Here is a 72,089-nt window from a genome sequence, read left to right on the forward strand (position 1 = left end):
ATCAGCCTGCATACTGAAGGGTCCCGGGTTCGATTCTGGTCAAGGGCACATGCCCGGGTTGCGGGCTCAATCCCTAGTGGGTGGCGTGCAGGAGGCAGCCAATCAATGATTCTCTCATCACTGATGTTTCTATCTCTCTCTCCCTCTTTCTTCCTCTCTGAAATGAATTAAAAAAATAAAAGAATGAGTTAGAGAAGGCTTGATGGAGAAAGTGGCATATGAACAAGTGTCTTGTTAGATAGGTAGGTTTAAGATGGGAATACAAATCCATGCCTGATATTTTCCTCAACTGAAGGACTGGTAGGTATTAAATCTACTATCAAGAAATCGTTTTGGGGAGAATCCAAGATGGCTGCAGAATAGGTGGAAGCTACACTCACCTGCTCCAGTTCCAAACTGGATTTACAGCTAAATTATAGAGCAATCAACTTGAATAACCAACTGAAAGCTAGCTGAAATGAAATTATAAGGATTTACAGAAGAAGCCACATAGACACTGGTAAGAAGGGTGGAGATGCAGAAAGGACTGGCCCCAGAACCCCCATGTGGCAGGTGAGAAGCTCGAGGGATATCTCGGCTACAAAACCCTTCCTCTCTGAAATCAATAAAAATATATTTTTAAAAAAAGTACCAATATCCACATCACAGGGGTATCAGAAGAAGAAGAAAGTAAGCAAGGCACAGAGTACCTGTTGGCTGAAAACAGTACCATAATGGCTGAAAACTTCCCTAAACTGGTGAAGGAAAAAGGCACATAAATTCAGGAAGCATAGAGAGTCCATATCAAGAAGACACCCACACCAAGACACATCATAATTAAAATACCAAAGGTTAAAGACCAAGAGAGAATCTTAAGGCCATAACAAGAGACAGAAAAATTCACTACATAATAATAAAGGGATTGATCCAACAAGAGGCTATGACTCTTGTACTAATATGCACCCAACATGGGAGCGCTAAATATATGAAGAAAATATTCATGGACATATGGACATTGAGAGATCACAACAATATAATCATAGTAGGGGATTTTAACACTCCATTGATATCAATGGAGAGATCTTTCAGACAAAAAAATCTACAGGGAACAGCAACCTTAAACACTACACTGAATCAGATTAATATAACTGATATTTACAGAACATTTCATCCCAAAGGAGCAGAATATACATTCTTCTCAAGCACACATGGAACATTATCGAATATAAACCACATTTGTTAGGACACAATATAAGTCTTAATAAATTCCTGAAGACTGAAATCATATCAAGCATCTTCTCTGATCACATTCGTCTGAAACTATAAATCAACTACAATTAAAAAATTGAAAAACATTCCAACACCTGGAGGCTAAATAGCATGTTATTAAACAACTAGTAGCCTGTGCATGAATACGTGCACCAGTAGCTTGCTGCTGCCCTCCAGTAGCTCTCCACCCATTGCCTCGCCCTCCTGTAGCTTCCTCTACCCCCCTACACCTGGCCCCCCTCTCATAGCTTGCTACCCTGCCCCCTCCTGTAGCTCTCTGCCGCCCACTTGTAGCTCGATGCCCCACCCTCCTGCTGATCCGTGATCTGGTCATTACGCTGTCGGTCATTATGAATCAAGGCGTAACGACCATTTGCATATTACATCTTTATTATATAGGATGAATGGGTTAACAATGAGATCAATGAAGAAATAAAAACTTCTTGGAAACAAATTAAAATGAGCACAAAAGAACCCAAAATCTATTGGGCACAGTAAAAGGAGTCCTGAGAAGGAAGTTCATAGCATTAAAGACCTACCTCAAGAAACAAGAAAAATCTCAAATAAACAATCTAACCCTACAACTAAAAGAATTAGAAAGGGAACAACGAGAAAAGCCCAGAGTTCAGTAGACGGAAGGAATTAATAAAGATCAGAGCAGAAATAAATGACATAGAGACTAAAAGAACAATATAAAAGATCAATGATGAACCTTCAACCACACACTAAGAAACACAGAGAGAAGACCCATATAAATAAAATCAGAAATGAAAGAGAAGTAACAATTGACGTCACAGAAATACAAAGGATTGTAAGAAAATACTATGAACAACTATATGACAGCAAATTGGACAACATGGGTGAAATGGACAAATTCCTTGAAACAAACAATCTTCTAATACTCAATCAAGAAGAATCAGAAAACCTGAATAGGCTGATAACAACTAATGAAATGGAAGCAGAAATCAAAAGACTCCCAGCAAACAAACAAAAGTCCTGGAACAAATAGCTTTCTCAGGTGAGTTTTATCAAATATTCAAAGAAGAACTAATACCTATCCTTCTCAAACTATTACAAAAATTCAAGAGGAGGGAAGATTTACAAGGTCTTTTTACAAGCCAGCATTATTCTAATTCCAAAATCAGGCAAAGAAACTACAAAGAAAGTTACAGGCCTGATGAGCATAGATGCTAAAATCCTCAACAAAATATTAGCAAATTAGACCCAGCAATACATTAAAGAGATCATATACCATGGCCAAGTGGGATTTATTCCAGGATGCAAGGCTAGTATAATATCTGCAAATCAATAAATGTGATACATTACATAAACCAAATGAAAGGAACTCTGGCTTTTCAGTCAATTGTTTTTCTCTTATATGTAACAGTATTAATTCACCACCCCCCCCCCCCATTTAAGATTTGCTCATTGCTTTTTAATATATCACTCTAAATTATGTCATTTATATATCATGCTAGATTTTGTTCATATGTTCCATAACTGTTACTTTGAAAACTTACTCTTCAAGGTTCTTTACAATTATATCTTCTATTTTTCAGTACTTAAAAGCATGGATCAACAGTACAACTCAAGCTGATCAATGTCCTCTCTAGAAGCTATAATGACTTTCATGTCTGTGCTGTTCCTCTTTCCTGTTTGAGATGCCTCTTTCATTGCTCTCCTCTTTAAATCCTACCTGTTAATGAAGGCTCAGCTTAAATCCCCCCAGAATGCTTACTTAACTATCCTCAGTCCTACTGCTCATTATTTTCTCTGAATGTAGGTAGCACTGCATTCCCTCAAAACACACAGAACTTAATTATGTGTTTTTAATTATTTCTACAAATGCTAGCCTGTGTGGTACTTGAGTTAGGGACTATTATTTATACAGTTCTTACTTTCTGCAGTCTTAGGCACTACAGAGTGACACAACTGAAAGAGCATGAAGGAGATGAAGGTTCATGTCCTGCCCGTGTATTGAGGAGTTTTGAACAAGTTCTTGGAAAACAAGCTCTCTGATACCATCCTATATTTCTCATGGCATAAATAGTGCTATGTAAATGGAAAGCTAGCAAAACATCTTGAAGAACATTGGCTTGTAATTCATGAGATAGCAGGTGTGTCACTAAGATGAAAATATGCACCTCAGTGCTTCAGATTGTCTATCATGATGATGTTTTGTTTTTATAAAGCTTAGGATAGTACCATGCTATAAAATAAATGTGAATGTCAACTTTCAATAAAGCAACTGGGACTGATTATAGCATGCAGGTCATCAACAACAGATACCAGAGTGTGGTAGTAAAATATAAGTCTGTGTATAGTTTCACTTATCAATTTAGGTAAAGAGAATAATTTGTCACACTATTACTGCACTGGTAAGTGAGGCAATTAGGATTAAGGGAGAAATGAATATAAAGCACAGATGCTAAAGCAATGCATGAAAACAACAGATGCCAAATCAAATAAGTCAACAAATGTTTATCTAACATTTTATCTACAGGGAATCTAAAATAAGTGAGTCTTCTCTCAGTAAATTTTCATAACTTGATGGACCATACAACGCTGACAAAACTTCTGATTTACTTATTATGTAAAATGCAGTTTGAAGGTTCTTTTTCATTGTAATTCTTTAAATATTAGCATCAGTGGACACTGATATTATTCAGAACCTGGATTTGCATCAATCTGAAGCATGGCCCATAGGCTAAAATTGAGAATAGGAAAAATAAAAAGAGCTCTTTCAGGGTGAAAACTACCTTCTTTCATACCCCAAATTGGTGAAATGTCTGATCACATCAGTACTGTATAATCTCCAAAACAAAAAACAAGCCCAGCAATTGAAAGCATCTTGTAAACCACGTAGTAATTCATAAATTTACATTTTAAAAGTTACCTTGAGGCAGAGGTAACTTTGATTCATAATTGCCCTTAGTGTGAATGTACTTAATAACTTGTTTATAAAGCTGCAGACAGAATGGGCGTGTCTTTTAAAAGATCCCAGTGAAACCGAGTAACAGAACACGGATAGTACTGATGATCGTATTATTGAAGACTGTTACTGAGTTACCTATACAGATAGAGCACATTGCTGCCCATACGCTATTCGGAATTCTCTGCCACGAAAAACATTTCTGTAAAGAGGTCAATATCATCTCTTATTTCTCTGGGAAGTCTGGCACCGAAAGCGTGAACAACCCAGGAATGATGTCGTCACCAAGGGAGGACAAGAATAGAACCCAAATCCCTAGACTCCCCAGCTTGTGTTTTCCACTAATTGTGCTCCTTTCTATTCATTCACGGGCATCAAGTGTAAAGGGTTGGAGAAGGGAGTGGGCACAAGTGAGCCAGGTCCGCGAGGTGGAGGCTGCGTTGAAGTTCCCCGGGAGCCACCCCTCTTTGGCACTTCCCTTTGTTTTGGGCCGAGAAAGATGAAAGCGGCAGCAGCCATAAACCCCTGGGACCAAGAACTGGAACTAGGTACTGCCAGTTGTGGTAACTCTCTCTTCCTCATTTTTAGGCCTTTCCCTTTTTTTAACCTCTCCCTTCCCGCCAGCCCTAAACGCTCCCCCCACTCACCCGGCGTCTGTCCGCCCCGTCAGCCCCTCCGCACTGACGGCGGGGGGTCCCCTCCCGGCGGCAGCGCTGCCCGCGCCTCTGGCCCCAGCCTGCGTCCAGCCCTTGGGAGACGCGCGCTGGGGCTTCCTAGCGGCGCGAGCGTCTTTCCGCTGGAACTGGAACGCTAGGCGAGCGTTATCAATGGGCTGCAATGGTTAGAAACTTAAGAGGTGGGAACCGGGCCTGTGCAAGCTTCTCCCGACAAAGCGACCTGTAGACAATAAGCCTGGAGCCCTGCTCTCTAAGCTGGGCGCCCCACACAGCTCAGCCATCCTCTGGGCAACGACCTCCCCGCGGAGGACACCTTCCCAAGCGCGCGTGTTTACACTTTTCCCGGACCGGGGGGAGGAGCCGGGCGCTCAGCGACCCCGGGGGATTCCAAACCGTTGCTCCGCCCGCGGGGTGGGGCCAGCCCAACGGCCGAGCCTGCGCAGTGGGCCTGGCTGGCTCAAGGGCTCCGGCGTACTCGAAGTCCCAGAATGCAACGCACCGCGGAGGCGGGCTTCCGCCTTACCTGCCGCGAGCGCCTTTCACCGGCTACTCCCGCTCTCCCCCTACCCCGGTTCCCGTCGGCCTCCTTCCCACAGTTCAAGGCTACTTTCCCTCGAAGCCCGTGAGCAGGAGCCCTAGCAACCTCAACCTCGAAGCTCTTCGCGTACTCCGCTCGCTCTTCCTCGCCTGAACTATGCCTGACTCCCTCACCGGAGTTGGGTAGCGCACGCGAGAGAACGTAGCCCTCGGAAGCCGAGGCCGGGGCCACCAGGTCGCACTTCCGCCTCCCTGGGCTCCGGAAGGTAGAGCGCACGCGCTCCCTGCGACTCCGGCGCGGTTGACTTCCGCTCCCACTGTGCTCTGCGAGCCGAATCATGGATCACACTGGTAAGGAGGCGGAGGCAGTGAGGGGTCCCGGTACCAAGCCCCCTTGGCCGGCCTGGGACTGGTCGCCTAGCGGGCACAGGGGCGTTGTGCTCGCCCTACAGCCCTGGGGTGTGGCGGTGAGAAAGGAATCTCACAGAACCCTCCCCGTGCCCGGCGAGCGCCTGCTGCTTCCCGGCCTACTCTCCGGTGTGGTACCCACAGCCTCGGTGCCGGCAGTAGCCGCCTCTTGTCTGGCTCTGCTGAGCTCCGAGCCCGAAGTGCGGGCGGCGCGGGCCCTGTGGGGAGGAGAGAGCGCTGGGTGCTCTGCCTTGCATTCTGGGGACTGGCGGGTAGATTCCAATCTCGGAGTCGGGGAAGCCTTGGTCTGCTGGGGAGCCGATGCGCGAGAGGCTTGGAGACTTCCTGCTGTCTCGGTCCGCTTTGGGCGGCTGCTCCCGTGGTCTCCGCCGGTCGTTAACTGCATCTCCGGTCCTTCGTGGACTAGAGGTGGGAGAAGGGAATGGGATGTGGCTTTCGGAATGATACTCGGATCAGCTTTTCCACCTAAACCCAAAGCACGCTCCGTGCGTCGGCTGTGGTCCTTACTCATCATTTGGGTACATTTACAAAGGAGAGCTTAAAATCAAGACATTCACATCCCTTTCTCCAAGTAATGGTTCCACTCTTCGTTATGTGTGTTTTTTTTTGGCTTTTGCTTCCTTGTGGCTTTTGGTTTGGAGTTAAAAAGTGCTCCATATAGTTGTGTCAGCCATATGGCAAGGAGGGAAAATGGGCTTTTCCCTGTACTAAGTGTTGGTTGGGATGTCTTCAATGACCAAACAAATATATTTATATGCCAGATACCTGTAGGCCTGGGGATGGGATGATAGAATGGTAAACAAGACGGAGTAAGGTATTGCTGTCATAGAGATTACATTCTATTGGGGGAGACACAAATTTTAAAGATCCCCAATTTACAGATCATAAGTTCTTTGAAGACAATAAACGGATGCTGTAGTAAAGACTAACTGGGAAGGCCCTTCAGACAGGGTGGTCAGGGAAGGTATTTTCTGTAAGGGTTACATTTATAATTTCAGATCTGAGGGGTGAGACGAAGCCAGCTGTGGAATAAATCTGTGGAGGAAAGCAAGTACAAAGACAAATAGGAAAAAAATAGAGAAGACCAGTTGGCTGCAACTTAGCTATTAGCAAGAGGGAAAGAGTTCTAGGCTGAGATGGGAAAGGAGGGGAGGAGTCAGGCTGTGCAAGACTTTGAAGGCCATTGCAAAGATTTGAATTTTAAGTGCAATATGAAGCCATTGAACAGAAGCGAGGAGAAACATAATCTTTTAAAAATATAATAGGCTCTATGGAGAATGGTATAAGAGAGGGAGGTAAGAATAATAGAAGATAGACAGGTTAGGAGTTGATTGCAGCAAACTAGAAGGGAGGCTTGGTTTAGTAAAGGTGGCTCTGTTTAGTAAAAATGGAAATGGGTAGATTCAATAAATATTTCGGTGATAGTACTTAAACACGTACTGATGGATTGGTTTGGATATATGTGAGAGAAAGGAGAGAGACCTATGTTTTTGGTTTGAGTTGGGAAAAACTTGGGAGAAAAACAAACTTTTTTAAGGGGTAGAGGTGATTCATGGGAATTTGGGAACAAGATTTTGGACTGCTAAATAAGAGATATACATTGAGAGTCATGCAAGGGGAGATGTAAAAAGAAAGATTTGAGCTGAAAAGCACATATTTGGGACTTGTACTGCATAGTTGATATTTTAAGATATGAGGATGGACAAGATTACTTAAGGAAAGAGAATACAGAAGAGACGAGGTCCTAGACCCCAGGCTCTAAGGAACTCTCATACTAGTTTGGAAATATAGAATTGAAAGTCTGGAATCTTGATGTTAGAGTAGTAAACATCTAATGTTAGCAAAATATTTCTCATTTGAGCCTATTACTAGAAATGGAAGTCAAACCCCATCCACAGTTTAGAGAATATTGTGTTAAGTTATAATATGGGTGGGTGTGTACTGATTATTTGGTATCCTAATTCTCCTAAATGAAAAAGTTGCCTAAGAAAGTGAATGTCATCCTAACACGAAAATATTCACCGATGAGCTGACCACTTAAAAAAATTAGTTCCTACTAGATAATCCCTGCTGCTTAACACTAGCTTCTTTTCTATTCCTTTAGTTAATATTGTTATATCCTTGATGTTTCATATCAGGCAGCAGTATCATAGTTAATATTGTTATATCCTTGATGTTTCATATCAGGCAGCAGTATCAAATGCTTATATAGATTGTGATTACAAAGCTTACAAAAGAATCAGGTTTTCATGAAATTCATAAACTATTTGAGTTACAAATAAAATCATTGGCAAGTGAGGAAATGCCTGTTAGCCAATTAATTGAAGACATTATGATATGATAGACATCTCAGAAGAATGATTTTAATAATAAAGGATTGAGAGATGCCCTTGAAATGGATGAAACCCTCGAATGTTATACAGAAATGAGATTTTTATGATCATGCTAAAAAAGTCAAACATAATGAAGGCTACCCTGTGGTGCCCTAATAGAATTTTGCTGGAAAAATTACTCTAAGAAACTTGTAGTTAACACTTGATTCATTCTTTGCTCATTCTAAGAATTAGCACTTAGTTGTAAGTGTAGCCTAAATTTTGTAAAATATTTCTTGGTCCCTTTAAAATTCTAAATATACTTAAAAAACTATATAATATAAAATTGTTATTCTTTGTTAAAGTAGATTTACCTTAAATGGCCAGTTATATCCTTAGTTCTCACTTTCTTTGTAATATCCAAAGACTTTTGCTATTATGGGCTTTGTGTTTTTAGTTATATTCAAAAGGAAATTGTGCTGTCTGTTCTGATTCTTAATAAACCAAAAAACCCAAGACAGATCCAGAATGAGCAGGCAGTGATATATTAAAGAGGCAGCAGGCTCTTGAAAGTATTGGTAGACTAAGCAAGTATCAGTAGTGACTTCAAGTGTTCAGGGTGATTATGTAAAAAGGACTTGGAATGTTGGTATTTTGATCATTCACCAAGGTAAAACCATTAAGAGTCCTTTTAATATCTGAAGGGAAAATTTGAACTGTTAACTCTCTGTCTACAACTTGCTTTTTAATTATTGGAAAATTAGGAATACCTTTGAGCAAAAAAAAAAAAATTTCATCTGTCTTTTGGCTATTGCATTGCTTGTAGGTAGTTATATTTAAATAAGCAACTAGTGTGAAAGCAGATGAAATACATTATTCAACTCAAATACATTTAGTGAAGTGTTGAAAGTTGGGTTTATCTGAACTCAAGATTTTAGCTGTCCATGTAATTCCTTTTCCATGAATTTTGTAAGTAATAGTAGAAAGGAGAATGAAAGATATTTAAATTATTAAGGATCCCTTTCATTTCCTACTTTGTGGTATTTCCCTTCCTGTCTTTAATAGGTAGAGGTAATTTTTGTATTGTAATATCTTGTCATAGACTTGAAAAGGTGACTTTCAAGCTTTCAAATGGAGTCAGTTCTATGAAATAATGCTACTGTTATTCATGGGATGAGTTAATTTATTTCTTAATCAATAACAAGAAGGCACTTAGAAAGTGTCAGTTGTTTAGATGTAGTTGAAGTGCAGAAACCTTGCATCTTCCTAAACTAATTTTCCATTACAATGCTGATTAAGAATAAGAGTCATATGTGAACATATAGAAATGTTACAGTGCGGATACATTATTGCATCTTTCTACTAGTAAATGGTATGACAATTTTTACTATGTTTCCAAATGCGTTTTAGAAAAACCATTTTACACTTAAGGTAATAATCATCTTCCTTAAACTAAACTTCAATTTAATGCATTATTTACTTTTACCATTGTCAGTGTTAGTTTTGTGTTTTCAGTTTTATTGATTGCCCTGATGTAGATTCAGTTTACTAAATTTATTGAGTGCCTACTTTGCATGCTTGATGGAGACGGGGAAGCTTTTCTTTCTATTTCTCCTTCTCCTTTCTCTTACTTTTTCTTTTAAAATATCTCTTATAGTTACTTTAAGACAGAAGTTCTTACCTTGGGCTTATGGAGAGTTTTATGTTTCTATAAACTCCTCTGGAATTATATGAAAAATTTTATTGTCTACATTTTTAGGGAGAGTTCTATAACTTTTGTCAACTTTTTGAAAGGTTCCATGTCTCAAAAAGCATTTTATTAAGGGTTTATCCAAAATAGAGAAAATTAGCATTTAAACTTATATAACAAAATATTTAAAATCTGAACCCAGATATTCAAACCTTGATAATGTTGGATATGCCGCTTTAATACCTGTAATAGAATAATCTTCAAAAAGAAAAACTAACAGAAATTACAACTTTTTTCCCCCTAACATAGACAATGAGTTACAAGGCACTAATAGTTCTGGATCATTGGGTGGTCTTGATGTTCGAAGAAGAATTCCTATAAAGCTCATCTCCAAACAAGGGAACAAAGCCAAAGCTGCACCTCGCACGCCAAGGACTATAAACAGAATGCCTGCAAAGGCTCCACCTGGTGATGAAGGTAATTTGAACTAAGAAGTCTTTTTGTTGTATCCATTTCCACCAAATAATTCACGTGATTTTGCTTGTTTATACATACCTTTTAAAAATCTTACATACTCTCTTCACTCCTCAGTCTTACTGATGTCTCATTGTGGCATGTTGTATTTTTCTGTCCCTTTATAAATACAGGTGGGCAAAAGTAAGTCTATGATGGTTCGTATGGAAAATAATGCAATAATTAATAAGTAATAATACAATAAAAATAAAAGTAAAATAATATTAAAAGTAAAATTGTCCCTCTTTCCCCCCCACAACTATTCTCTCCCATTACTTGTCTCCCCCAAACTGATCTGCTGTAACATTTTTATATTTACTTTTTTCATGTAGAACTGCCCCTTTTTTCACATTATTTTGCCTTCTTAGTACATACAGATATACCTCATTTAACAAAATAGGTTTAGATATTTCATTTATCAATAACTTATTTAACAATTTTTCCAAATTTTTGCTGTTAAAAACAGTGTTGCCATAATTATCCTTGTACATATACCTTAGTATATATACTTTGTAGAATTTAAACTTTGCATGATTTGGGCATTTTAGAACTTGATGGATACTGTGCATTTTAGAACTTGACATATATTTTCAAGTGGCTATTCAAAAACAGTACATCATTTTATACTTTCACACACCAATATTAGTACATACTATTAACCTTTCAAAAATTTTGTTTTTTTATGCATTTTTAAAATTATGAGTGGGATTGTATATCTCTTCATAGTATTGGTCATTTCTTTTACCTAGGAGATTTACCTGTTTATATCCTTTTCCAATTTCATTTTCTGTTTGGTTGCCTTTCTCTTGATTTTTATGAGTTCATTGTAAATTAATAAAATTGGCCCTTTGTCTATATTACGTATATTCCCCATCTGTCTTGAATTTTATATATAAAACTAGAAGCCTGGTGCATGGATTCCTGCACATTGAAAGTAAATTAATTAGAAGGTGGTGGGGCGGGACTGGGCGAGATGGGCCGGGCTGGTGGCACTTGGGACGGTGCCGGGACTCGAAGGGCATCTACGGAGTGAGGGGAGTCCCTCCAGCAGGTGGGGTCCCTCGGCCAGGCCTGCGGGGATTGTGCCAAAACAGCAGTCTGACATCCCCTGAGGGGTCCTGGAGTGCGAGAGGATACTCTGCAAAGTTGCTGTCATTCAGCAGCTCCTGCGTTGAGCATCTGCCCCCGGTGGTCATTGCACATCATAGCTACCGGTAGAACAGTTGCTGAGGCTTTTATATATATAGATTTTTGTTATAGAAGATTCTAGGTAGCAGATATCTAGTCTTTTCTGTTATGACTTCTAGGTTTTATGACTTTCTTAGAAAGGCTTTTCCCATATTCCATGAATATAAAACAGTTTTCCCATTTTACCCTTATACAGGGTCAGCAAACTATGGCCTGTGGGCCAAATAAAGTTTTATTGGAACATAGCTAAGCCCATTCATTTAGGTATTGTTTACGGCTGCTTTCACAGTATATTGGCATAGCTGAGTAATTGCATAAATAAGTGTTTACTTATATGGAATTTTACAGAAAGTTTGTTGACCTCTGCTTTGGAATATTATGGATGATATGTATTTTGTTACTTAAAATAAAAAAGTGGAACCTGGGTTTATTTATTTTCTCTATAAAACAGCCAGCTATGTGTCCCAACTATTAAAAAATCTGTCTTGTTGAATTGGAATCCCACTGTTACCATAGTATGTTAAATTTCTATTAGTATTTGTATCTATTTCTAGATTTTCTATTCTAGACATCTGTCTATATACCTTTTTTAGAATCAAATTGTTTTAATTGTGCCTTATATTATGGTTCCCTTTATTATAGAATTTCTCTTCCTATCTGAACAAGTATTTGAAGTCAAATGTTATAAATCGTGGTAGTAGAACTTAGGGCTGCTGCTACATTATCAGTAACTAGATTCTTCCCCTTTGGCCTTTTTGTTTTTTTTAAAACTACACAGTAATGTACATATCTTGTAATCCAAACAATACAAAAAAGCTAAAATCGCCCTTCTACACTTTTCCTCTCAGGTATCCCTTCATCTTTCCCTCTCCACCCAAGCCCACATCCTTTTTTAGGGGGAACTACCATTACCAGTCTCTCTCTTAATAGAGCAAACTGAGGCTGAAGATAATTTTTGGATACATTCGATTCACCTATTTGGGGTAAAAATTGTTCATTTCCCCCCCCCCTCCCCCCACGCACGCCCTCCCAGGCATTGTTCAAAATATGGAGTTTTGGGTGCCAGTATGGTACAAATATGCAAATATATATATGATTTAATGATAGATGGCAGTGTCGGTTAAACTACTCTGAAAAATGATAATGTACTCCTAATTTCATTGGCTGTTGTTCTCAATTTTTTGAGTTTTAGATAAATAAGAAAAATTGATTTTTTTATTTTGAGTTTTAGATGACACTGGTTTTTATAAGGTATAAATGAGCCATATAAGAGCCTAAGTTTACTCAGTTGTAACTTTCAGGGACACTCTTTGAACTTTACATTTGGTTGGAAATAATTAGATAGCAGTACACTGGAGTGTCTATATTAGCTTTAAACATTTTTTGCATCGCTCTGTGTCCATCTGTCTGTCCTATCCTGGTTTGTCCTTGTGTGTTTGTATACAGGTGCTGTAATTTAGCCATATGGGTAAAGTTAAAAACTTGTGTTTCTATATTTACCAGTTCTAGGGCCAAAAGAGTTGTGAGAAGCCTAGCACTTTGGAGGGATAGATTTGTCTTCTTAGTTTTACTTTAGTTAATTGGATTCTACCTAGAATCCCTATCAGACTGTTCATTTGGTTCTTCTGTATGAGATGAGAGGATTACCATCAACCTTTTCAATAGGTCAGAAAAATTGAATTCATGCAATCTTCATATTGCTATGCAGTATTGGAGAGTATACTTGTGAATAGATATGATATGGCTTTTTCTGTTTGAGTGATTAAGGAGTGGTTTTAATTTGAAGGATGAGGTATCGATATGTTGATGTTTCTAAAATCAGGCTCAGTTTAAGGCTGAAGAAGGAAGATACCTAATTTACTAAGTCATAAGAAGAAAATTTGCAGAATTTTTTGTGTTTCATTATATCCTTTTATCCTCTTGTAGCATGATACTTTTGTAGTGGATCAAAGTAAATGATATACTAGTATATCTTGAAAATTTGTGTGATAAACATGATGACAGTAATTAGTAAAGTTTTATACTAGAAATAGTTGGGTCAGTAATAAGAGCACTTGAATGGGAATGAAGAGATCTGAGGTCTGTTCCTAGCTCTGCCACTTACCTTCTCTGTGTTGTTACAGTCCCCTTAATACAATATTTTCTATTATGAAGTAAGAGAGTTGGACTGCGTGATCACTAAGATAATTTCTAGCAGATGTTGAAACTAGTCTTGATTATCTTGTTCATAGAAGAGCTTTGAAAAGAATCAGGGAACAGGCCTATTTTACCTTGTAATGAAATTTTGAGATATGAAAAGTTAATAAATAACCCTTTCTTTTCTCAGAAGGATTTGATTATAATGAAAAAGAACGGTATGACTGTAAAGGGGGTGAACTATTTGGAAATCAACGAAGATTTCCTGGACACCTTTTTTGGGACTTTCAGGTATGACCAAAATAAAAGCATTTATTAGAGCAATAAGATACTTTAACTATTTTATTAGAGCAATGGAGGGTACATAAAGAATGGCATGAACTTTTATTATAGCTGTGTCTTTCAGCACACACAATTTATTTATTAATGTCCTATTTCCACCATTTCCAAAAATAATTTGAAACATTTTTTACTAAAGTCAAGTAAAATAAAAAAACACACGTTAACACTAAGAAAAAAGAAACAACAAAAAACTGGTAGCACAGCCATTAGTGCGGAATATGTGAGGATATCAAGAAACTTTTATTTCTAATTGTCTTAACAACATTTATAAAATTTCAATTCATTGTGTAAATTATAGGTATGATTTTTTAAGAAATGCTTAAAAAGGAAATTATAATTATATCATTTCAACAGATAAACATCCTAGGTGAAAAGGATGATACCCCAGTTCATTTCTGTGACAAATGTGGATTGCCTATTAAGATCTATGGGCGAATGGTAAGTATAATTAAATTGAATTCTATTTTATAAATGTGAACATTTTTGTAGAGGTAAGATTCTGAAATTTAAGTAGATCGGTTTTTCGCTGTTTAATAACAAGTTTGTGACATTTAAAATAAATGTGAGGTTCTGGCTGGGTAGCTCAGTTGGTTAGAGCGTTGTCCTGATACGCCAAGGTTGTGGGTTCGATACCCAGTCTGGTCAGGGCACATACAAGAAACAACCAATGAATGCATAAATAAGTGGAACAACAAATCGATATTTTTCTCTTCTTCCTCCTCTTCTCTTTCTTTCTCCCCCCTGCCTCACGCCCCCTCCCACTACCTCCTTTTCTTTTCCTCACTTTCTAAAATCAATAAAATAAAATAATTTTTTAAAAAGTGATATAGCTAAGGGAAATTTTGGGATAATAATGCATTTTAATATAATTACCTTGACCAACTCTAGAATTGCTTGTAAAGTACTAATTAAGGGAACTAACTTCTGAAAACGAAATAATTTTTTTGGCCTGTTTGATACCTGTTAGTTTATATTTATTCTGTTTATTAAGGAAAAATGCTTTTATTTTTCTTGGTACAATAAAATCAGTTACTTATTTTGGAAGGCTATAATTTTTAATGTAAAACTGAATCAATTATATTTTTATTTCTGAGAATTTAATTCTAATAATTAAAATAAGTTATAACCCTGATTGTAATTTTATAGTATTTTTGGCATATTCTCCTTTTTAAAAAGGTAGTTTTACATTTGTGTTCAGGAAAAGAAAAATTGAATTCAATAATATATTTGTGATGGTAGAGAGCATTGATTGTGAACTGTTGCTTTGCTGTATGACATAGCTAAATAACCATAATGGGCTGTGAGTTTTAAAATGGCCTAACATTGTTTTTCTACATCCTGATTTATTTTTAGATTTTTATAAGTTTACTAGAGGCCTGATGCACAAAAATTCGTGCAAGAGTAGGCCTTCCTTCCCCCGGCACCTGGGACCCAGGCTTCCCTCGGGCCACCCCCAGGCACCCGGGGTCCAGGCTGGCTTCCCTCCAGCCCCGGCTTTGTCAGGAATGACGTCCGGTCTAATTAGCATATTACCCTTTTATTATAGATTATAGTAAGGCTAACAGGAAAAACTGCTGCTTATGTTAAATGTAGGAGATATTTGTTATCTTAGTGCTTTGGAATAGTTTCAGGAGGAACAGGATAAGATAAAACATGGTTACATTACTTTTCAGGAGCTTTTAACCCATAGGGACCATGATGAAATTTAGAGGGTTTATACCTTCAGGAAGTTTAACCCTTTGCACTCGCTTGCTTTTTTCTCGATTCCTTTATTCTAATGCTAACCGTGTCAAGTCACACACGACATCCGAGTGCAAAAGGATAAGTGAATGTGCATGTATACATTTATTGGGCCAGAGTTTTCATCACATTCTCAAAGGACTTGTGACTGAAAAAGGCTATTGCTTTTGTATAATTAGTACTTAATAAATGCTCATTTTAACAAACAGTTCTCAAATGTCTATGTTTAGGTTACTGTTCTTACTGTTATTTTAAAAAATATTTTAATTTTGTTCTAAAATGTGTCACTATATCTCTGTTTACAGATTCCATGCAAGCATGTTTTTTGCTATGACTGTGCTATTTTACATGAAAAAAAGGGAGATAAGATGTGTCCAGGGTAAGATTATCATTAAATTTTTAAATAATAAAGCTTGTGCTGTAAATTTATAATCTTAATTAAAGGTCAGCGGCAGCATGTCAGTTGGCTACTCTTTCTCTGTGAGCTCAGAGTTGGCCTTAGCCTTCTCCTTAGGATAGGGCTAGGTAGCTGTTATCAATTAATTCAGATTGGCCAAAATGACAAAATAGATTTGTCATCACAAAATTTGTTATAAGCCAAAAATAGTTATTTTATTGTTTTGATGGGACACTAGAGAGGTAGTATTGCATAGTAGCAATTGAGAGTAGCAAAGACTTTGGAATTAGAATTCTTGGGTTCAAATTCCTTTTCTACCTTTTGTTAGCTATGTGATATAGACTGTTTCTTTATCTATAAAATAGAGCTAATAATAGTATTTGCATCCTTGGATTATTATTAGAATTAAGTGAGTATATATATGGTACCTAGCATATAGTAAGTACATATGTAAATATAAGCTCTTATTTATTACTTTCAAATCTGGTTATTTTGTCTTGAGTGTATCTTAGAACACCATCATGACATAGACTCAGATCTAAGTTATGAAGAGCTAGAGGTATTGGTTCATACTGATCTATATTGGAATGGTGTTGAAGGATCCAGATTAAATTAGGAATTTGATATTAATATGGAATCCTGATAGAAGGCTTTGAGGAATTGAGGAAAGCTTTGAGAGAAACTTCTTTGTCCTAGATTCCTTCTAAATGTGTCAGAAGCTGTCCTAAGAGTTACACTTTTTTTGGTTGATAGCAAAGCCCTGGACAGTTGTAAGGGATGATTTCCTTTTGTGGTGTAGGAAGTTTGGCATCACTGAGAGAGAGAGGATGATTCATTGACAAGTCATTAAAACTGATTTTCTTGGCATGTTTTTATTTAGCTCTTTAAAGTCACAGATTGTGAATCTGTAATATGAGTGTAAAGAATATTTCTTCCCTAGAATTATAATTCAGAAGAATTATACAACTAAAAGTGCATAATGTAACTCCAGTAAGCTCCTCACCGGTTGATCCTTTGCTACTTAGAACATAAGCCTATCTAGATTAACAGACCCAGATCTGAGAAGTGTGTCAAAAGACCATTAAAAGGAAGCCTATTAGTTTCAAGAAGGAGTGCTAGCCTTACAGCAAGTATGGAAATATAGACTCAACTCAAAAATCAAGAATATAAAGCCATTTAATAGTGTCAAATTACCTGGCATACATATTCAATGATAATACCTTATAGTTATACATATATAGTGTTCAGTGATTAAATACTGTCATTTTCATTGTTCCATTGATCTTAAGGATATCTCAGACTAAGTAGATATAAAAACATTGAGTTAGGTAGAATAGATGCTTTAACCCAGTGGTCGGCAAACTCATTAGTCAACAGAGCCGCAGTTTGCCGACCACTGCTTTAACCCATTTTATAGATGAAGAAACAGACATTAAATGACTTCTCCAAAATTACAGAGCCAGTACCAGATCCTAATTCTTCTGATTCCTAGTTTAGTCCTCTCTCCACTATTTCAGAAGACACTAAAGGCAAGAGTGGGTTAAATATAGAGAATGAAGAATAGTTATAATTTTGACCCTGAGTTGTTAAAATACTGAGTTTAAATTAGTGCTTACAATTTAGAAAGGCAGGAGTATGTAATAACTTTTTAGTAGTAAATTTGACCATCCAGAAAGATCCCTTCCTTAAGAGACTTGATAGCCAGGGTTTGAATTTAAATTTTGTGTTGTTTAATGTTAAGAACCCAGATAATTAAGATGATCTTACTTGTTTTTGTAGTCCTTGTAGCATCTCCTACTTAGTGTCTTCCACTTAGTATTATTTCCTCAGCAAATTCTTGTTGCTCAGTAAATATAGTACAAGTTTGAATCTATGATTATGACATTTGGTTTGGTCCCCCCCTCCCCCCCCCTTTTTTTTTTGGTAAGTGGATAGAAAGCATAGACTTGTTAGAGAAAATCAGGTAAATTCTAGGTCTTGGGCAGAATAAGGTCTTTTCTTAAAACATATTCTATTTGATACACTTTCAGTTTTGTATTGAGAGTTCTGAAGTTGATAGAAATGCTGATGCTTAATAGTGAACAAAAAACAAAGTGGGAAAGGTTAAAGGTTCACTTACAGTATAATTTTTAATTGTGAACTTTTGCAAGTTTCCCATAAATTTAAAAAATAAAGCATGTCTTTGAAATTAAGTGCATTATTTTTAAAGTCTGTTTTAGTAAATCAGTTTTTTTCTTCTTCTAATTTAGGTGTAGTGATCCTGTGCAGCGAATTGAGCAGTGTACACGTGGTTCTCTCTTCATGTGTAGCATTGTTCAAGGGTGCAAGAGAACGTATTTGTCTCAGAGAGACTTACAGGCTCATATCAACCACCGCCATATGAGAGCTGGAAAACCTGTTACCCGAGCTTCACTTGAAAATGTTCATCCTCCTATTGCCCCACCACCAGCTGAAATCCCTGATCGTTTTATAATGCCGCCAGACAAGCACCATAGTATGAGCCATATTCCGCCAAAGCAGCACATCATGATGCCACCACCTCCTTTGCAACATGTTTCACATGAGCACTATAATCAGCCACATGAGGATATTCGTGCTCCTCCAGCAGAATTGTCCATGGCTCCACCTCCACCTCGTTCGGTCAGTCAGGAAACCTTTCGTATTTCAACAAGAAAACACAGCAATTTAATAACTGTCCCTATTCAGGATGACTCAAATTCAGGTGCTAGAGAACCACCACCTCCTGCCCCAGCACCTGCTCACCATCATCCTGAATATCAGGGTCAACCAGTGGTATCGCACCCTCATCATATTATGCCTCCACAGCAACATTATGCACCACCCCCACCTCCTCCACCACCAATAAGCCATCCAATGCCACATCCTCCCCAGGCTGCAGGTACTCCTCACTTGGTTTATAGCCAAGCTCCTCCTCCTCCAATGACCTCTGCTCCACCACCAATCACCCCTCCCCCTGGACATATCATTGCCCAGATGCCACCTTATATGAATCATCCTCCTCCAGGACCTCCCCCACCTCAACATGGTGGTCCACCTGTTACTGCACCCCCTCCTCATCATTATAATCCTAACTCTTTACCCCAGTTCACTGAAGATCAAGGAACTCTGAGCCCTCCATTTACACAACCAGGAGGAATGAGTCCTGGTATATGGCCTGCACCAAGAGGGCCACCTCCTCCTCCACGAATGCAGGGTCCACCTTCTCAAACCCCACTTCCTGGACCACATCATCCAGATCAGACAAGATATAGACCATATTATCAATGATAAGAGTATTTTGAACTGAAGATATGAAAAAATGTGTAGTCAATCTTTTAATTAAGCTTTGACTGTTCTGGGAAGGAAAAACACCTCTTCCTGAGGTGGCTATAAAACACTTAGGGTCTTATCTCTTAAAATGGTTTTAAATCTTCACCTTAGGATTGATTTCAAGTACTATACTGTAGTGCAGATAAGTGGCTCAGTGGAGCACAACTATATTTTAACAACTTTGTTCCCCTAGTGTGGTAAATTGACCCACAGGTGACCATTTGTAAAAAAAAAATGGAAAATTTTTATTCCACTTTAAAAGGTGTTGCTTTTGTTAAACCCAGTTTCGTTTTTCTTGTGACACATTTTGTTAACCTGTGTAAAAGGATTAAATTTCAATATGGTTGTAAAAATGCTATTTTTATGTGAATTTAAGTGCAACCACATACTGTTTTTTAAAACCATATGTTTTACCACTAATTTCCCAAAGTTACAATAAAATCCTAAAAGTAAAAATCTACTAGAATTTACTGTAAGGCAGACTGTTAAATGATAGAGAATTGCTTCACATTTTAGGCACTGAAATTTTGAGGTTTATTAAGTATATAATGCACTTCACTTGGATGCCTTTTCATTTTAGGCAGGTCAGGAGCTCCAAAATATGTTGAAATTCCAGTATTGAGATATATTTATGTTTGAAATATTAAAGGCATTACTAATTATTTGGAAAGATATGGCCAAAGTAACTGACTACAGTCTCCAAACTGTTAGGGGATGCTGTTATTCATTAATGCTTTTTACTGAATGGTTGGAATCACATAATTCACCACACTTTTTAATCTTAAGTAACATTATATAACTGTTTAAATGGTATTGTTTAGATGAAGGGTGTTCTACTCTGCTCATTGTCTTTAAATATTTAGGGTTGAATAGGCTTTATGTAATTCCTCAGTTCATGTTAGTTTGATCCTGTGCTTAAGTGTGGTCTTGTTTATTGGGGTTTCAATCACAATTTGAATGCCATGGAGGAATTTGAATACTGTATTAATGAAGGACATTCTTGTAGTTACAAACTTGCATTGCTCAGGTTTCATTACTGTGTGATAAGATTTCTTTCTCTAACTTGAAATTTAAAAACTATTAATGATTTCCTTTTTCTTTTATTGATTAAGTGGTCTAAAACTTGGGATATTTTAGCATGGAGTCAACAGTGAAGACTACCAGATGATTTTTTATTGGAGAAAAAGAAGAACTAAATTGTGAATTTCAGTGCTTTATAAGGTGCCTTTAGAGTCAGCCTTTGCATTTTAGGGGCTTGTTATAGTCCAGCTAAGATAACCACTCAGTTTCTACAGAACTCATGTACACTTCATTATTCTTAGGATATATCATTATATATCCTTTGAGTAAACCCCTGTGAAGTATTTCCTTCCCCCTAAAATGGTGCATAATATAAACATGAAATATGTAGTGTGCAGATATCATTTATTGAATAGTTTGTAGTATATACATTTAGAACATTTCTTTTTGACAAAGGGTGAACTGATTGCTATTTACCACTTAATTCTGTCAGATACAGGCAAAACAGTTTCTCATTTTGGATAATCAGATGCAAAGTCATCTATGAACTTAAGAGTTAAAGTTAGAAATAATACAAATGGCCATTTCAACCATGACCAGTTGAAAATAATGAATACACTTTCTTTTAACTGACTTTCCACACCTATCAATTAGAGAATCCAATGTTAATGTAATATTTCTAGTGAGAAAATTTTGTTATTAGAAGCATGGGAGTGAAATAGTGTGAAAAGTTGGTGGGAAGTGCTTCTATCATATTACTGTAGGTACTTGGACTGGTGCAAACTTGATTCCCTTTCATGCCTCTATTTACTAGCCGTTAAAGATCCTATACTATTTGTTTCATGTAATAAGAGAATATCCAAATTTTTGAGAGCTCAATTATTTATGAAGAAGTCTTCTGTTTTTATTGAAATTCGCTAGAGTTGAATGTGGTTTATGAAACCACTTAGCCTATGTACTGGACAAAAAAATTAGTATCATGATAAAAGTACACATGTTAAGAATTCTCATAGGCATTTAAAAGTGATTTATTTTCAGTTAGGTTTAAGAAATATGTTATGCAGGGAGGCAGATCAGATTAATGTGTCCTAGCAGACAAATTTTAAATGTGTTAGACTTGAATTCATCCAGTTATTGTTTGAACGGGGGGGTTGGGGGAGGGGGGTAGTAGAAGGATAACAAAATTACTGTTAGTATTTCTTTCCTTAAAGAAAAAAGATGTGAATTCCAGCTTTATTTCAGGGAAGCCTTTGAAACTATAATGGACATAGTTCTAAATTAAATGTATGTATGTTTCATTATATTGCTCTTAAGACTACTGAGGTGGCAGTTTAATTCTTAAAAACAATAAAATGGAAGCATAAATACTATTTTGACTAAATGAGTTTTTACCTAATGATGACACATTTGGGAGAATGCAGAATTTTTCATGTTTTTATTGATAGAACTTTTACAGTAAAATTATATTCACTTTTGGAGATTAAAACCAGCAAGTTGAATGTTAAATTTCTTCAGTGGCATGTTTGTTCAGAATATTATCTAGTATTTGGGGAAGTAGTTGCAAAGGCCATAAAAAAAAAACAAAAAACCTTTATATCCGTTTTGCCCTGTAAAAACCACTGGCTCAAAATTATTGTGTAAATATTAGCTAGGTAACACTGAAATATAAATGGAAAAGATATTTGCACATATTTTTAAACTCACATAGGGAACTTACCATGTGAAGTATAGTATACAGAGCTGCTTTAGGCTTTGTACTAGAAGAGTGTCTTTCATATACCTTTTTGGAAAAGCTCTGTAGTCCTATCATAAAAATGTCGTGAAAGTCCTGTAAGTACATGGGAAAAACTCACAAATATCTAAAACAAAAGGATGCATTCTAATGATTAGATAAGCCATCAAATTGATATATTGATGTTCAAGTGTGACATAATCATATTCAAACATTTCCTGAAGTGGATGAGTTTTTCACTGGTTTGTAAGTATAATCTCTCATGGCCTTGAATCTAAGCAGAATTTACTTATTGCAATTTATGTACAATCGAATAAAGCAGTATTGGATATCTTAGACTTAAGGGGAGAGGGAGGTAAGCCAGTTAAAATACTTGGTAGTGATACTAATAACATTTGGATTTTGTTTTGATTTATGCTCCTTTTAATTTCCCAGCATTGAGGGAAAGAGTGTTAAAGGAAAAATTTAGTGTTAAAGTTTCGTTGTCGATAAGAATTTTTAGGCATTATTGGATCACAGGATTGAAATGAATAATGATAGGTCATGGGTTTAGCTCTCAATTGGACAGGACCATGTCTTTTTAAAAATCTAGTGTTTTGAAATGTTAATCTATTAACCCCAGAATACCCCATTTCTATTCTAAGTCGTTGTAGGCACCAAGTCTCATATTGCATTTAAATCCATTTCTTATTAATCTACTTTGTAAAAATTGTTCTCCCTTTGCCTTCAGATTGAAAATCCTGCTCTCTTTTCTTGCTGTTACTTTCAAAACCTCTAATTGTTTTAAAATTTGTACTCATTTCACCCTAGCTGTTTTAGCTCTGGATAGAGCGTCGGCCTGTGGACTGAGGGTCCTGGGTTCGATTCCAGTCAAGGGCGCATGCCTGGGTTGCAGGTTTGATCCCCAGTAGGGGCCGCACAGGAGCCAGCTGATCAATGATTCTCATCATTGATGTTTCTATTTCTCCCTCTCCCTTCCTCTCTGAAAACAATAAAAATATTTTTAGAAAATAAATAAAATTTGTACTTGTTTAAATTACATGAGTGATGCATCTTTGGGGAAAATAAAGCTAAAAAACCCCTTTACCACTGATACAATGAACATTTCCCTTCCAGAGATAAGTACTACTATAACTTAAGTGTCTACCTAGCTAATAATTTTAGTTATAGAGCTGACATCTAAATAGGCTCCATGCTCTGGTTAAGCATCCTAATCCATGGTAAATGTAGTATTTCACGATCTCTATTCAATAAATATATACTGAGCACCTACTGTCTGGGATATAAAGATTAATTCATCGTTCAGGTATTTATATGCCAGATGCTATTCTACACTTGGGTTGCACGAGTCTCTAGAGACAGACAACTAACAAATATATAAGTATGGTAAAATCCTATGGGATAAAATAAAAGTCAAGATAATTTGGTGGTAGATTTGCAACTTTATATATTAGCGTGGTTTGGGTAGAACTCAAAATAAATTTGGGCAAAGATATAAGTAGGTGAGAGCCATGCACATAACATGGGGCATAACTTTCCAGCATGTAAGGGTCTTACTAGTAAAAGGGAGATTGCACTGACATATTTGAGGAGCAGTAAGGAGATTGGAGTGGGATGGGTGAGATGAGTGGTAGGAGGTCAGAGAGATAATAATAGAATGGGGAGATCATAGGCTTTCTAGGTCATGGTAGGACGTGGACCTTCCTCTAATATGGGAAGACATTGTGAGGTTCTGATCAAAGGAGTGAAATATCTGGCTCTTTTAAAAGAATTATTTTGGGTCCATCTGGCATGGCTCAGTGGTTGAGCATCAAACTATGATCCAGGAGGTCATGGTTCGATTCCTGGTTGGAGCACATGCCTGGGTTGCGGGCTCGATCCCCAGTGTGAGGCATGCAGGAGGCAGCCGATCAATGATTCTCATCATTAATGTTTATCTCTCTCCCTCTCCCTCTCTGAAATCAATAAAAATATTTTTTAAAAAATAAAAAATAGAAGTATTTTGTCTTTTGTTGAGAAAAGATGAGGGAGACAAAGATAGGTCAGTCAAAAGTTTGCTTTAACAGTTTACACAAGATTAGCATTGTAGGTATCAAGAAGTGGGTGACTGGTGGAAGGATGTATATGTATACATACACATGTATAATCTATCCTATATAATAAAGTGGCAATATGCAAATTGACCCTCACACCATAATGCCGTCACAAGATAGCGTGCACAGTGGGGGCGGGGCAGCGGGGTTGGGGCCGACGGCTGCTCAGCATGGCTTCCACCAGGGTTCCTGCAGCCCCGTGGGGGCAGGGCCCGGCCCAGAGGCGGGGCATCAGGGCAGCACTCGAGGTCTCGGGGCCATCCTGCAGCACGCCAGCCACATGGGGTGGGACTCTGGGACTTGGGGCGGTCCCATGGCGCGGGGGGCGGGGAAGAGGGGTCCCAGGTCTCGCGCAATTTCGCGCAACAGGTCACTAGTATATATATACATATAAAAGCCTAAGCAACCGATATGACCAGTTGACCAGAACGACCGGTCGCTATGATGTGCACTGACCACCAGGGGGCAGACGCTCAATGCAGGAGGTGCCCCCTGGTGGTCAGTGCGCTCCCACAGTGGAGTGCTGCTCAGCCAGAAGCCAGGCTCATGGCTGGTGAGCGCAGCTGCGGCGGCAAGAGCCTCTCCCACTTCTACAGCAGTGCTACTGAGTGGCGGCAGGCGCAGCAGGGAACGGGAGCGGTGGGGTGCCTGGCCCTGGCTCGGGTTTCTCCCTGGCCGCCTGCCACTTCGGCATTGCTACATCCCTTGGGGATTGGGCCAAAATCAGCAGTCCAACATCCCCCGAGGGGTCCCGGGTTGCAAGAGGGTGCAGGCCAGGCCGAGGGACCCCACCCATGCACGAATCTGTGCATTGGGCCTCTAGTATATATATGAATTGTATAAATATATAAGAAAATATGTGAAATGTAAATTATATATATACTAGAGGCCCAGTGCACGAATTCGAGCACGGGTGGGGTCCCTCGGCCTGGCTGGTGATCGGGGCTGATTGGGGCCATCTTGCTCAGTCCCGATCAGTGGGGGGGGGCGGTGGCGGGGGGAGAGGAATGACTGGGAAATTGGCCGGCTGTGAGAGGTTGGCTGTGGGAGTGCACTAACGACCAGGGCGCAGCTCCTACATTGAGTGTCTGCCCCCTGGTGGTCAGTGCGTGTCATAGCTACTGGCCGGTCATCTGGTCAAAACAGTTGCTTAGGCTTTTATATATATAGATGCTAAGACATGGATATATAATGATGAACAAAATAGGTATAGTCCCTGCTCTTTAGGAGCTTACATTCTTACTTATGTAGGAATTATTTGTGGTAGTCAACCCTAAATTTCCTTAAAAATTTTTTTATATTCTTTTTCAAAGTATAGTAGCCAGGAAAAAATATTTTTAAAATGTATTACCAACACACACACACACACACACACACACACACACACACACACTATAATGAGAGGAAAATATTAATTAATTCTGGGCATTAATATATTTCCTAATAGCTTTTCTGGGTACACTTACTTGTACAATGCTAAATTAGTGACTTTGGAACAAATCTGTAGAATGCACCTATATTGTTCCTGAGTTTAGTCCTGCCTTGTACTAGGTCAGCTTTAGTCAGATTTTAATTTCTTTTTCTTTTTTAGGCAAGTTTTAATTTCTTTTTGGGAGGTAATGTTTCCAATGGTTCAGAGCCTGGGCTCTGGAGTTGGACTGTCTAGACTGAATTCTGGCTCTAATATCTGTAACTACATAACTTAAAACTAATTACTTATCCTCTTTGAGGCTTGATTCATTTTGCTTTTCTAAAAAGTGAGGATAACATAGTACCCATCTTATGGGGCCTATTTTGAGAATCAAATGAATTGATTCTAGACATCTTTAAAGGTGGGGTCAGTAGAATTTCCTGACAGAATTCTTAACCTGAGCATCTGGAAGGATGGATTTGGCACTAACTGAGGTGGAAAAGGCACTGGCAGGGCAGGTTAGGGAGAAGAGCAGTAGGTCACTTTTGACATGTAGATGTCCAGATGAAGATGGCAGATAAATGAATGAAATATTCCACTTCTCTGTTCTTGTTTACTAGTATGCAGTGTAAAGCCAGGCTTGCATTTAAAACACTTCATTTACATTTCTGTGGGAAGTTATGTGCTTAAACAAGATATCAAATGCTTAAATTATTAGAAAATTATATTATTTTTTAAAGTGTTATTTTCCACTTTAATTCATGTTATTTTTTTTACATATATATATATTTTTATTGATTTCAGAGAGGAAGGAAGAGGGAGAGAGAGATAGAAACATCCATGATGAGAAAGAATCATGGATCGGCTGCCTTCTGCAAGTCCTCCACTGGGGATGGAGCCCACCACCTTGGCCTGTGCCCTGACGGGAATCGAACCTGGGACCTTTCAGTTCGCAGGCCGATGCTCTATCCACTGAGCCACACCAGCCAGGTCATCCCGGCTTTTTAAGGATCACGCCGCGGGGACCTCGCGGAGGGGAAGCTAATTCATGTTATTTTTTATTTTCATACTAGAGGCCCAGTGCATGAAAATTCATGCACTGGATGAGGGGGGGGGTTCCCTCAGCCCGGCCTGCCCCCTCTCACAGTCCAGGAGCTCTCAGGAGCAGGAGGCGACCGGGTGATCAGGGGAAGGCGATGCCCCATCACATCTCTGCTGCTGCCTCTGCTGGCAGTGCAAGCCTCGGCCGGCCCTGGTTACCTGAGCCTCGGGCGGCCCTGGGTGGCTGGGCAGCCACCATCCAAGGCTTGCCTGTGCCTTGGGCTGGCCCTGGGCGGTTGGGGGGCTAAGGGGACTGGGGGACTCTGGAGGTAGGCGCGCGGAGCGGCCAGGCCCACCTGGGGGCGGGCCCAGCCATGCCGCACACCTGCCGCCCTGACAGGACTGAGGGGGCTGGGCACCGCCATCTTGTGGCTGTGGGCGCCGCCATCTTTGAGGGTGGGGCAGTCAATTAGCGTATTCCCTTCTTATTGGCTGTGGGTGCCGCCATCTTTGAGGGCGGGGCATTCAATTAGCATAATCTTTCCCTATTGGCTGTGGGAGTGGCCATCTTTGCGATGGCATGAGGCTCAATTAGCATATTCCCTCTTTATTATATATGGTGTTCAGTAAATAAACTGAAAATGTACATAAATTTGCAGTTAAAATATTTAGAGAAAATTATTTTAAAGATAAACTGCTTAACATGTATTAGCTTCAAACTTTCTTAATTTCAGTAATGTGTCTGTCTCTTCACAAGCTTTTCTGTCTCCTCGTTGAATTACTGGATCTCCTCTCCCCTTCCATCTTGCTCTGGGTTATGTACATTTCATTTTTTTTTATCTTTCAACATGGTCTCTTGGCCTCTTCCTAAATCAGGGATCAGATTTTTGTACTAGTCAAATTCCCCCCCTCCCCTAATATTTGCTCTGAGCCAGGCAAGTAGAGGCTCAGTCCCATGTATTTCCATTACTCAATGCATATCCATCTCAGAGGCCTCACACAAAAAAACATGTAAGGGTGAGGATAAGTGAACGCTGTTGAGGTTGAATGGCCTGTGATGGGAGCATGCTCATGGGAGTGCTTGTTCCAGCTCTACGATATTTTATTTGGCAATAAGAGTACAGAGGGCACCTTTGCTTGGGAAGATGCAGGCATCAGTGACAGTCCTATATAAATAAGGCTTTTGCCCCATTCCCTAGCCCAGTGGTTGTCAAACTGCGGCTCGCGAGCCACACGCGGCTCTTTGGCCCCTTGAGTGTGGCTCTTACACAAAATACCACGTGTGGGCGTGCACGTACAGTGCGATTGAAACTTCGTGGCCCATGCGCAGAAGTCGGTTTTCGGCTCTCAAAAGAAATTTCAATCGTTGTACTGATGATATTCGCCTCTGTTGACTAATGAGTTTGCCGACCACTGCCCTAGCCAAATGATCAAGTACATAGGCCCATGCTTTTATTTTTATTCCTGCCTTCTATAAAGAAAGAGCTCTTGGCCTGAGAGTCATTGGACATTACATATAAATGTATATGTGTATGTATATCTTTTTTCCTAAAGCCCGAAGAGTGCATGAGGCTCTAAAAGGTGTCCATGACTCAAAATTTAAGAAACGTTGTTATAAAAAGTGTCGACATTCTAGTTTTTAAAGAGTAGCTATGTAAATAAACCTTTGTTTTACCTTTCTGTGATTGGTTTTAAAGTCCAATAGACCAGCCCGGGCAGTAAAGACACAATAAAGGATACGAGGTACTTTGAGAACAAATATTTAAAGGCGAGATCTAAAACCGCTGAGACAGCATCTCCCATTGGCAAAGGGGTTTGATGTTGAACAGAGGGCACTGAATCTTCCTTCTGTTGGTGCTGATGTTTAATTTCTCACGGTTACATAAACATTGTTGGCACCAAGAACAGTGCCAGTGAAGAAGAGAAGTATGTGTGTGCTGACTCGCATTCACCAGCTACACAGAGCTGCAGAGCTGCTATTCTGCCCTGTGAGCTGCAAAAACATGACCAGCAGTGAAGGGAGAGTCAGACTTTTCCTCTGCCATCTTTTCTTTCCTCCCAGGAAGACCAGGAAGGCGGGGCTACCCATCAAGTTTTCTCTTTCCTTTTTACCTTCTTGCCTTTTCAGTGTTTATCTTCCATTAGCTGACACAATTTTCATATTAAGAGGTGGAGGAAAAAAAAAAAAAGGATTTGCTTCAAAGGCTAGTTATGAAGAGGTTGTGCCTAAATCCGGATAGGAGGCTGGATGCTTTAAAAAGCTACAGTGATAATCATAAAATCTGGACAAAGAAGTCTCATTACAGGGGGTTTAGAAGATTCTCATGTAGCAAGCTTCCAGCCAGACCATTATAAAGGGGGCTCACAGCAAGGGTATTTCAGAAAGCAAACAAGAAATTTAATAAAACGGCACACCTACTGTACAAATGGATTTTTTAAAAGTGGAGCTGTATTAATTACATACTGTATGAACAGTATAAATTACAAGATTCAAAGCAGTGGTGTAATAAAACATGCATGAAAGTAGTGATTTGGATAGAAATCTGTCAGTGCTACAAAAATACATATAAACACAAAAATTTTCTTCCTTTGATAAATCTACAAGCTTATAAAATTAAGAGTATTTACATAATTTTATAGTACATATGTGAAAAATATACCAAGGTAGAACAATCTTGTTCCAAAGTTTGAAACATAATAGTGTCAAATAACAATATTCTTCATACAATGTATGAATACATCAATAACTTTCTGGGTATAAAGTTGTTCTGTGTGTGACGGTCAGATGAGTAGCCCTCTGGATCATATTTTGATTAGAATTTCGTTTCAACTGGTACCTGGAAGAAGACAGAAAGTTCTTGTTTTTGTTTTTGTTTGTTTTAAAAAACTTAAGTTCTATACCTTTCAATAATCAGGTCTTGTATTTAAAATGTAGTCAATCTGATAAAATTAGGGTTAGGATTAGAGCTAGAATTTGACAGAATCATCACATTTTTTGTCTTGAATTTTAATAACCTTTCATTGCTACTTGGTTAACATAAAAAAACATGTGACACCAGGTTTTAACGTAAGTATCTTTCAAAGGCCTGATTTAACTTAAAGTAACAATACAACTTGTAAATGTATTTCTTCACATTTGTTTCAGGGGACACACAAACTCCAAGGGGCTATGTGTGTTTGTTGGCCAAGCACACTCAGGTTTACATAAATCACCCCTGGAGGCCGACCCCTGTCTATAATGCAGGGAGCTGACGTTGGTTCTAAAGCTTGGATCAGGCCTCAGGTTTAAATTCTGTTCCTATACTTTACCCTCGAAAACTTGGTGACAATTCTCAATCCAGCTACTGGGCAGAGGGTGCTGGTGAGGCTCTCTGATTGGTTAGACAAACGTCAAAGTCACCAAGAGCTGGTACCTGATTGAAATTAAACTTTGAAGTACTGTAATCCTTTTTCATCAAAATATGCAAAACAGCATCATGGATTGTTAAGAAGAATATTGAGTCCTTGACTTCATCATCAAAAAACTCACACCGTGCAAGCTTCTCAATGAAATCATCTGAAGAGAGAGAAGAAAGAATAATTTTAAATTTTAGTGTAAATTAATTTTAAACTTTACTTACATTTCATAGGTGTTTGGTTAAGTGTTTGGGGTTTGCAGTGGTATGATGCCAGCGTACCATCAGTACAGTGTCTTCTGGAACTAGAGGATACCTCTCTAATAAAAGTATATATTTAATGCCCTAAGGTAAGAAGACTGAAGGAAAAGGTTCAAATGAGTAAAACTGCCCTAGCTGGTTTTTCTCAGTGGTTAGAACGTCAGCCTATGGACTGAAGGGTCACAGGTTCGATTCTGGTCTCGGTTGCAGGCTCAATTGATGTGTCTCTCTCACATTGATGTTCCTCTCTCTCTCTCTCTCCCCCCTCCCTTTCACTCTCTCTAAAAATCAATGGGGGGAAAAATCCTAGGGTGAGAATTAACAACAACAACAACAACAAATTAGAAAAACTTTTAGTAGTTCTTTGAAGAAAATCAATCCACTTTCTTTTAGGCGGGAGCCTAGTGAGTTAATCTTCCCAGTAAATGATTGATGCATCAAGTGTGGCTTATTTTTACAAATTGGGATTCTGCTAAAATAGAGCATCTGCTTACAGACCAATGATATGCTGTAGTTCAGATGGCCAGACCTATTACTTACCAGTTACTTGCTATAGCCCGTTTTCCCAAAGCTGCTGGGTTCCATCAGAAAACATCTTTTCTGATCACCCCACATAACCTCTTCACATGCACTGGGGATCAACCTGCAACCCAGGTACGTGCCCTTGACTGGAAATCAAACCCATGACCCTTCATGCGCCGGTCAATGCTCTAACCACTGAGCAATGTCGGCCAGGGCCTGAGGGATAAATTCTTTGTTGTTGTTAATCCTCACTGGAGGATATTTTTCCATTGATTTTTAGAGAGAGTGGAAGGAAGGGAGAGGGAAAGACAGAGAGAGATAAACATCAATGTGAGAGAGACATATCGATTGGTTGCCTTCTGCATGCACCCCAACCAGGGCCGGGAATTGAACCTACAACCAACGTACATGTCCTTGACCAGAATCGAGCCCAGGACCCTTCAGTCTGAAGGCCAATGCTCTATCCACTGAGCCAAACAGGCTAGGGCCATGAAAGAGCTTCCTAGTCAGAAAATGGGGTAGGAGAACGTTCTAGAGACAGGACACTAGCTAGAAACTTCTTTCCTAGGGCCTAGATGAGAAATGATAGAGGTGTGGACTGAGGTTGTGGAAGTGGCAAGCAAGAGACTGGTTCAAGAAGAGTTACCTACAGGTGATTCACTGAATGCAGAGGGAAGGGGAGGAGGAGAAATTAAAGTTGGCTCCAGGGTTTCTACTTTGGGCAACTGAGTGAGTGGTGATGGAGTGACTGAGATAGGAAAAGAGAAGGAGTGGTTTTGGGAAGGAGGATAATGTATTTAGTTTTGCACAATTGCATACATGGATCTGCAGCTCAGAAGAAAGGTCTGGGCTGGAAGTCTAGTTTGGGAATTCATTAACAAGATACACTTGCAGTCATAAGCATGTAAAAGATTGACCTGAAAGAGTTCATGGAATTAGACCTATGGGGTTAAGGGTGAAGCCTGGGAAAGACTGGCTGTGAAGAGTGGGAGAGGAGCCAGTGTCAGACACTGAGGCCCTCTGAGAGTGGTGAGAAGTGAATCAGAAGAAGGGTCTTGCAGAAGTCATGGACAGAGTTTCAAAGAAATGCTGCCCGGCCGGCATGGCTCAGTGGTTGAGCATCGATCTATGAACCAGGAGGTCATGGTTTGATTCCGCCAGGGCACATGCTCAGGTTGCGGGTTTGATCCCCAGTGTGGGGTGTGCAGGAGGCAGCTGATAATGATTCTCTCTCATCATTGATGTTTCTAGCTCTCCCTCTCCCTCTCCTTTCCTCTCTGAAATCAAGTTTAAAAAAAGAAAAGAAAAGAAAAGACAAATGTTAAAGAAAGGGCCAAATGCTAAAGTAAGCTCCATGAGAATGAAGCTAGGAGGGAGGCAGTTGATCTTGACAATCTGGATTACTGATGACCTCATCAGTGAGGTGAAGCAGAAACCAGGTTATTATGGGCTGTGGAATCAAGAGAGGCAAGGAAAGAGAAAACAAATCTACTTTTCCAGGAAGAGTAGAGTAAAAAATGGTTACATAGCCACTTTTTTTTTTTTGCTGCCTATTAAACTAGGATTCAAATTGCAAAGTTAATTACATATCGACAGAACTGAAACATAAAGATGCTATTTCCAGAGGGATTTCTATAGGCTCAGCTAAAAATTAGACTTCCTTCTTGGTGATCATAAAAAAAATAGCTGTTCTTGGAGAGATCGAGAGTTGGCAATGAACCTGAAGTGACTGTCGGAACTTAAAAATAAAACAACTTACCATCAGCTCCAACAATATACACATCTACCTTGATCCTGATGAAATCTTGCAAAATCTGTTAAAAAGAAAATAGATCTTCCTTGGGGAACAGTTTCACTTGTCAGAAATGTAAAGAAAACTGTCATAATTATAGTGTATGGGTGACATAATGCTTTCAGAACCTGTTACATTTTGAAAAGAGAGAATAGTGTCAAGAGACACCCAAGTTCAAAACAAGGCTCTGTGACAGAAAGAGATAAATCCAAAGGAAAGAATTCTCCCCGGAAGGAGGAAGTTAAAAGTGATCATTCTTCTGGGAAGTGTGATGGGGAACTGTTCTGCTTTAACTCACCAGGTAAACTCTGATTTAATTTTAAATTTAGGGAGAAACAAAGGAGTCTTTTCAATACACCACGATGCTGATGTCATTCCCTAATTTTAAAAGTTTTTTTTTTTCTGTGAGATGATATCAGCTAGAGCTTTCTATATACATTCACATAAGAAAGCCCTGGGACTCATAAGTTGTTCATTATTCCTGTCCACAGTGACTAGATGTGCCCAGCACCAACAATCTTTATTCAATTTTTTGGTCTCTAGGCTAAGAACAAATACCAGTAGAGATATCATGAAGATCATATAAGGCGAGAGAAGTAGCGTATACGGTTGATCTATGAGACACTGAGTTAAAAAGTTGGGCTTTAATGAAATGTAAGGCAGAGTTCCTGTCCTTTGTGCTATCCTAAGGAAAAAAAAATCAATATGCTAGGATAAAAAAAAATCAATATGATGTGTGCATATTTTTTGCTCCAAAGCTGACACAAACAAACACACACACACACACACACACACACACACACACACACACACACACACAAAGAAAACAAAAAGCAAGCAGTCTGCAGATTTAAGATTTTTTTAAGAAAAGTTTGAACAAAATGAAATTTTCCTATTTTCTAATTTTTCTGCAGTTCACCCTCCTTAATAGATCTTAGCTCTGTTCTTATGTAGGCAGATTTTTGTGAAAAATCACGCAGAAAAAGAGGGAAATGTGGAATTTCTTAAATTTTCTTTACCTATTTCTGCAATTCTGTTAGAAACTAACTTATTTTAGAAATGCCCACAAAACGGTGGAAAGAAAACAGAGAGCAACCTGATGGTTCCAGTCCTGCTTTTAAATCCCAAATCACTTGCCATATTTATTCTTTCACACATCTCCTTTTTAAAAAACATATTGCTGTTCAGCCAAGTGAAATTCCATCAGCTTATAACGAATGCAGATCAACACCAAAGGAGCCCCTATCTCATTTGTTCCCAAGAACTTTTCAAATCTTCTGTATTTTAGGACAATTTAGATCCAATGTCCATAAGGATTGGAAGGTGCCACAGGCCTGAAATTTCATAGGTGTGAGAGCAGAGTCGTCTCCTAGCAGGTTCAACATAGATTAGAAATGTAGGTTTGGTTGCCTTCAAAATTTTATGCCAGTCTCATAGGACATGCACTGAACGTGCCCCACCCGCCCTCCCACTCCCTCCATGGAATGTTCTAAGATTATAATTTACTTCTATTTAATGTGTAAGTCTAAAGGAGCATCCTTCCACAAATACAATTTTTCACCTTAAGTCACTGATTGGTTATTTCCATTAAGAAAAAAGAAATTACCGCTTTGAGACCCCTCATTGAAGAAACATCAAGAAATGACACGGCTGAAAAATCCAGGATGAGGCTATGCAGTTCAATTTTAGGGACCGCAATGTTGAGAGGAAGATTAGCATTCCAGTCTATGTGGAAGGGCAGGTCTGTGGTATTGATTGGCTGGTTCAGTTCTTCTACTTGGTTGTTGTCCAGCTCCTCATCGGAATCTTTCAAGCCATCAACGGTGCATATAAATCCTTTCTGCAAGAGAGGATAGTAATATGCATGGAAATTCTGACCAAGAAATACATTCTGTGTGTCAGAGATTGCTGAAGCACAGATTTAAAGTTGGGTCAAGCAAATGAGATTGTAAACTCTTTTCTTTGAATAATAAAAATTGTCCTAGGAGGATAAAATTTTAAGGACAGCCTCAAAGATACTATTACCACATTAATTGACACATGAAATACCTTGTTTATCTGGCATTTTATATAAAAAAATGGAACCAACATCTTGACCTATATTTTACTGAGCTTTTAGCTATAATACACAGAAATGCGGTCAAGAAACTTACTGGTGTCACTTGTAGCAGGCCTTGCTTCTGCAGTTTTCGGATTTTCTTCAAAGCTTTATTGCGCTTGCGTAGAATTCGAAGTGGACTAAATCCAACCTGAAAAACCCGTTGTTGTATTACAACAGTATTGAATATTTTGCTACTTATATAGCATTTTTCTAATGATTTTAAGTAGGGTAGGTTAAGGAATTGAGACATATATTAGTAATAAAATGTAAGTGGTTCAAACAACATCAGTGAGAGCATTGTGTCAGACTGATGGTCTGCTCAGCCTGTATGCAATGATTAATGTTTAAAAACCTGTGTACCATCCAGGATATGTCCATAAATGATCCATGAATGGGTCTAAACTCTAATTTGAATCTGTATTTTTGGTCCACACAACACTTAAAGGATTTTACTTTTTTTATTTTCTATTTATTGAATATGGGTGGCATCTAACTAGTATTCTACTTCTATATAATTTATTCTATTAAAATGTATATGCCCTAACTGGATAGAGCACCAGCCTGAGGACTGAAGAGTCCCAGGTTCGATTCCAGTCAAGGGCATGTACCTTGGTTGTGGGCACATCCCCAGTAGGGTGTGTGCAGGAAGCAGCTGATCGATGTTTCTCTCTCATTGATGTTTCTAACTCTCTATCCCTTTCCCTTCCTCTCTGTAAAAAATCAATAAAATATATTTTTAAAAGTATATGATTACATTTTATAATATCTATTATTATGAGATTTTATAATTTATTTATCTTATAATTTTATTATTTTATAATAACCAGAGGATAACCTCCATTTTCCCCTTTTCAAAACAAATGTGTTTTTATTGTGGCAACATATAGCTCCAGAGAATAGTTAAGGAGAGTCAAATTATGTAATTTAAAAAAAAGTTGACAAAAAATGTAGTTAGATGGAAAGATACTAGATTAAATGAAAAGGACAGTATATAAAGCCATATACACAATATGATCCAGTATTGTAAAAAATTTGTAGAAAAATATTTGATGCGCACCAATCTATAATAATAAAAGGGTAATATGCTAATTAGACTGGACGTCCTTCCAGGGCTACTGCTGTGGGGGCCGGGGCGGCGGCCGGGGCTGCTGCCTCGACCCTTGGAGTCCCTTGCACGAATTTCGTGCATCAGGCCTCTAGTTTAGTAATAATTGTGAGGCAGAAACTCTATGCAAAGTACAGAGTAGATCAAAAGGCAGGTTCAAGAGTAAGTGCTGAGCTTTTGTTTCTTAACCTTAAAGACTGCTTCTTTGTCATCTTCTCTCCAGGCCACCAGGGATACTCAGCTGTTATATCATGTTAAATATTCATTTACTAGAGGCCCAGTGCATGATTGAATCATGCACATGTAGGGTCCCCTACACGCTTTCGCTTTTCGCGGTGGAGCTGGGTGCCTGTCCGCTGGTGCACCAGGCACCCAGCTCCCCCACTTTTGATAGTCCGCGGCCGCTGAGGGGGGCTACCCTGCTGTTGAGAGGCGCTGAGGGGGGCTGCCACGGACACCTGGCTACCCTGCCATTGAGAGGCACAGCTGGCTGTCCGCGGCAGGCCCCCTCAGTGGCCGTGGATCTGGCCAACAGCAGGGTAGCCCCCCTCAGTGGCAGCGGATCCGTGCCTCTCAATGGCCGGATAGGCCACCCCGAGTCCTGTCCCCCCAGCCTCCTGCCGCCCAATCGTGGGCGTAGCGAAGTGATGGTAATTTACATGTTACTCTATTATTAGATAGGATGTTATATTTATTAATTTCATTTATATTATAAATATTTGTTTGCTATTCTGAATCTCTTTATTGATACAGCCAAATACTAAATATCACTCTTTTTCTCTTTCTGAAGTTGTTTCCTCAGGAAAGTCTGTAGGACAATATCTATGAAAAACCAGTAGCCCCAAATCTCATTGTGATCTTTTTACTCTACATCAGAATTTAATAAAAGATGACTGTATATTGGAAGTTGTTCAAATAATCTTATTTTCCAACATATTAATAGGCCCTTTACAAGGCAGTTTTCCACTTGCTCTAAGACATGGGATACAAAAACACTAACAAAACCCAGCCTCAACATAGGTGAAGTCAATGACCTTCTCTTGTTACAAAACAAACATTTCATTTCTAGATATTCGGTGGAATTACAAAAAAATTAATAACCCCTAAACTTACAGCATCAATAAGTTTCTGCTTAAAGAAATTAATGTTTGCAAAGTAAATAGGAGATGGACATCTGAAAATTTTCACTCCTTCTGGTTCATAAATCTGTAAGGCAGAGAAGTAATATTAGATAGTGCCCAGTGGATTCATAGTAATATAATTTAGCAAATCAAAGTAAAAAATGAATCTTCCTTACATCAGAGTAATCTTTCTTATTCTTGTAGATGTTGCTCCTTCCAACACTAGCCAGTGTGCTGCATTTCGGACTGTAGGGAAAATGAATACCACATACATCATGCATACATATTTGGGAGGCCGAGAAGGCTAACATTGATGTTTTGCTAGCATACCAAAGCATACTCATTTTAAAAATGTAAAAGATTCACTATGCCCTTAGAGACCATGGAGAGCCAACACCTTGTTTTCCTTATTCTGCCACGCTACTAAGACAGTACCTCCCACCTACCATATTCCAGTTTACAAAGAGCTTCTATTTGTGTTTGCTATTTTGATTCTGAATATCACAGTTATTTGGTGAAAAAGACAGATATGTTTACCCAGTTGTATAATGTGGACATGGGGAAGTATGATGATTTGCTTATGACCACTCAGTTTGTCTCTATGTTTGCTGAGTCCCCAAGAAATGATGAAAATATAAATGAGTCAATGAATGCAGGAACATTGCAATATAAATGCATTCCATCAGTCAAGGATTAACTTTAACTATGATAATACTGTGATCTAGAACTCCTTAGCTGCTAAGAAGTCTTATATCTCTGTCACAATATAATCCAACTTAGGCTGAGTGGAATAAAAAAGATGTTTGGACTGGATGACCCTTAAGAATCAATCATTCAAAGTGTTGTTGTTTTTGTGGAATTCTAGGATGAGTGGGGTCTTTCAGAAATTCTCTTAGTTCAGCTCCATGTTTTTCAGGTGGGAGTACAATCTAACAGCCATTCTATTGCCCTTTGGGGTGAGCAACCTGAGGAAGAACAGACTGGCCAGTCTTGATAGATTTGCACGCCTATCCATTAAACCACTTTCCCTTTAATCAGCGACAAAATTTTTTTTCTTCCGACACTGGCAGGCCAAAGTCTGCAAGGATCCAGAGTGCGGCAATCACTCACAATTGGGTCCTGAACACGATGGTCAGAAGCTGAAACGCCACACTAGCTGCCAGGCCTAACGCAAGTCCCAGGACAGTGACAAAGATGAAGGTCACGATCCAAATGAGCTGCAAAAGGAAGGCAACATGTACACCATACACTACAATGGACTCTGATTCAAGTACAATGTGTTAGGTCAGTGGTCGGCAAACCACGGCTCACGAGCCACATGCGGCTCTTTGGCCCCTTGAGTTTTTAGCAATAGGAGTACCCTAATTAAGTTAATAACAATGTACCTACCTATATAGTTTAAGTTTAAAAAAATTTGGCTCTCAAAAGAAATTTCAATCGTTGTACTGTTGATATTTGGCTCTGTTGACTAATGAGTTTGCCGACCACTGTGTGAGGTTCATTGCTATGAGAAAGCATGAACTTCCAGGGAACACAGAAGAAGCTGGAAGTATACAGGAGAAGGGACCTGCCTCCAGAGGTCATGTCTACTGGCTCAGGTTCTGAACCACAGAAACACAAGCAGAAAGAGAGTGTATCCGTTGCTAATCCCATCCCTGGCCTGGTCAAGGAAGTGACTGAGTCTATCAGTCACAGCTAAAATTCCAGAACCAGCTGCTGTTCCTTAAAATTAGCAGATTACTGGGTATATTATACTTTGGGTCTGCTGATTTTATTAATAGTGATGATCTCTCCAAGGATCTCAGTATGGCCCAGCTGGCGTGGCTCAGTGGTTGAGCGTCGACCTATGAACCAGGAGGTCACGGTTCAATTCCCTGTCAGGGCACGTGCCCAAGTTGTGGGCTCGATCCCCAGTGTGGGGTGTGCAGGAGGCATCGGATCAATTATTCTCTCTCATCATTGATGGTTTTATCTCTCTCTCCCTTCCTCTCTTAAATCAATAAAGAAAAAAAAAAAAAAGAATCAGTATGCCAAAGGGCTGTGAAAATCCCCAACCATTATCTAGCCGGAACAAAAGTAAACCAAGTGTAGTGCTCGCTTCGTTAGCACATATACTAAAATTGGAACGATACAGAGGAGATCAGCAAAAAAAAAAAAGTAAACCAGGTGTAGTTTATTACTTTTTGCTTGTAAAGTACTACAGGATATGTTAAGCGTTTTTATGCCACAGACTTTGACCCTGATAGAATTATGGACTCTGCTTCTCACAACAAGGCATGCCGAGAGCAAGGGGAGCTTTGATCGAGCACTTCCAAAAGGAATGTTCAGAATTTAAGTTTTTCACGATCCTCTGGTAACTAACATATGATGTAATGAGGCACAAAAGCAATGCGTACCCTGAACTTCAGAGAGTTTCTGTGGCAGTTGGGAGGACTGCAGGGGTTTTTAGGGCAGATCTAAGGAAGTTATCTACTAGTGTTTCCTGGAGCATTTCCTACCTGCAAGAAGCTCATCCTTTTAAATTAAAATCCCAGAGAATGATCACTAGAGGAGGCTGTTTAAAGATAGCAAATAAAACAAACTAAAGTCATTGTAACAGATATATAGGAACACAATTTCTCAGAGTTTACAATATAAATGGGCATTTTACATCAGCATTAAGTGCCATCCTGATTTTTCTCTCAAGTGCCGTTGTTGCCTCTACTTACACAATCATACTTATCCTTTCGCCACAGTCTTCGTATTTCTGTAAACTGCATCAGCATTCCCTTTAAGTTTCCAAGTGCTAGAGCTGCCAGGACAGACTGTGAGAGACATAAACTGCAGATGTACTTCCAGATAACTAAATCAGCCACACAGAAGCAAAGGTGAAGGCTGTAGATAAGTGAGTCCTTTAGAGGGCCTCAAAGCAACGTGTACACCCTTGTCCTGTGTGCAGTGCCATGCAAGACACACCAGACCTCCCCCACCACAGTGACAGTGGCATCGATGACCTGACAGCACCTACTGGCCTATACCTTGGCACAGAGAAAGGCAGGCCTAAGACCTATGACGGATATAAATTCTTCTCAATCAGAGAGAGGCGACTGTGTGTCTATTTATTGAAGGTGGGACAGGGGGTTGCTCTCTGTTTAAAAACAAGTTTGGGGAGCTTGAGGTCCTGGGATAAGAATTCACAACTTTGACGATGCTCAGCAATCATGCCATTTTGAAATAGGAAGCTGAAGGTGGCAGAGGTGAACAACTCTTTGAGGCAGACTCTCTGGAACAGCGTGTGCCACATCTCTCATGCTCCCTGCTGTATCCCCAGAACCGACCATGGTGGATATATCCAGGAGAGGCTTAATAATTACTCAGTGAGCGAGCGGATGAGCTAATGAATTACTATTTCCAAAGCCAGTACTCACCACCCAGGAGCACAGCCTCTTTTAAACAGTCCTGATGTAGATACCACTGAATAGTAGATTTGCTAAGAGATCTGGGTAGAAAACTCAGCTCTGCTACAGCAGCACTTCAGGCTCCTGATTCTTCCTTCACATGCCCGAGTGAGATCACTCGTCTTAGGGGGAATGATGCCAGTTAAGGTGAAAAATGCTGACTAGCCAAGTTTGCTCCCTTTCTTATTTAGATTTTTCTTTACATATATTTCATTGATTTCAGAGAGGAAGGGAGAGAGATATAGAAATATCTATGATGAGAGAGAATCATTGCTCAGCTGCCTCCTGCACACCCCCCCACTGGGGATTGAGCCTGCAACCCGGGCATGTGCCCTGATCGGGAATCGAACCGTGACCTCCTGGTTCATAGGTCGACGATGCTCAACCACTGAGCCATGCTGGTCGGACTCTTATTTACATTTTAACACAATGGTAGATATGTGCCCCTAGTCCTCACCCCCAATTCAAGCTGTTCCATTCTGAATGGGCTATGGAATTTGCATGCTGACGTCGACCTACCAACCAGGAGGTCATGGTTTGATTCCCGGTTAGAACACATGCCTGAGTTGTGGGCTTGAGCTCCTGTGTGGGGCCTGCAGGAGGCAGCCGATCAATGGTTCTCTCTCATCATTGATGTTTCTATCTCTCCTTCTCCCTTCCTCTCTGAAATCAATAAAGATATATTTAAGGAAAAAAAGATGTCATCACCATTATAGCTGGGGGAGGGCTCCATAAGACTCTCTATAATAAGCTTCCTGCTTATTTTGGGGGCAGGGGGGACTTTAGCATTAAGCATGTCCAGTGCCACCTGCAGAAGTTTTCTATTCATTAGGCATTATTTCCCACCTGGACAGAATTCCAAGGAAAAACCATCTGAAATGAATTACACCCACAATAGAGCCCTTAAATAATAAAGCCTGCAGAGCATTGAGGAGCTGTAGAGGGAAATTTTATCTGGTATCCACAGTGTAATTGGTAAAAACAGATCCAGAGACAGAGAAACATCGATCAGACCGTCAAACCTCAGAGGGAAGGTAGGGTAAGGGGCGGGGTAAGGGGGAGAGATCAACCAAAGGATTTGTATGCATGCATATAAGCCTAACCAATGGACACAGAAAACAGGGGGGTGAGGGCATGAGTGGGGGAGGATGGGAGGGTAATGGGGGAATAAGGACACATATGTAACACCTTAATAATTAAAGCAAAAAAAAAAAAAACCCCAAAAAATAAATAAAAAATTAAAAAGTTGGTTTATTTTCTAATTTTGTTAATTAATCAACTTAATGTTTTACTTTTCTGTGCAGAGAATAAATCCAGAGAAAAACACTATGTCTGCCCTTTGGAATGATTGAGATCATCTTTTTTGTTAACCTAATCTGTAGTCAAATTTTATAGCTGCTTATGGAGATTAGATATCAGAAATGTAGTTTTAATATTAATAAGGTAATTACAATAAAACTTTACCTATGTGAACTGATATAATTCAAATTACAACCATTCATACCTTAACATCTTTCATTATTAAACCAGAAAGGATGACCGTGCTGACTCATATCTCCAGCTAAAGAAATAAATTCTGAGAAAAGTCAAATAAAAACATGTACCCAAGACATTCATATATCAGTGGATTAAAATACAAATAAAATACATAGAATTACCAGAAAAAGAAAGGATGAAATACATGTAAAATGCATAAAAATTCTGCCGATACTTAGTAAGCACCCAAGAAACATTGATCATTAGCTGTCACTGTGGGTTCTTTTGTCCTCCTGTGATAAAAAGAAGCAAAGCAGCTACTCGGGTGAAACAAGGACATTACAGACACTATGGTCTAAGAACTTGCCACGTGAATCCTTGATAGCAGGAGTTTTGATTAATCCTGGACAGTGTCTTTGGGCATTGTTTATTCGCTGGAGAGCTATGATTTTATATGGCAACTGTTTCTTTAATTCTCCAAGTTGGTGTGGGTGAGGGAAAGCCCAAGAATGCACCCGGAAGAAGCACCATAGGGCAGAATTCTCTATGTAGGGGGCTGTGTGTGTATTTATTTATTTATTCATTTAGTATTTTTGTTAATCCTCACACGAGGATATTTTTGGGGGGAACTTGAGGTTGAGAGACGTTAAGTAATTTGCCCCAAAGCACACAGACAACAAGTGGCAGAGCCAGGATTAGAAGCAGGTCTAGAGCCAGTGCTCCATACTCTCCCTCAGAACCCGTCCACACCATAAAGAGCTGCACATTTACCATTGTCTGGCTTCCTAGAGAGCCCATGCTTTCTGGAGTCGGCCCTTATGTTTTCCATCTGGGCGCTGCAGTAGTTTACAAAGCCTCCAGCTAAAGCCTCAAAAATTACAGTTCAGGAGAGCTGGGCAGAGGAGCGTGAGGCACACTCCCCAGTGTATTTGGCTGTTTGCTCCCAACCTGCAATCTGACAGCGTTGGTCTTGGAGTCAAACCAAACCCTGGGAGCTGCAGGGCGGATGCCTAAGAACAGGTTGTGTGGCTGGCAGCACCATTCTCTGACTTAGATCAACGCCCTGATTACCTCAACCTTTAAGAAAATCTTCACCTCAGTCAATTCCTGTTGAAGCTGCTGTGCCAGGGTGTCTTTCTGTCTAAACATCAAGTATATTCCGGGCTACGAACATGGGAAGAGTAGAGTAGATAAGGTGTTTTGGGCATGTGCATTCCTAGCATTCACAAAATGCTACCAGGGGAAAAAGAAATATTTATGGCCCGCAGAGTAGTGGCTGAGAAGAGTGCTTGAGAGTTTGCAGTTACCTTGTTTTCCCGTTTGGTTTATGTTTCTAGAGTTTAGGAACCAGGGTCCTTGATCCATCACCCAAAGGAGAGAGATAGCATCCAAGGAGGGAGGGTTGGTACCTTTTGTAGTGGCGCCAGAAGAAATCCCAGGTTTTCAATGAAAATCAGCACGATGAGAGCAGAGAGAATCCCAGCAACCTGTGTAGATGAAAACATTCCCACCACAAAATCAACTTTTTCCCCCGGTCCGGCATTCCCCGGGGACTAAGCTAGGATGGCCTTCCACGCAAAGGTCCAGAAATACCTGCGTTTTGCCTCCAGTACTTTCTTGAATTGCAGATCTGGAGAGGGCGGTACTTGCGGCAAATCCTTTGAATGATCCGGTGAATATGTTACTCACTCCCAAGGCTATTAACTCCTGACGAGAGAACAAGAAGGGATCTTCATTAGGAGCAGCGCCATGGATATTGTGAACATGAAACATTGTTTAAAGATGCTGAATTAGATCCAGCATCGGCTGTAAACTTACCTGATTGCCGTCAATCGCATAATCGTGTTTGAGGGAATAAACGCTGGCAACCGAAAAGGCCACTGCGAAGCCAACGATTGCAATGCTGAAGCTGTCTCCGATGGTTCCTTTGATAATCTCCAAGTCATATGAGATAGGTGGCTCAAATCTGAAATTGAAGTAAACAAGTCTGAAGGTCACCAACCTGCTAAGACATCTTCAATGGCATCCATTTGTGCTCAGAAAAAAGTCTAAATTTCTTAGCAAGGCCCCTTGTCTACCCCCTCCCTCCATTCCTGCTCAATCGCTACAATTTCCCAGAATTTATGCTCCACCCATACCCAGCTTTTTTGTTTGTTTGTTTCTCAAAGGGACCACCCATTCTCTCACCTTGGAAGCCTCTAATTTGCTGTTCCCTGTGCCTGAACCATTCCCCTCATCCCTGTCCTTCTAGCACAAGCATGTCAAACTCTCGGCCCATGGCCCCATGTGGCCCACAACAATTATTTTTGTGGCCCAGCCAATATAATGTTATGTAAGAAACATCCAAAAAAAATTTAATAAAAATTTCGTAACTTAAATTTTACAATATCCTGTTATACATAATCCTATAAAATAAAAGCCCAATATGCAAATCGACCGAACAATGGAACAACCGGTCACTATGATGCACAATGACCTCCAGGGGGCAGATGCTCAATGCAGGAGCTGCCCCCAGCCTGCAGGCCCCAGGCCAGCCAAGGGACCCCACAATCGCCCCGCCAGTAGCCCCACAGACCGGCCCTGATTGCCGACCAGGCCTAGGGACCCTACTTGTGCATGAATTTTGTGCACCAGGCCTCTAGTTATTAATAACAAACTACAACATTCGATAACGACTGATTACTATAATCGTGTTGCATACATTTCCCTTACGCGCCTTACATGCAGGCACACCATTTTTCTCCACTAATACTAGCAGTGAATATTTTAGCAGCCGATTGCCATGTCATTAGTCTTGGACTGACTTGTTTGGTGTGCGCAACAGGAAATATTTCACTTTCGGAGAACAGGAAAAATAGGTTTATTTGCGTTACGCTTATTAATTTGTGCAGTTATTCAGTGTCTGGTAAGTTAATGTTCAAGAAAAAAATATTAATTTTTATTCAAATGTTCTATTAATTTATGTTCATAATTACCCATTTATGTCAACCCTTTTTATTCAGCATGTCTCTATTGAAATAAATCTACGTTTCTATGAAAATTAAAGCTTTTGTTTTTTGGTGGCCCACATAAACTTAAACCTTGTTTATTTGGCCCGTGTTAGCATTTGAGTTTGACATGCTTGCTCTAGCACGTCTTCCCTCACTATCAAGGGTTAGGAGAGCTTCTCTGTGTTTCCCTAACTCTTGATACCTCCCCACCCCCAGCCAACGCCCCACCCCAGATACTGAGCAGAAACTGTGACTGATTCACTATTCTGTGACCAGAACTGACCAGTCTTCATGGCATAGATCAGGTGGTCCATAATTTTGGGGCCAATCAATGAATAAATGCAATCTAGGATGAATCGTGCCTCACTTTGGAGCATGACTAGCAAGAATTTAGTATCACTGCCAACTTTGGAATCTGTTATATTATTGTTGAAAAGCAATGCTGCTTGAATTTGATACAAGATTGTAAATACAGCCTAATGGCAGTGGTGCATCTGATATGATTTTGCTAGTATAAGCACATCATAATGTATAGTTATATCCCCATAAGCTTCATGCAAAATACCTTAGATCCCACTTGCATTGTTGCAAAGGGTGCAAAGCATCACCTACAATGCTTCCACTAGTTATCCATGGGTAGAGGCTTTTGAGGAAACACAATTCTGAGGCAAGACCAGCAAGAAAGTCTTCTTTCCATTGATAACATAGCCTTTCATGGAAAACCCTTAGCAAACAGATGGGCCTTGGACTCTGCCCGGGCTCCACAGAACTGCTAGAGCCAACTGTGGCCCCGAAGCAGACAGAGGGTTTCCATTTAGAGTGATGTTGTGCCAGGGAAACGTTCAACTCATGGAGTATACTTTTGGGCTTATGCCGCATGAACTTAGAGCAGTTAAATGATATTTACTAATTGTATTCTAAACAGTACAAATATCTCAAACGCAACAGCAATTTACTCCAATGTCCAGCTTCTACAAACATCTAAAACTTATTGGCAGTGGGTTAGGTAGGCTCCATTCAACTCTTTCTTAATGATTTGTGAATATCTATCTTAAAATTTTTTTTCAGGTCTAATTTGAAGAAGTACTATTATCTCACATTCTGCAGCTATCATGAATCAGAAAGTTATCTTGGAATATTATTTATTTATTAAATAAATCTAAAACCAGTGATACAATTAAAATTTGCAGTGTATATCAAAATAACCAGAAGTCAGTTATTAATCTTTTGTTCTAGCCTCTAAGCACCACAGACAGAGTGGTCCGAAGACTTAAGTTCATTTTTTGGCTCTGTTATTTGCTTAGCTCCCTGAGCCCAAGGCCACACTCAGTGAGTCAGAACGAAACCCCAGGCACCGTGCCTCTAGAACACCTGAGCTTGCCTGCTGAGCTACACTGCCTCACTGTAGAACGTTAACAATTAATAAATGTGAATTCCTCCCTTCCCCACCCCACACACACTGAGGAGAAAGGTCCATTGACATCAGAAATAGAGTCACAAAGTCAAGTCTCTAAGATTGTAACTCAGTGATGTTAAGTTTATCTCTTATTTCTAAAACCCTCTGACAAGATCTTTAATGTATTAAAATTTAATAACTTGAAAACTGCAGAGTGGAGAGAAACCATATATATATACACTTTTAAAAGAAGTTGGCTGTTTTTAAGTCACCAATGCATATAAATGCTGATTCATGGAATTCTCAAGTACACCTTAAGCATGGTTTTTGGTTTTTGGTTTTTATACAAGAATACAACCTATCATTGTAAGCAAGTTGAAAGAAGTAGCTGTTATGGTCAGAGGGCAGCAAAAGGAAAGAGAGCGCAAATTTGGATCTCTCTTCTCAATCCAATAAATGCAAGGAGATGGATTTTCAAATTCCTCATACGAATTGGACCTCCCATCCTTTAGCAGCGGCAGGAGTTGCTCTGGCCTTGTTTTGGATTTGATCACGAGAAAGGACAGGGTGTGCCTAACTGGATTGCTCAAGCAGTGTGCCAGGTATTCCTCCAGCGTCTCTTTTGAACTGTCGGCTCTTGGCTCCAGTAACACAAACAAAGCACTACATATTGTTTGTAGTAATTTATGGACAAGGAAATCTGGTTTCATTTGGTTTTCTTTCTTCCTTTCTTTCTTTTTTTTTTTTTTTTTTTTGTGAGGAGAAGCAGGATTTGGTGCCTGTTTTTCTACTTTTACTACTTCATTTTTACTTGTGTTTGAGTCCCTGTTCATCTGGTTTGGGAGTTCTTCCACAAGGAGACATTTCCTGATATTAAGAACTGCAGACCCATATGTCCTTTGTGGCTCCTTCCTAGAAGGAGAGCAGTGAGTCTTCCTCATAAATGCCACATGCAGAGAGGATTCTGGCCTGGATTAATGCACTTCAGCTGGTTGTCTTTAGTAACTTCTGCTTACTCTCTAATGAGTGCTTGGAGAGGTCATCCTAAAAGACACACTTACCCACTTGGCATTTTCCCAATCACAGTCACATTAAACCTTCCTTCGAAATCAAAGCCATAGGATACCCCTGTTGCGATCACAGTCTGCAAAGTTGCAAATTGCCCAAGTTAGAAACGTGAGACATACCTAAGAGTCTTGCTTTACAAAAAATGCCAAAAACTATCCCTTGACCTATTAGATACGAATCTCAAGCCCCGGCTTTGCTACTTTTTAAGAAGTCCTGAGGCAATTCTAATGTCCCACCAGAGTTGAGGCATTAATTCAAATGGATCTATCAACTTCCTAGAGATCTTGCCCTCTGCTCCAGCCATGTCTTAAATGGACAGAATAAACCCAAAACCATAAGAGGAAATTCTTAATTCTGAATAAAGATAAAACTGTACTAAACATTAGGCCCGGAAACTGCAGAGATGGCATCTGCCCCACTAAATCCTCCTGATCTACAGATGGTGAAGGGCTTTCAACAAACAACTGTGAGACTCATGAGTTATGAGAGAAAGTCTTAAGGTGATCAATTACCATGATGAGTTCAATTGGAATGGGCACTGGAAGTTTGGCTTTGTAGCGCTGATTTATTTCTTTAACCACAAATAAAATGAAGAGGATAATCAAGGATGTCACAAGGTCTGCAATATTAGTCTTCTCTATTTGTGTGAATATGGAATTTAGTATCTAAAATTATAAAAACAAAAACATCCAAGTACTATATTAATGAATAATTTGATTATGACACTCAATTATTTCCAAATACATAAAAATAAGCATTGAAGCAAAAGAACTAACATAGATTGATAGCGAGTGAAAGAGACACATTGCTTGGTTGCCTCCCACATGCACCCTGACTGGGGCCAGGGATCAAACCTGCAACCCAGATCAGATACATGCCCTTGACGGGGAATCTAACCTGCGACCCTTCGGTGTGCAGGCCGACGCTCTAACCACTGAGCATACCAGCCAGGGCAGTACCATGCTGTTTTGATTAGTATGCCCTGTAGTATAGTTTGATATCAGGTAGCATGATTCCTTCAACCTTGTTTATCTTTCTCAACACTGCTGTTGCTATTCCAGGTCTTTTGTGGTTTCATATAAATTTTTGGAATATTTGTTCTACTGTGAAATACAAAATTGGTATCTTGATAGGAATTGCATTGAATTTGCAGATTGTTTTGGGTAGTATGGACATTTTAATGATTTTAAATTCTTCCTATCCATTAACATGGTATATACTTCCACTAATTGGTATCTTCTTCAATTTCTTTCTTCAGTGTCTTGTAATTTTCCCAGCATAGGTCTTTTACATCCTTGGTTAAGTTTATTCCTAGGTATTTCATTCTTTTTGAAGCAATTGTGAATGGGATTTTTTTTTTAGTTTCCCTTTCTAGTAGTTCATTATTGGTGTATAAAAATGCAATTGATTTCTGGATATTTATTTTGTATCCTATTCCTTTACTGAATTCATTTATCAGTTCTAATAGGTTTTTTTATGGAATCTTTACTGTTCTCTATATTGAACAGAATAGAGAGCCCAGAAATAAACCCACGTCTTTCTATCTGACAAAGGAGGCAAAAACATACAATGGGCTAAATATAGTCTATTCAGTAAATGGTTTTGGGAAAATTTGACAGATATGTGCAAAAAATGAAACTAGACCACTTTCTTAAATTGCACAAAAGAATAAGCTCAAAATAGATTAAAGACTTAAATGTTAGACTTGAAACCATAAAAATCCTAGGAAAAAAAAGCATAGGAAGTAAAATCTCAGCATTTCTTGTGGCAGTATTTTTTTTGCTATATCTCCTCAGGCAAGGGAAACAAAAGAAAAAATAAACGGGATTACATCAAATTAAAAAGTTTTGGCACAGCAAAGGAAACCATCAACAAAATGAAAAAACAAACACATTGAATGGGAGAAATATTCACCAATACATCAGATAAGAGGATAATTATTATCAAGAATTTATACAACTCAACACCCAAACAACAATAACACCACCAAACAATCCAATTAAAAATGGGCAGAGGACCTGAATAGACACTTCAAAGAGGACATACAGATGGCCAATAGACATGAAAAGATGCTCAAAATCACTAATCATCAGAGAAATGCAAATTAAAACCAATTAGATATCACCTCACAAATGTCAGAATAGAATGGCTAGCATCAATAAATCAACAAACAAATATTGGTGAGGTTGTGGAGTAAAGAGAACCCTTGTGCACTGTTGGTGGGAATGCAGATTGGTGTAGTCACTGTAGAAAATAGTATGAAACTACTTCAAAAAAAAAATGGAACTGCCTTATGACCAGGAATTCTACTTCTGGAATTTATCCAAAGAGACCCAAAACACTAATTTGAAAGGGTAAATGCACCCCTATGTTCATTGTAGCATTATTTACAACTAGAGGCCCAGTACATGAAAGTTCGTGCACTCAGGGGTCCCTCAGCCCAGCCTGCGTCCTCTCGCAGTCTGGGACCCCTCGGGGGATGTCCACCAGCCAGCTTAGGCCAGCTCCGTGGGGGATCAGGCCTAAACTGGCAGTCAGACATCCTTCTGGAAGCCTGGGAGTCCTCGGGGGATGACCGACTGTGGCTTAGGCCCGCTCCCCTGTGGCCGCCTCTGCGGAAGGCGCAGTGCCAGGACCAGGCCTGCGCCACCACCTCTCCTGCCGCCTCTGTGGAAGGGGGGGTGCTGGGACCACCATGGCTGGCCTGCCAGCGCAGGCTTGCTGGCCCCACCCCCTGCCCACTGGTCTAATTAGCATATTAGCTCTTTATTATATAGGATAGCCAAGATTTGGAAGCAGCCCAATTGTCCATCAGTAGATGAATGGATAGAACAGATATGGTACATTTACACAATGGTATACTACTTGGCTGTAAAAAGAAAGAAAATTTTACCCTTTCCAACCCTTTGAATGGACCTGGAGATCATTACACTAAGTGAAATAAGCCAGTCAGACAAAGACAAGTACCATATGATTTCACTCCTATGTGGAATCTAATGAACAAATTGAGCTACCAAGCAAAATAGAAAGAGACTCATAGATAGAGAGCAGGTAGACAACTGTGAATGGAGGTGGGGGAGGATGAAGGTGGGTGGAGGGATTGAGCAAAAAAAGAAAAAAAAAAGAGGAGGAACTCATGGACACTAACAACAGTGCAGTGATTATGGGAGGGAGGGATGTGGGTGGAGGTTGAAGAGGGTATAAGGGAATAAATGGTGATGGGAAAAAATTAAAAAACAAAAAAGAATACTGTTCTATAGTACAACCTCTGCAGGAGGAAGAACCACTGTCCTATTTACATATTGGCCCATTTCCTTTTGCTTTATAAACAGAGAAGCATAAAAGAGTAAGAACTTCAACTCTAAAAGAATGAGACGTGCTTTTTAGAAATGGGGAAGCATTTTCACTCAGTTAGCACATTTCTTTCGAAATAAGATTTTGAGAAATTTTTAAAAATTTGGGACAAAATATTAAAGCTTTTAATAATGTATGTAGATTTTTTTCTTTTTAATAATACTTAACAGTCAAATATAAGAGAAGTGGCACTTTATTTCTGTTGTTCCCATTAGCTGTACAGTAGGTGTGGTTAGTTTTCAACGTTGTTCTCATTGTCACTAACTTTTTCTTAATGTGAATAAATTTCACAGCCCATTTGTTTCTTGGATGTTGTAGGCAAGACCCTCGGCATTAAAGCGGAGCTCTCCCAGAAACACGATAGTGAATTACATGTATTTAAACATTTTTTAAGCAAAAGTAATACTTACTTTGAAAAGTGAAAAAGGATCAGTGTGTGATGGGACACTCAATTGTAGCATAAACTTGAGTTGGGAAACCAGAACGTGAACAGCAGCAGCTGTGGTGAAGCCACTGATGAGGGATTCAGACAGATATATCACCAGGAACCCGACCTGCAGAACCCCCAGGAGCAACTGGAAGGAGAAGGGCAAAGGCCTTTGTTAGTGCAGATCAGGAGTACCCCTCAGCAACCTGAGGGCTCAGCGGCTGAAATGATCAAAACGTAAAGGTTCAGCCTGTACTTATAAGCCTTAAAGTAGCATGAGTCCCTCCCTCCTGGAACGCCTCCCCTTTCCCCACCCCACACCCCAAGGTGGAATGTTATATGCTGTTCAAATAGCATGCAAGTCTAGTTCACTCCAAAAGTAACAGGCTTGTCTACCCCCCTTTTTAAAGGTGCAGTATCTATCTATCTATCTATCTATCTATCTATCTATCTATCTATCTATCTATCTATATTGATTTCAGAGAGGAAGGGAGAGGGAGAGAGAGATAGAAACATTAATGATGAGAGAGAATCATTGATCAGCTGCCTCCTGCATGCCCCACACTGGGGATAGAGCCCACAACCCAGGCACGTGCCCTTGACCAGAATCGAACCTGGGACTCTTCAGTCCGAAGGCTGACGCTCTATCCACTGAGCCAAACCAGCTACGGCAAGGTGCAGTGTCTTTAGAAGATACACCTATAATCCTTTCATAGCAGAATCTTATCTAGCATCAGCCTTCATCAATTTTCTTATGTACTTTTAAGAATGCTACACATTCTAGCTGCTGTAGCATGCATAGATGAGCATCCATTCATAATCCCTCAAACAAGTTGCTTGACTTTTGTAGGAATTACATAACTGTGTATGGGACATATGAATTGCTTGGTTTTAACTGGGGCAAAAATGGTAAATTGCCCCAAAGCACCAGTATTTTGCAATCAGGTGAATGGATGGATTTTCCTTCCCTTGGATACTTGGCCTGCCTTTCCATTCATGTCCCTGGAATGGAGCCAGAGCTGCGGACACACAGAGGCACTAGGTTCAGAAATGTCTTAGAAAGACCTGACCAAGCTGTTTGTCAATGGGACACACCACTTACGTGTTTGTATACATTGACTCTTTCTTTAAAAAAAAGATTTTAACCAATGGTATCACTAGTCACAAACTTAGGCAACATCTTAAGGAGTCCATGACATTTTTACTTGGGAGAGAGGCTTTAGGCCCCTCCATTAACCTCTCCAGCTTTCCCCAAAACTTTGAAATGGACAATTCAAAGTCTGAAACCACAAACCCTTCCAACTAGATTATAGTCCCTGAAGAATCATAAAGAAAAAAGTTCCAAAGCTCCCAGTTTCACTATTGATTGCATGTAGTTATGTTTAGTGACTATATTGCATTGAATTCAGCATTTCACTCCTCACCCCTTCCTGTTCCCAATTTTCTTTCTCTCTAGACCCACGTTCACTCATCTTTGCAATGTGGATCTGCCTCTCCACTCTGTTTGTGGTGAGTGGCCCTTTTAAAATTATTTCCTATAGGCTATGGAAGGAGGGCTACAAATCAAATGGAAAAGTGGAGAGGGGTGGCAAGAAGGAGGAAAATCAGAAAAACGTGTACAGGTCAGGACAAGCAGATTGGGAGGGTAGCTTATATGAGAAAGTGCTCACCTGGATGATTCCAGAAAGAACTGTGACTGTGGCGGCCACCATCACCTTATAGTCATCTAGTGACGAGTTACTACTCATTGAGCTATTATAAGAATCCATAGCATCTGAATTGTCCATTGAGCTTAGTCTCATAACTGTTGCTCCCACCATGATACTCAGAACTGGAAATGGACCTAATTAACAGAGGGTGAATTGTGGTGAATAAATGTCTCCCTAAAGCACAATTGTCTTTCAGTCCTAATTCTTACAAGAAACTGATTCTTCTTCTGAATTATGCACAATTTGAAATGGATAGTGTGTGGCTAATGAAATTCATAAAGGGAAGGCAGTGGAGCATTAATTAGCCCAGAAATTCACTTACCCACAGCTATGTGTCTAGAAGTGCCCAAGAAAAAGTAGGTTATGATTGGGAAAAAGGCTGCATATAACCCATAGCTTGGAGGGATGTTGACCAGTAGAGCATATGCTAAACCTGTAAATACACAAACATCAGGGTTTACATTTCATGCAAGGGGAATCACAGAAGTTCTCATTAGAGTCTTTAAATATTTAAATGTGGACCCTAAATATAAGTTACTTTACTAACTCAAATGTATCAAAGATGTAAGTATAAGAGCTAAAACTATAAAACTCAGGAAAAACCCTAATTGTAAACCTTTGTGATCTTGGATTAGGCAATGGTTTCTTAGAAATGATACTGACAGCATAAGCAATCAAATTAAAAACAGATAAAATGGGCTTCATCAAAAATTTTAAGTGTGTGCTTCAAAGAAAATGAAATGACAACCAATAAAATGGGAGAAATTATCTGCAAATCATATCTTGATTAAGGGCTTAGTATCTAGAATATACAAATGACCCTTGTAACTCAACAATAAAAAGACAACCTAATTCTAAAATGTGCAAAAGATTTAAATAGATATCTCACAAAAGTTATACATACAAGTCTCCAATAAGCACGTGAAAAGATGTTCAACCACTGTTAGTCACTTAGTAAATACAAATCAAAACCACAATGAGATACCATTTAATTTAAAAATATATTTTTATTGATTTCAGAGAGGAAGGGAAAGGGAGAGAAAGATAGAAACCTCAATGATGAGAGAGAATCATTGATTGGCTGCCTCCTGCACGCCTCCTACTGGGAATTGAGCCCGCAACCCGGGCATGTGCCTAACTGGGAATTGAACCGTAACCTCCTGGTTCAATGCTTAACCACTGAGCTACACCGGCTGGGCTAAGATACCATTTTATACTCATTAGGACAGTTAAAATAAAAAAGGCAGACAATAACCACTGTTCACAAGGATATGAAGAAATTTGAACCCTCATATATTGCTAGTGTTTTACCATATGACACAGCAGTTATACGCCCAAGAGAATTGTTTCTACAAAACCTTGTACACAGCGATCATTCCTAATAGCCACAAAGTAGAAACAAAAACAACCCAAATGTCCATCAAACCATGAGTGCATAAATAAAATGTGGTTTTTCCATACAATAGAATATTATTCATCCACTAAAAGGAATGAAATGCCATACATGCTGAAACATGGATGAATCTTGAGAACATTATGCAAAGTGAAAGAAACCAGATACAGAAGAATCTATTTATAGGAAATGCCCAGAACAGGCAAATCCATAGAGATAGAAAGTTGTTGCAAAGGGGATGGATGGAGGGGGGAAAGGGAAGTGACTGCTAATGAGCAAGAGATTTTTGGGGTGGTGGTGAAAATATTCTGGAATTAGACATGGTGGTTGCATGACCTTGTGAATATACCAAGAAACACTGAATTGTACACATAAAAAGAATGGATTTTGTGATAGATGAATTACATCTCAAAAAAAAAAAATTTACCTTGCAGTACACACACTAGCCCTGTGCTGATTCCAGAAACAATGTCACTGAGTAGCCATTCCTTTATCCGGTATGCTGGTAACCAAGATGCTATGGGGAGTAAAGAGAGGGCAATTCTCTTGGCCTTTTGTGTGGAACAGCTGAAAAAGTTGAAAGCCACAGGTCAGTTAAAATCAAACTTTAAGTTCAGTACCTCATTGTAGGTGGAACATTGGTAAAGGCGATAATATCTTAAAGGAGAAACTAGTACTTTCACTAACTTTCCCACGAACAGTCACCTCCTTGCCCATATCAACTGCCCCTGGGCCACCACCAAAGGATTTTTAAGAAGAAAAATGCTGCTTTTCTTTAGCCGTAATAGAGCTTATTTGTCATCCTCAGCTTGAATTGTCCTACATTTCAATGGAGAATGTGCCTCTGTCCTCATCTATTAGTCCTCTGATATGGAAAGACTGTGTTGAGAGCTGAGACGGTGTTCATTTCAGAGTCGACCTTTCCAGCTCTGGCAGGGAAGTTTGGAAACCAAAGATAAGAAGACTCTGAAAGTTCTGGGCTAGAGCCAGAAAGGAGAGAATGAAAGTTTGAAAATTTAGGAGGAAGCATTTCCTTTATTTCTAATGCCAGTATCTTTAAAAATATCTTACCTACAGCACACTTTGAGATGATCCAGAAATGTCTTATGATATCTGTGTTTCTTCTTATGTTCTTCCTTAAAGGCATTTGCAGAATACACCGGCCTGTTCTCAATGTACCGATTCCCAATGTGTTCGATCATTTTGCTTCCTCTGAAGGCTGTGGTTAGTGGGAGACCTTTGGAACGATGTGGCAAACCCTCTCCTTGCCTTTAACAGGTTAAAATGCCAGAAACCAAACGGAGCTTGCTTCTTAAATAACTTGGAGATAATGTGATGCAATTTACAGATGAGTGAGCTCTGGACTGAATGTTACCACCTTTTGAGATCAAAAGAAGCAGGATTAAGGGACCTGGATTGTGTTTTGCGACAGTGATATTCCAATGAGTTGGACACGGCTTCTTTGGGTAAGTAAACAAGATCTCTTGTTTATTTATTTTTAAAAGACCACCAAAAAGCAATAGAATTGACTCAGTTTACTAATCAGTGAGTGCATTTTATACTTGTAAAGTAAGATCTCCTCAAGAAAAGGAATTTTATTTTATTTTTTTCATTGAAAGGTTGCCAAAGTTACGGCTTTGGATTACTGGGACAGATTAGATTTAAAGTCTACTCATAGCCCCTAACTCCAGTCAAGGCTGCTCCATTTTACCATCCAGAATTTTTGTAATTCCTTAGAAGATGCGTTTAATGTGTGAAATTCAAGAATATTGCCCATTCAAGTTATTTTTCTATTGTTTCTGGAGGTTAAATAGAGTTTTACAATTTATAGTTGTACACTGGCACAAAGTATCACTTGGTTACTTAGTTCACCCGTGATGAGATATTTTTAAGGAAAGATCTTGGGCAATTTACCAAACCTCTCCAAGTCTTAGCTGCGTAGTTGGGATAATAAAACTCAAGTTTCAGGGAGATTTTTGAATATTGAATGAGAATGTTTTTAAAGCGTCTAGCTTGTTCCTAGCACACAATAGACATTTACTAAATGAAAGTAATTATTCTAACTATTTGCATTTTCTGCACAAGATGTTTAATTTTTTTTGTTCTTATCTCAATCTATTATATTCAATTTAAAAGATCAATTTTGCAAAACCTTTTAATGCATATCACCTAGTTAGCCCTCACAATTCTATGAGGCACTTACAATTATTATTATTGTTCTTCTCTTCTTGCAAATGAAAGAATAATAGCATACCCCTCCCCACAAAAATCTAAGTGCTTTTTCTCAGGCCATGCAGCTGGTAGTGTTAAAATGTGGCTTCTGTTTTCAGACTTCTTTGCTATTTCTTCTTCAACATGCAGCTTCCCTACTGTCTAATGTGAACATAATTAAAGAACTTTCTAATGAACTCTTCACATTTCCCCCCCCCCCCTCTTATTTTGGTTATCTATTACTACCCAGAATTTTCTTCCCTGACATGATCACAATTATTAATTTAATGATCTCAAATTATTATTATTTTTAAAATATATTTTAATTGATTTCAGAAAGGAAGGGAGAGGGAGAAAGGGATAGAAACATCAACGATGAGAGAGAATCACTGATCAGCTGCTTCCTGCACACCCTCTACTGGGAACGGAGCCCCCAATCTGAGCATGTGCCCTGACTGGGAATGGAACCATGACCTCCTCCTGGTTCATGGGTTGACGCTCAACCGCTGAGCCACACTGGCTGGGAGAATGATCTCAAATCAGATTGTAGCTTGTTACACGGCGCTCTCTCACAGCTCGGGGATTTTCAGCATGTTTGCAGAGCTCAAGTTATAACCAGGAATCAGATGCTAGCCTCAACTTCTGGCCACAACTGACCGCTTTTTGACCACCCATTTCTCTCCCCCACCCCATTCCCTAGCCTCCTTTAAAGTCCTCTGTACTGACCTTCTCTGACCACAATGTAGACCTTCTAGCTCACCCTCTGGCTTGACTTGCAGAACGTGAGTCCCTTTGAGCTTTGTTATGACTGTTCAACTCTCTTACCTATTCTTTCTGACCCTCCTCCCACCCCACGCTGCTTGTTCTCCCTGCTTCTTATCTCTATCTCCTCTCCCATCTTTTCAAGCTCTCTTGAAAGGTTGTCTGGAGTGTCTTTCAAGAACAGCTTTAATCTTCTGAGGTATCCAACCTAGACAACCTTAAGATGACGAAAACTCAGGTACTGTGCATTTTATTTCTGTCAGATGCCGCCATGAACAGAAAAAAAAAGTGCTTCCTCTATTTTGTTGCTTTACTCATATTTTCACCAAGTTTATGAAAATGAGTTCTCTTCCTTAAGAAAGACCCTGAACGTACTTCTTTTGCTGCTGCATGTTTTCTCTCTTCTAAGTCATGGTCTAATTGTTTTGCCAATGACAATGATGGCAGAAGCAACTTCATTTCTATTAAGCTTCCTTCCCTGAGGATGACTGTAGTGGGCTCTGTAGTGGGCTCCATCATACCTCCAGCTGGGCATCCTGCCACAGAGTGAAAAATGCCTCCTCCTCACACCAAGAGCTGAATAACAGGTGAGTGCTCAGAACAGGAATCAGGGCAGCTTCCAAAATCTTTTCAGAAATGAGAGAGAGAGAGAGAGAGAGAGAGAGAGAGAGAGAGAGAGCACTTAATGGCCACATTCCAGTCTTGTGGATTTCCCCCCTGTTGCCAATCTTGTTCCCCAAAGCTGCTGCCTCATATTCCACATGTAATCGACAATCTGAGCTACGGAATCAACCACCCAATGGTGTCCCTGCTGAGAGAACTGCAGGAAGTCACAAATTAATGTCATTCTCCATTTCAATCATTTCAAGGATTCTTGAGAATGACCTACATTACTTAGGAATTCAAAAATGAATTTCTTTTTTTTTTAAAAAAATATGTTTTTATTGATTTCAGAGAGAGGAAGGGAGAGAGAAAGTTAGATAGAAATAATGATGATGAGTGAGAATCATTGATCTGTTGCCTCCTGCATGCCCCCTCCTGGGGATCAAACCTGCAACCCAGGCATGTGCCCTGACCAGGAATCGAACCGTGACCTGCTGGTTCATAGGTTGACACTCAACCACTGAGCCACACAAATCAGGCAAAAAAATGAATTTCTTAACTTAAAAAAACAAACAAACCTGAACAAGTTACCTTTTCCCCATAAATTCTTGAAAAAATTTTCCTTGGTTCCTAGAATCACAATTCCAGTTTCAAATATCACACCCATATTAATGTATACCTTTTCATGTTCTCTTTTATCTTTGTGCCTCAAATTTCTCTCTGAGTTCCTTTCGGTGTCAGTGGCTTTTGGGGGATTGAAACTCATCCTCAGGGACTTTTCCTTCTAATAATTTTAGAATTCTAAGTTTTGTTTGTATAGATTTCCACTATTATTTCCTTTCCTATCTGTGTTTTTTTTAAATTTTTTGCCTTCATTTTATATAATCTTGGTCGTGGGGCTTAGTCATACAGTTACTTATATTTATATTTATATTTATATTTATATTTATATTTATATATTTTTTCTGAACAAAAATTGAATCCTACTGAGGGGTGGGATTGGTTAATCTCTTTCCACCCACCTCCCTACCTTACCTCTGAGTTTCCACAGACTGTTCATGCTTCTATGTCTCTGGTTCTATTTTTGTTCATCCGTTTATTTTGTTCATTAGATTCCACATATGAGTGAGATCATGTGATTCTTGTCTTTCTCTGACTGGCTTATTTTGCTTAGCTTAATACTCTCCAGGTCCCTCCATGCTGTCTTGCTAGCTATACTTGGAGGAGAGGTAGGAGGATAAGCAGAGTAATTGCTCCAGTGAGCACCTTGAGAGGAACCCCAGTCGGCAGCTGATGGGGAGCCAGGAATCGAGGGCCCATAAATGCCACGTTCTGGTTGGTGCCCAGCAGGATGGAAGCAGAGGAAGCAAAACTGGAGAGGGCCAGGTGGTGATGAGGAGTAACGGGGCTAGGGTGGGGTGGGTGAAAAGGATATCAGCGTAGATGTGGATGAAGAGAGGTCAGAAGGGGTCAGGGCTGGGGCAGGCAATACGTTCTTAATTAAATCCTGTGATTCCAGTGTGCCTCAGTCACTTTTGAAACACAGCAGGGTAAGTCATTAATTAAGCTATGTTATAGATGTAAACCTGAACTGAGCAACTATTTTCTTGGGAGAAATAAATTGTCATTTAGAACATAAAAAAACATGCTGTTTTTCCCTATCCTTTAGTGATGATCCTTTGAAAACAAGCATCATCGCACAAACCCTTCCAGGTGGTCTCTGAAGCCATAGTCTTCCCCTGGAGAATGGGGAGAAGCTGACATGGAAGGTGATTAAAGGTGATGGGACTGAGGTGAGGATCCTGAGGGTGAACAGGCAGTTCCCCCAGAGAGTCCCAAGGCAGGATAACTAAAGGAAAAGGTTTGGATTTTTTAAGACCAAAATCATATGGGTAATTCACACAACTCTAGTTCAGTGTCCATAGTGGGCAAGAACGTGACATGTGTCTTGCATTGCTTATTCAAGAAGTCTATTTATGTGACTTAATTTGTAATGGTCTTATAACATCTATTAGAGACTTAGTTTTAGCTTTATCTTAGTTCAGACACTAAACTTATTATTATTATTGTCAATTTTTAAAAATTGATTTCAGAGAGGAAGAGAGAGGGAAAGAGAAATAGAAACATCAATGATGAGCAACAATCATTGATCAGCTGCCTCCTGCATGCCCCCTACAGGGGTTTGAGCCCACAACCTGGTCATGTGCCCTGACTAGGAGTCGAGCATGATCTCCCGGTTCATAGGTCAATGCTCAACCACTGAGCCACACCAGCCGGGCAACAATTGTTTTTATTGGCAATTATTATTATTGGCCATGCTGCTGAAAAACTAGTCATATCTAATTTACTTAGGAGGTACAGCAGAAAAGACTGAGAATATGGCAGCTAAGTAGACCTGGCTTCACATCCTTGCTTTGCCATTGCCTAACTGTGTTGCTGTGGGCAAGTACTTCAAACTTTAGTTTATCTAATGGTAAAAGGAGATGCCATTACCTACTTAGCTTTAATTTCATCCTGATGATGATTTGTTCCTTCAACAAGCATTTATTGGACTATTGTTTGTCAGGAATTCTTTCCTAATATCCTACATAATAAAAGGCTAATATGCAAATCGACTGAATGGTGGAATGACCGGTCGCTATGATGTGCACTGGCCACCAGGGGGCAGATGCTCAATGCAGGAGCTTCCCCCTGGTGGTCAGTGCACTCCCACAGGGGGAGTGCCGTTCAGCCAGAAGCTGTTCTCACAGCTGGCGAGTGCAGCAGTGGTGGTGGAAGCCTCTCCTGCCTCCATGACAGAGCTAAGGATGTTCGACTGAGCACGCCTAAGCCGTCAGTCAGACATCCCCCAAGGACTCCTGGACTATGAGAGGGTGCAGGCCAGGCTGAGGGACACCCCCCCCCCTCCTCGCCCAGTGCAAGAATTTTGTGCACCAGGCCTCTAATCCTATATAATAAAAGGGTAATATGCAAATTGACACTAATGGTGGAACGACCAGTCACTGTGACACACACTGACCACCAGGGGGTAGATGCTCAACACAGAAGCTGCCCCCTGGTGGTCAGTGTGCTCCCACAGGGGGAGCACTGCTCAGTCACAAGCCCGGCTGAGAGCTGCGAGTGCAGCAGCGGTGGCAGAAGCCTCTCCCACCTCCTCGGCAGCACTAAGGATGTCCAACTGCAGTGGGGAACAGGCCTAAGCCGCAGTTGGACATCCCCCAAGGGATCCCGGGCTGCCAGAGTGATGTCTGACTGCCAGCTTAGGCCCTATCCCCTGGGGAGTGGGCCTAAGCTGGCAGGTGGACATTTCCCGAGGGCACCCAGAGAGAGGGTGCAGGCTGGGCTGAGGGACCCCCCACCCTGAGTGCATGAATTTTCGTGCACTGGGCCTCTAGTAGTTGTATAAGATAAAAAGATGCTATGAAGTCTTTGTGGGATCCTTCAAGAAGAGTTAACTATATTTTTCTTATGCGTATCTTGGACTGTCATGCACCACATAACAACGTTTAGGTCAGTGATGGAATGCATGTACAATGATGGTCCCATCTATATATATAAAAGCCTAAGTGACCATCTGACCGTTCGACCGGTAGCTATGACGCACAATGACCACCAGGGGGCAGATGCTCAATGCAGGAGCTGCTGAGCTGCAGTGACTTAGCTGCAGTTCTCGGATGATGCACCCGGAACCAGAAAGGAGGGAGCCTGATTCCAGGGTGCATCACCTGAGAACTGAGACCCGCCCTCTTGCAATCCAGGACCCTTGGGGGACGTTGGAGAGTCGGTTTTGGCCCAATCCCCACAGGCCAGGCCGAGGCACCCCACCGGTGCATGAATCCGTGCACTGGGCCTCTAGTAAGATTATAATAGACCTGAAAAATTCCTATCATCTAGTGATGTCATGGCCTTAATGTTGTAGCACAGTGAATTGACTCACGTGTTTGTGGTGATGCTGGTATAAACAAACCTTCTGCCCACTGTATAAAAGTATTTATGTACAGTACATAATACTTGATAATGCTGATGATACTGGTTTATATATTCACTATACTATACTTTCTTTTAAATTCTCACTTGAGCATATGTTTTTATTTATTTTTTAGAGAAAGAGAAAGGGAGGGAGAGAGAGACATCGATGTGAGAGAGAAACATCAATCAGTTGCCTCCTGTATACCCCCCAACTGGGAATTGATCAAACTAGGCATGTGCCCTGACTGAGAATCAAACCTGCAACATTTTGGTTTATGGGATGACACTCCCACCAACTGAGCCACCTGGCTAGGGCACTAAACTATACTTTTTATTATTATTTTAGAATGTATTCTTTCTACTTATAAAAAAAAGTTTGCTTCCCTGGCCAGTGTTCTCAGTGGTTAGATCATTGGCCCACTAATTAAGGGTCCAGAGTTTGATTCCCTGTCAAGGGCACTTACCCAGCTTGCAGATTCTATTCCTGGCCCCAGTCAGGGCATGTGCAATAGACAGAGAAGGTAGGCATTGTTATCTCAACTTACAGATGAAGAAATTGAGATCAGAAATGACAAATACCTTTCCCAAGTTGCACAGCTAGCAAGGGACAGAACTGGGACAATGAGCTAGTTCTTGTGAATGATTCTCTCCAATATACACTCTTTTCTGCCATGTCAATGTGTGTGTGTGTGTGTGTGTGTGTGTGTGTGTGTGTGTGTGTGTGTTTATTAGCCCTAATCTGATCTCAAGAGAGACAAGGCAAGAGAACGGAACTCCAGTGAGGCACCTCAGTGCCCTTGCCCTTGAGCATAAGAGCCCGCCCCCCATGCCCCTACTAGTCACATCCCATGAACAAAATGTGAGCATGGGTAGCCTGGAGCTCAGTCTTCTTGAAGTACATGAGCTCATTGTCCCCTTTGGTCCCTAACAAAGTGAAACAGAGGCTGGATGAGGCTCTTCTTTTTTCTTTAGAGAACCAAAGACTTCCACTATGAAGAGAAGCTGGACTAAGTTATTACTTAGTTATTATAGTAATTTAAAAATATCCATTCTCATTTTTTAATTGTTTTGTTTTCTACTTGACTAGGAGTTAGTTAGTAGATATTAATACATTTGTTCATTTATTTATATACTTATTCATTTATCCAGATGAAGCAGGCAAAGCATTTATTAACCCACTGTAAACTACCTTTTTCTGAAATCAAATAATTCCTTCTTAATTTCTTAGTAGAAATTATCTTTATGTGTCCAACGTTCACTACACTGTTTCTCTGAATGACAAATTTACTTTGGGGGGGAAATAATGATTTACTCCAATGATTTAATAATTTTTTTCTCTCACTTTCACATTTAAAGTATGTTGTATGATCTTTTCCTGACATTTGAAAGAATGAAATACATTTCATCTTATTAGGACTGGTAATCTGTGGGATAAATACCTCTGCAAGATATATAGTTGACTCTTGAACAACATGAGGGTTAAGGGCATCAAATCTGTGTGTAACTTTGGTTCCCCAAAACTTACCTACTAATACACTACTGTTGATCAGGAGCCTTACCAATAACATAAAGTCAATTAACACATATTTTGTGAGTGTATGATAAACTATATTCTTATAATAAAGTAAGCTAGAGAAAGAAAAATATTATTATGAGAATAATAAGAAAAAGAAAATACATGTACAGTATTTATTGAAAAAATTTGCATAGAAAGTGGACCTATACAATTCAAACCTGTATTATTCAAGGGTCAACTGTAATATTACTCATGGCATGTGGCACTCAGCTACTTTCCAATGACATTTTTTTTCTATATTTCTCTTCTTCTTCACTGTCTATCCTACTTGCTTCTATTCCCTTTTCTCCTACTCTTTTCTTTCTTGGACTTTTTGGGGTGTCTGGCAGATAAATCCCTCACTTCTGGACCAAAAGGCTCTTCTCAATACCTTCTAACAGATTATCTACTGGAAAAACCTTTTCCTAAAAGTTTGGTCTATTTGCCAGGCCTCAGAACAAATGGTCTACTATAAAGTCAGATTTGGGTGCAGAATTAAAGAAATTACATAAACACTTAAGGCACAAACTTCTGCTATCTTTGAAAAAAGCTATTAAAGCCTTAACAATACATATAATCATTTACTTGGTCAAATCAAATTCTACTCAAATATTTGCTTCACGTTGATAAGGTTTTATACATACATTTTTAGCTTATTGTTCTAAATAGGTTCTGATCAGAAAATATACCATTTTCAAAAAACAGAAAACCAGTTTGAGTAAGATTGTCATAAATTTGGTTCCTACCTGATACACAGTCAGCGAAGCACTTCAGCAACAGTGGACCATTTCTGAGTTAAAGTAACCCCACTCCAAGGGCAAGTGTCCATTCACTTAGATCTATAGCCTTCGAATGCATCCATATGTACAAGGGTGTCTATATATAGAATATGTAAGTGAGTGGGGAATTACCTTTCTGTCAGCTTTAATAACTAACTTTCATTAACTTTTACAACAATGGAACGACTCCAGTGTGGTCTTGACCTTTGAGACTATGATCAGCAGCAGGGATGATAACAGCTTCCTCAAGTTCCTTGTGAGGTTTATACCACTCATTGCACGTGTGTGTTTCATTGGTTTGCAGAGATTTGTACAGCAGGTGTGCATGTAGAAGTAAAAAGAAAAAAAAATCTCAACAAAGCTGATCTTTCTGACATTTTACCTACCAGTTTAGAAGGGATTTCAGAGATGTTGCTTCTTGGCTGGATAACTCCATGATACTCTCTCGAGCTGCGTGAGGATGCTGTGCAGGCTAACGCCGGGAATGATAAAGGCCCTTGTTAGGAAGCTCTCCCAACTCCAGGCAACAAGCCTCTGTTTGGACTCTAATTCCTGCCCCTCTGCCCTCCACTATTCCCTCGAAGAGCAGTAAACCTTTTGCTACTGAAGCCAATGAACACTTTGCATCCCCATCTTACTTACCCTCTTAGCATTTAACCTGCTGAAGACTCTTCTTGGAAATATTTTTTAAATGTTTAAAATGTTTTTGCCACACTTCTCTTTATTTTTCACCTCGTGCTTCTCCACCAACTCTTCCTCTATCCAAACCAGGACTCCGTTCTCTCCTCTCTTTCTATAGGTAGGAGTCCATTGGTTCCCAGTGACCTTCAAGTCTCTAACTCCAGAGGCATCTCAATCTTGACACATCCAAATCTGAACTCTTGATCTTTCGCCCCAAATGTGTGTCAGTTCTAGTTGTTGTCATTCTGGTACAAAATGCCGGCCTCTAGGCATGTCAGAGAACTGGGAATCATCCTTGCACTTCCTCTTATGAACACTCTGCCCACCCCAGCCAATCCATCATCACCAAGTCCTGCTGAATCTACCTCCAAAACATATTACAAAGCCACTGTTTTTCATCTCCACTCTTGCCTCCCTAGACTGAGCCACCACCACCTCTCACAATAGCCTCTTGCCGAACTTCCTGCTTCCTCTTTTAACCCTTCCAGTCTCTTCACCCTCTAATAGTCTGAATGATCTTTTCATGCTAGTCCTCTTCAAGGAGCCAATGATAATCCTTACAATACAAGGCCTCCAAAGTCGTGCATGAGGTCCCCCTGCCCAACTCTCCTACCTCATCTGGCCCCTTCCTCCCCATTGTTTTCTCCATTCCAGCCCCTGTGCTGCTTTGGAGCCCTCTGACTTTGCCAGCTCTGTTCAGGCAGTGTGTCCTCTGCTGAAATGCTCTCCTCCTTCCCTCTCTTTCTGGCTATTACTTAGTTTCAGTGTCACTTTCTCCGATCCCCAAATCGAAACGAGCTCCTCTTGTGGTACTCCCTCATAACACCCTGTACTTTTCTAAAATAGCATCATAATTTCAAAATAAACTATTATTTTTTAACTACTTGTTTAATGGTTGGCTCCCTTATTAGAATGAAAGCTTTGGATAAGCAGGGACCTTGCTTGTCTTATTCGATCCTGTATGCCCAGTACCTAGAATGAATCTATTACGGAACTGGTCGAATGACAGTTACATGAATGAATCACATTCGATATAACACAATCCCAAAAGAATTTAGACAAGACATTAGTTTGTTCTAAAATAATCTAACCTGTATTATTAAATTCGGCTCCAACTTAAACCAAGTGTGTAATTGAATTAGCTGTGGCATCATTTAAAGCATAGAATATTGCTTTTAATTATTTTAACAAATGTACAGCACTTATTCAGAACTACTGTGCATTGATCAAATTGTGTTTTTCGGTTTGGTTGCCGAAAACACTGGAAAATAATGCATAGAAGATAGAATCTCAGACTCACTCATCAGATTAAAAGTGATTTATTTTAGGACACGTAAGAGAGTTTTGCAAAGTTAATAGAATACAAGAGGAACAAAGACAAATCAAAAGCGTTCCTATATGCTAACAATAACCAAATGGAAAATGTAATAGAAAGAAAGATAGCATTGGGAATAGCAACAAAACCCCCAAAGGTAAGTAGGAATAAATATTTTCCAAAGACATACTAGAACTTTATGGAGAAAACGGCAAAATATCCTTAAGGATAAAAAGGAAAACATCCAGCCATACATCTTCATGGATGTGAGGGCTCAATATCATAAAGACATGTCCCTCAAATTAATCTAATATATTAAACTAGGGGCCCGGTGCACGAATTAATGCATCTTGAAAGGAACTGTGGGCCGGAGGCTGTGGTGGGCACAGGGGCGGGTCTCGGCCCATCCTTCGCACCCCCACCCGGCCCCTCCCGCCACAGCCCCTGGTCCCCTGCCTGCTGGCAGCTCTGCTCCTGCTGCCACCGCTCCCACGCGGTGACAGCGCTGGCCCTGCTCGCACCTACTGATGGCGTGGAGCGATTGGAGCCAGTGTCAGCAGTGGGTGCTAGCAGTGGCTGCTGCCCCGATCGCCCCTCAGGAGCAGGGTGAGGTAGAGAAGCCCTCAGGGGCAATCGGGGCCAGCAGCTGCTGCTCACACCTGCTGACGGTGCTGAGCTATTGGGACCAGCACCGGGTGCCGGCAGTGGGTGTGAGTGGCAGCTCCAGTGCCAGCAGTGGGTGCGAGTGGGGCCGGTGCCAGCAGTGGGTGCGAGAGGCAGCTGCCATACCCGATTGGGGCGTGGAGAAGCCCTGAGGGGTGATTGGGGCTGGCAGCGGCTGCTCACACCTGCTGATGGTGCCGAGCGATCGAGGCTGGTGCCGGGTGCCAGCAGCAGGTGTGAGCACCAGGCGGGACCGCAGTGTGCAGGAGCAAAGAGTTTTCAGTAACCACCAGAGGCTTGCCCCAATGACAGCGACCCGCACCCTGCCTTGGTGTGGTGCCCCTGCTCACCTGCTCCACCATTCCACCGTGGCCAATGCCCGCCATGTTCCACACTCTGCCACCTGTTGCCGATGCTTGCCATTTTCCACGCACGCCCCCTAGTGGTCAGTGCACATCATAGCGACCGGTTGTTCGGTTGTTCTGCCATTCGGTCTATTTGCATATTAGCCTTTTATTATATAGGATGCTATTGCAATGAAAACCTAAAAATGGAGAGACTTACTCTGTCAGGTATAAAGACTTACTACAAAGCTTTAGTAATTAGGACAGTGCTCTATCTGTGCTACATTACAGCAGAGAAAGGATGAACTAACTATTCAGTAAATGGTGCTGAGACAACTGGCTAGCCACATGGAACAAATAAAATTTAGATCCCAACTTCATACCATACACACAAATTTTTTTCAAGTTGCCTAGAGATCAAAATGTAAAAAGCAAAAATTTAAAACTTTTAGAAGAAAAAAGAATTCCATTATAGCCTTGGAATAGCAGTATTTCTTATATAAATCACAAAAATGGGCATATCATAAAAGGACATTTAAATGATCTTGTCCAGACTGGGCAAGATATTTGCCCCAAGTAAGAGTCTCTGGATAAAATTTCCATGAGTCAAATTTAATTTAAATGTAACAGAAGTGCCTATCTGGGTGCCAAGAATCTGTGGTTAGAAATCAGGGACTCTATTAAAGCTCTGCAAAAATGTGTGTGTGTGTGTGTGTGTGTGTGTGTGTGTGTGAGTGTGCAAGTGTGAAATTTTCAGGAAAGATGGTCCATAGTTTCCATCAGATTTTCAAAAATCAAGAAATAGGAAAAAAATTATAGAGTAAACAGATTTAATATTTTGGCTCCCCTGATTTGTCAGTGATGTCAATTTGTGTGTAACAATTACGGGACTCGTTTAAAGAATTAACTTGATTTTTCTTCTTCTGAGTTGACCTTTCAAGTGTTTGGTTGAAAAGATCAAAACAAATTTCCTGGCAGAATGCAGGTGCATCCCCAGACTTCATTGACAAAACTGGCAGGAATTACACCAGGACGCAAATTTCTTGTCATGGAGAGAAAAACAAAACTTCACCTCCCCTAGATTTACTGTTATGTCTAGACTTAAAATCACACTGATTTTTCTACTAGAGCTCAGACTGCCTTTTCAAATTGCCCACACAGAGTATCTTTTTCTGTTTCCTTAAGGAGTTAGGAAATGAGGCAGTTATTCTTTTGTACTTCATAAAGGCTGACCCCAAAAGGATTCCAAGCCATCCAAGAAGTTAATTCCCAGTTTAAGATGAGTTTCAATTAATCCCTCTTATTGTCAAGATGAGACCAGACACCACTTTTCTCTCAGAATGGAGAGAAAAGAGTAAAACCAACCAGTAATCACCAATCCAAAGCAAATTAAACTTTCTGATGTCTTTTATTTTTATCAAACTTGAAACGATTTAGAAAAGAGCAGAAAAGGAAAAAGAAGAAACGATTCTAGAGAATATAATCTAAGAGAAACTCTTGGATTAGAGTGATCTAGTGGAGTCAAAGTCATCCTCAGATATATCTGGGGGTGAGGGGTAGTTGAGGAAGGGAGTGGATGGTGCTGGAACATTTACAGGAAGTACACTTTGTACAAACTTGAAAACAGTCACCTGGGGCTCATGACTCTTGTTCCAAACATAAATTACATTTCTTTTATTGCCTATTTTTTTGGTTTGTTTTATTGTATGTAGTTGTATGATAAAACTTCCAATAGCCCTGGCCAGTTTTCTCAGTGGTTAGAGAGTCAGCCGAGGACAGAAGGGTTGTGAGTTGGATTCCCAGTCAAGGGCATGTACCTTGGTTCAGGCTGGATCCTCAGCCCCAGTTTGGGCATGTGCGTGAGGCAACCAATTGATGTGTCTCTCGCTCTCTCTCCCCCTCTTCCCTTCCCTCTACTCCCTCTAAAAACAAACAAACAAACAAACAAACAAAAAAAAACAACACTCAATGGAAAAATTATCCTCTGGTGAGGATTTAAAAAACAAAACCCAAAAAAACTTCCTACAGCAACATTGAAGAATTGCATTTTTAAAAAAATATGTATTTTATTGATTTTTTACAGAGAGGAAGGGAGAGGGACAGAGAGTTAGAAACATCAATGAGAGAGAAACATAGACCAGCGGCCTCCTGCACACCTCCCACTGGGGATGTGCCTGCAACCAAGGTACATGCCCTTGACTGGAATCAAACCCGGGACCCTTCAGTCCGCACGCCAACGCTCTATCCATTGAGCCAAACCAGTCAGGGCAAGAATTGCATTTTATATTTAAATTTAACATTATAATCTTTGGTCCTCATCATTCCTGGCATCCCTCCCATTGCTAGTCTTTATTTTAGATTTAGGACTCCCAGTAAAATCATGGGTGTGCCAGTACTTTGGGATGGGATGGCCAGACTGGTCATTTGAAACTACCTTTCACTTTATTGCCAACATTACTTAATATTTTGGAAGTGAGTCAAATCCATATTTGAGGGAGTTTAAAGAGCTAGCTGGGTTTTGCACCAGCCTTATCATGGTAGAATTTTCTAGTAAACAGTAAAGGTTTCCAACATATATATTGTCCACAAGAGTTCTAACATCTGGATAATAATAAGACTGAATTAATCCATGTTTATATCTCTGCCAAACCAAAGGGTCTCTGTTGGCCATTTTTATAGTTCTTACTGCAACATGTTACACTTTTTACTTCCTTCCTGGAACTCTCATTCTTTGCTGTCTATAATTTTAATTGACTATTTTTGATTCTTGGTCTTTTATCAGTCTCCCTATAGCAGGTTCTTCTTTTTGCCATCACTTCTGTCCCAAGGGCTCAGTTTTGTTCTTCTGCTTTTCTGCTTCAACATTCACTCTTTGAGAGAACTTGCTTCTCTATGGTCATGATTCCAAAATCAGCATCTCTACTCCTCCCCTTCATTCAAATGCAGACCTTATACTTTTAACCGCCCACAAGAATGCTCCCTTTAAGCTACCCTGGGGCTCCTCAAACTCAGAATTTCTAAAATTTCATGCATCAACTTAAAATTGTAATACAGTAACATTATCCATCTGTCAGTCTTGCAAGATGAAACAGTTTGAAAATATTTGTTCTAATGAGAGGGTCCCTTGTGTTCTGTGAGTACAGGTGTTTACTAGTATACATTATTTATTTGGCAATATTTATCAACATTTAAAAGACATTTATTAAAATTTAACAACACTCGCCCTAACCAGTTTGGCTCAATGGATAGAGCGTCGGCCTGTGGACTGAAGGGTCCCAGGTTCAATTACGGTCAAGGGCATGTACCTTGGTTGTGGGCTCATCCCTGGTAGGGGGTGTGCAGGAGGCAGCTGATTAATGTTTCTCTCTCATCAATGTTTCTAGCTCTCTATCCCTCTCCCTTCCTCTCTGTAATGTAAATATAAAATATATTTTATATTTTATTTAATAATATATATATTTTAAAAATTTAATAACACTATTTGGCCTAATCTTCTACTTCTTTAAGAATTTATATTAGAGATACATGTTTACAAATATGTAAAAAGATGCATACAAGAATTTGCAATGCAGCAATGTTTTTAAAAAACATTTTTTCCTTTTAAAATTACAGTTGATATACAATATTATATTATTTTTAGGTGTACAACCCCTTGATTAGACATTTATGTAACTTACGAAGTGATTGCCTTGATAAATCTAGTACCTATCTGACACCATACATAGTTATTAGAATACTAGAAGCCCGATGCAGGAAATTCCTGCAAGAGCAGGCCTTCCTTCCCCCAGCTGCTGGCACCAGCTTCCCTCTGGCACCCGGACCCCAGCTTCCCTCGCAGCCCCAGCTTTGTCCGGAAAGTCATCTGGAAAGACATCCGGGCTAATTAGCATAGTATTCTTTTATTATTATAGACTAGAGGCCCGATGCACGAAATTCATGCATGGTGCTTCGTCCAGAAGGTCATCTGGACAGTTGTTCTGCTGTTCAGTCTAATTAGCATATTAGCTCTTTATTATATAGGATTATTGACTATATTCCCTATGCTGTACTTTACATTCCCATGACTAGTCTGTAACTACCAATATGTACTTCCTTCCTTGTAATCCCTTCACCTTTTTCACCCATTCCTTAATCCCTCTCCCATCTGACAACCATAAAATATTCTCTGTATCTATGAGTCTACTGTTCTGCTTGTTTGTTTATTTTGTTTTTTAGATTCTACATATAAGTGAAATCATCTGGCATTTGTCTTTCTCTGTCTGACTTATATCACTTAGCATAATATTCCATAGGTTCATCCATGTTGTTGCAGATGGCAAGATTTCATTATGTTTTATGGTTGAATCATCTTCCATTGTATATATGCATCACTTCTTCTTTATCCATTCATGTATTTTTGAACACTTAGGTTGCTTCCATATCTTGGCTATTGTAAATAATGCTGCAGTAAACATATGGATATGTATATAAACATATGTATATATTTTTTTGATTTGGTGGCTTGGGTTTCTTCAGATAAATACCCAGAAGCAGAGTTAGTTTTAAAGTCTATTTTGTTTGCCACCTGAGCTTTTTGTTTTGTTTCCATTTTCATGAAATATATTTTTCATTCCTTTACTTTCAGCCTGTGTGTGTGTCTTTTGATCTGAAGTGAATCTTTTATAGACGGCATATATAAAGGTCTTGTTTTGTTATCCATCAGTCATTGTATGTCTTTTGATTGGAACATTAAGTCCATTTGTATTTAAAGTAATCATTGATAGATATGTATTTCTTGCCATTTTGTTTTTCATTCTTTTGATATTTTTTTCTTCTTAAAGAAGACCCTTCAACATTTTTTGTAATGCTTGTTTGGTGGCGATGAACTCCTTTAGCTTTTGTTCTTGTTGTCA

General features: G+C 39.8%; 2 protein-coding genes across 3 annotated transcripts; one reads left to right on the plus strand and one right to left on the minus strand.

Moving 5' to 3' along the window:
- The first annotated feature begins 4,089 nt into the window (after nt 1-4,089).
- CBLL1 (Cbl proto-oncogene like 1) lies at nt 4,090-23,204 on the plus strand. Of its 2 annotated transcripts, none has more exons than XM_079785767.1 (6): nt 4,090-5,745; nt 10,135-10,302; nt 13,856-13,953; nt 14,359-14,442; nt 16,050-16,123; nt 18,391-23,204. In XM_079785767.1, exons 1-6 carry the CDS (start codon nt 5,733-5,735, stop codon nt 19,427-19,429), a joined length of 1,476 nt encoding a protein of 491 aa, XP_079641893.1. In that variant the 5' UTR covers nt 4,090-5,732; the 3' UTR covers nt 19,430-23,204. The 2 variants fall into 2 exon arrangements, with proteins under 2 accessions (XP_079641893.1, XP_079641892.1); XM_079785766.1 differs by having other exon boundaries at nt 4,100-5,745; nt 13,853-13,953.
- A 6,021-nt stretch (nt 23,205-29,225) lies between these two features.
- SLC26A3 (solute carrier family 26 member 3) lies at nt 29,226-55,517 on the minus strand (the record flags this gene model as incomplete). Its single annotated transcript, XM_079786822.1, has 19 exons — nt 29,226-29,605; nt 30,182-30,324; nt 32,706-32,760; nt 34,345-34,578; nt 34,892-34,987; nt 37,058-37,150; nt 37,242-37,311; nt 38,176-38,282; nt 39,774-39,869; nt 43,388-43,465; nt 43,572-43,685; nt 43,797-43,944; nt 47,426-47,508; nt 47,945-48,097; nt 51,197-51,361; nt 52,884-53,056; nt 53,245-53,355; nt 54,743-54,882; nt 55,387-55,517. 19 exons carry the CDS (start codon nt 55,515-55,517, stop codon nt 29,582-29,584), a joined length of 2,214 nt encoding a protein of 737 aa, XP_079642948.1. The 3' UTR covers nt 29,226-29,581.
- Nucleotides 55,518-72,089: the final 16,572 nt, after the last annotated feature.

The sequence above is a fragment of the Cnephaeus nilssonii genome, assembly GCF_951640355.1.
Source record: "Cnephaeus nilssonii genome assembly, chromosome: 12".
NCBI classification, from domain to species: Eukaryota; Metazoa; Chordata; class Mammalia; order Chiroptera; family Vespertilionidae; genus Cnephaeus; species Cnephaeus nilssonii.

Bases quoted from the DNA above. Each gene is read 5' to 3' on its own strand.
- CBLL1 (XM_079785766.1), top strand. The intron at 14,443-16,049 runs GTAAGTATAATT...CTCTGTTTACAG, and splicing joins TTAAGATCTATGGGCGAATG to ATTCCATGCAAGCATGTTTT. The intron at 16,124-18,390 runs GTAAGATTATCA...CTTCTAATTTAG, and splicing joins GGAGATAAGATGTGTCCAGG to GTGTAGTGATCCTGTGCAGC.